The sequence below is a fragment of the Eptesicus fuscus genome, chromosome 9, assembly GCF_027574615.1.
Source record: "Eptesicus fuscus isolate TK198812 chromosome 9, DD_ASM_mEF_20220401, whole genome shotgun sequence".
Lineage (NCBI taxonomy): Eukaryota > Metazoa > Chordata > Mammalia > Chiroptera > Vespertilionidae > Eptesicus > Eptesicus fuscus.
Window position 1 is genome coordinate 93165411 of NC_072481.1, and position 71859 is coordinate 93237269.

At 42.0% G+C, this 71859-nt stretch overlaps 2 protein-coding genes across 7 annotated transcripts; both read left to right on the forward strand.

The window, feature by feature from the left end:
* Positions 1 to 10486: 10486 nt before the first annotated feature.
* Positions 10487 to 19815, forward strand: LOC103302224 (leukocyte elastase inhibitor). 4 transcript variants are annotated; one of them, XM_054721570.1, is made up of 8 exons: positions 10487 to 10575; positions 11122 to 11192; positions 11733 to 11927; positions 13614 to 13751; positions 14307 to 14424; positions 17068 to 17210; positions 17297 to 17464; positions 18875 to 19815. In XM_054721570.1, exons 3-8 carry the CDS (start codon positions 11760 to 11762, stop codon positions 19274 to 19276), a joined length of 1137 nt encoding a protein of 378 aa, XP_054577545.1. In that variant the 5' UTR covers positions 10487 to 10575; positions 11122 to 11192; positions 11733 to 11759; the 3' UTR covers positions 19277 to 19815. The 4 variants fall into 4 exon arrangements, with proteins under 4 accessions (XP_054577545.1, XP_054577543.1, XP_054577542.1 ...); XM_054721568.1 differs by having other exon boundaries at positions 10488 to 10580; positions 11753 to 11927; XM_054721567.1 differs by having other exon boundaries at positions 10488 to 10575; positions 11753 to 11927.
* An 8720-nt stretch (positions 19816 to 28535) lies between these two features.
* Positions 28536 to 37131, forward strand: LOC129150383 (leukocyte elastase inhibitor-like). Of its 3 annotated transcripts, none has more exons than XM_054721564.1 (8): positions 28536 to 28564; positions 29074 to 29144; positions 29707 to 29881; positions 31567 to 31704; positions 32256 to 32373; positions 34115 to 34257; positions 34344 to 34511; positions 35924 to 37131. In XM_054721564.1, exons 3-8 carry the CDS (start codon positions 29714 to 29716, stop codon positions 36323 to 36325), a joined length of 1137 nt encoding a protein of 378 aa, XP_054577539.1. In that variant the 5' UTR covers positions 28536 to 28564; positions 29074 to 29144; positions 29707 to 29713; the 3' UTR covers positions 36326 to 37131. The 3 variants fall into 3 exon arrangements, with proteins under 3 accessions (XP_054577539.1, XP_054577540.1, XP_054577538.1); XM_054721565.1 differs by lacking the exon at positions 28536 to 28564 and adding an exon at positions 28881 to 28900; XM_054721563.1 differs by lacking the exon at positions 28536 to 28564 and having other exon boundaries at positions 28986 to 29144.
* Positions 37132 to 71859: the final 34728 nt, after the last annotated feature.

Consider the following 71859-nt stretch of genomic DNA (forward strand, 5'->3'; position numbering starts at 1 on the left):
GCAAATTGACCAACACTCCAACACACAGATGGCTGCCCCATGTGGTCAAAGATGGCCACCACAAGATGGCCAGCAGAGCAGGGGGGAAGTTATGGGTGATCAGGCCATCAGGGGATGGCAGTTGGGAGGTACCAGGCCTGCAAGGGAAGGCAGTTGGGGGCAATCAGGCCTGTAGGGGATGATTGCCCCTAACCTAGAAAATATAAATTTGGAAAGCATTCTTGGGGGCAGCCAGAGGAGACTTAGTTACAGTAACCAAGTTCTCCCTGAATCTCTGTACCCAGGGCTTTTTAGTCACACATTTTGGCCCATAGCAAAGCAGATGTACATATCAAAAGTAAAGTTTGGTAAACAGTAAGATTATCAGGTTGGGGGAACTGCCTTTGGCTGTTCAGCTATTTGGCCAGCAGCAGGTAATAACAAGTAGATTTTCAGGTTTGGGGAAATGCCCTCAGCTGTCTGGCAGCAGGCAATATCATGTATCTTCAGCCCTGCTGAAACCTCAAGGTTCACCAACCTTTTGATGAACTTCTTGCATTTATGACCTGCTGGGATTATCCCTCAGCATATCCCCCTTCTTTGTTTTAATAAATTTAACAAGAATGTATGTCATTTGCAGAGCTTGGGTCCTTTTAAGATTTTTAAATGCAATGAAAAGGATAGAGTTCTATCATGTCCCTTTAAATTGCTGCCAGGCATCAAAGGAATCAGTCTGCAGTAAGCTCCTTTCTGGGTCAACAGTTTTTTGAGTCCTCTTTCTAATCATTGTCCAACTGTTTTTAATGGATACCCTTCCCAATTACTGTCCCCTAAGATATGACAGCAATGATATTTCAGTTCTGGATGGTGGACAAACAGCAATGCAGGTCTGACCTTCTTTGGCTTGTCCTTGGCAACCTGCAGCCATGGCAAGGCATCTACACCATCCTCCATCTCTGGACTATTTCTCCAATCTTGTCATCCGTGGCTGGAGTAGTGTGGTTAGTTCCTTTCTCTGACCCATTGTTGCAGGAATCCACATAGGCTTGGAGGAGTTTTCTGGAAATATATAAGCATATTCTCAACCAAAGGTTAATAAAGGAATCCTTTCTATAAACTAGTCTTGGGATTCCTTCATTGTTGCCCAAACTATTTTCCTTTAGCTTATTCTGACACCAAGTGAAAAAAAATTTTCAAAGTGAATAATTTGAAGCAATTATGGCTTGATGTAATTTTTGTACAGGGAATTATTCCACTACACCCCCTGTTTAATTTAAATATTATTAGGAGGCTTTTTGAAATCTTGCAATGCAGTTTTAATAGCTTTTAGTTTTAATTTTATGCACAAAAATATGACTGCTTTGGATTTCTTGTATTGTAAGCAGCTTTACTACAAGATAAACCACCAGAAAAAAATTAGTTAATGTTTCAGGAACAGGTTCCTGCCTAGTTCAACTAAATTTCCCTGAATATTTACTTATTTTAATTTGCCAATTTAAATTAGTCTGAAATAAGGCTTATTTTTTAATTTTATCTGTCCTTGGCTATGAACAGTAAATGATACTAATTGAATTTCTCCTATCAGTCTTTCAGTATTTTTACATAAGCTTTGTTTAGGGAGGCAAAACCACAAGTTACTTATTTTTCTTTTTTGAGGCCTAATATATTGATTTTTAATTACAGTTTTCCAGACATTTGAAGAAAACCTCTTTCTTTCTTTCCAGAGTAATTTCTAGTTCAGCTTTAGAGTTTCTTTTAAAAACATTTTTCTTTCTTTTACACCAAGCAACCTACATGGCTGCTTCTTGGATGCTGTCTGATGTGGCCGTATACCTATATTTAAGTGACTCTCTTATAGTTATGGTGACTACTATTGATTAGATTTAAAGCTTGAATAATAACCTTCAGTTTATCCTGTAAATACTAGTGTTAAGTATTCCAAAATTTAAAAAAAAGTCTCATTTTTATTAAGCTTAAAATCTACCCTTAAACAGCATTCTTTTGCACTCATTTTGCATATACAGTGGGGTCATGGGAAGTCCCAGTAACTTTAAGAGGACTGGTGGTATGCAAATTTTTTCTTTGGCTTTTGTTAAATCTAATTGCTTATAAAAATATTGGCTTCTAATATAACTGAATTTATATGAGACCTTGATTATATTTTGTAAAGCTAATTTGTTAAATAATTAAAGTAGGTATCTTTATAGAAAAAGCAAAGCACACAATTTTATACATCTGATCCATGAGGCACAAATGCTGCCCCAACCCAAGCCTATATGAAGTGCAGAATTCTAGCGCTTTTGTCTTTTAAAATTTTGTTGCTTTTTTTTTTTTTAATTCTGCTGCTAAAGAAATCTGGTTCTGCAACTTTGCCTTGCCTTCAGATGTTAAAAGTTTATAACATTTAAATATATGTATATAAATAAAATATATTTATTAATTTTAATTTGATAAAGCTTTCCACATAATTTAAAGTATATTAGATCAGCATAATTCAAAAATATTTCTTTTAAGAAGAGAGAATAAATTCTTTGAATCACTCCAGGGCCCATGAAATGTTTCAAAAGCTATCCCTTGGTTAAAGCCTTGATATATATATATATTTTTTTTTTAAATATATTTTACTGATTTTTTACAGAGAGGAAGAGAGAGGGATAGAGAGTTAGAAACATCGATGAGAGAGAAACATTGATCAGCTGCCTCTTGCACACCCCCTACTGGGGATGTGCCGGCAACCAAGGTACATGCCCTTGACCGGAAAAGAACCTGGGACCCTTGAGTCCGCAGGCTGACGCTCTATCCACTGAGCCAAACCGGTTTCGGCTAAAGCCTTGATATTTAACTTGGAAAGATCATCAAATATATATATATATTTCCCGAAGATTATATTATATACTTTTTATAATTATTCTAAAAAATATCAATTACATTTAAACTGGTTTTTATATTAAAATTTTGTTGAGACCATAGAATTAATGCTTTTTTTATTAGACACTATAAAATACTAGAGGCCCGGTGCACGTAATTCGTGCATGGGAGTTTTGTCCCTCAGCCCAGCCTACACCCTCTCCAATCTGGCACATCCCTCTCACAATCCAGGACTGCTGGCTCCCAACTGCTTGCCTGCCTGCCTTCCTGATTGCCCCTAACCACTTCTGCCTGCCAGCCTGATCACTCCCTAACCACTCCCCTGCCAGCGTGATTGATTCCTAACTGCTCCCCAGCCAGTCTGATTGCCCCTAACTGCCCTCCCCTGCAGGCCTGGTCCCCCCAAACTGCTCTCCTCTACAGGCCTGGGTCCCCCACAACTGCTCTCCCCTGCAGGCTTGATTGCTCCCAACTGCCCTCTCTTGCAGGCCTGGTCCCTCCCAACTGCCCTCCCCTGCTGGCCATCTGTGGTGGCTATCTTGTGTCCACATGGGGGAAGCCATCTTGTGTCTTGGAGTGATGGTCAATTTGCATATTACTCTTTCATTAGATAGGATTATATCTTAGGTTAAAATTTTACCAAACGTACAATATATTTTTAATTACTAATTTCTCTAGTGAAAATACAAGAATTATTTTCTCAAAAATAAATTTCTATTCATTATGCATTTTGTTATCACAACTATATGATTTCTCCTGATTTAATTTGAACTTTAAACTCTTAGAAGCCTTAAATTTTAGGTGGCAAGTTAAATGCTTAGTATTTCTCAGATTAATAACTTTACATTTTAAAAAATACAAGACATATTTAATTAATAGATTCAATTCTATCCTCTAGTTTTTTCATGCAAGGCAAATTCAGATTAACATTTCAGTATTTTCTCATTTCAAAATACTCCAATATTCAACAAGTTTTATTATTTAATTCAGTAAACTCCAAAGTTTTACATTGCCAAAGATTCTGGAAAAAGCACGTTTCTAGCTGGCGAAATAGGTTTGGCTTAGCCTGGTCTATTTAAATGTAAAATAGCCATATTCTTTCTGCTAGGAGAAGGGCAACTAGCTCTTTCCTTTATCAAAGAGTGAAGCCAGTTTTCCTCCAGGCTACTTAGACCTTTATAATTAATACTAGAGTCCTGGTGCATGAAAATTCATGCATGTGGGGGGCAGGAGTTGATCTCTCAGCCCAGTCTGCACCCTCTCACAATCTGGGACCTCTTGGGGGATGTCTGACTGATGGCTTAGGCCCACTCCTCAGAGGAAGCGGCCTAAGCCATCAGTCAGACATCTTTAGCACTGCCATGGAGGTGGGAGAGGCTCCCACAAGTGCCGCTGTGCTGGCCAGCCATGAGCCAGCTTCTGGCTGAGTGGTGCTTCCCTTGTGGAAGCACACTAACCACCAGAGGGCAGTTCCTGCATTAAGTGTCTGCCCCCTGGTGGTCAGTGCGCATTAAAAGCAACCAATTGTTCTGTCATTCCGCCATTAGGGTCAATTTGCATGTTACCCTTTTATTAAATAGGATATTATATATCTACTAGGGGCCCAGTGCACAAAATTCGTGCACGTGGGGCGGAGTGCCCCTCAGCCCAGCCTGCACCCTCTCCAATCTGGGACCCCTCGAGCAGCCGGACATCTCTCTCACAATCTGTGACTGCTGGCTCCCAACCACTCGCCTGCCTGCCTGCCAGATTACCCGTAACTGTTTCTGCCTGTCAGCCTGATTACCCCTAACCACCCTTCACAGCCTGATTGATGCCTAACTGCTCCCCTGCTGGCCCAATTGCCCCCAACTGCCCTCCCCTGCTGGCCTGATCATCACCAACTGCCCTCCCTTTCAGGCCCAGTCACCCCTAACTTCCCTCCCCTGCTGGCCTGATGGCCCACAACTGCTCTCCCCTGATGACCGTCTTGTGGCGGGCATCTTGTGTCCACATGGGGGCAGCCATCTTTGAACACATGGTGGTGGCCATCTTGTTGTTTGGAGTGATGGTCAATTTGCATATTACCTCTTTATTATATAGGATGTTTTGACAATTTTGAGATTTTTAAAGCTAATTATTACTATCTAGGCATTTACTTTGGCAAATTCTGTAACAGAGATAATTTACTGACTTTTTGGCAGTCTTAATGTTAACTTTGGAATGCAGTCTATTATTATTCAAAACTACCCTCTATTATGAAAACACCAATCTTGTTGCTTAGAACCAGTATGTATCTTTCTTCTGTCATATCCGCTATCTTTATTTTGCAGGAAAAACAGCTTTGAGTTTTATTCTGTAGTGTCCATAAAGAGAGTTAAGTTTAGCTCAAAACCATCTAAAATCCAAATGCATGTTTGTCTTAAGTCAGCTTTCTGTCTATATGAGTACAGAAATGCCAGACACATTCCTGAATTCTGTAAAACTTTTAAGTTATGAAAAAGGAAAAAAAAATGGTGAGTATGAGACTTTTTAAATAGCATTCTCGTGAGTGGGCGTCCATCTTACAGGATCACCACGTGTCTCCCTTCCCCCACATCCTGTTTGTTTTGGTAAAGTTTAGCAACCTGGCCGAATTTCTTTTCTTATTAAATTAAAGTCATGCTTAAGAGATAACAATAAACATATTAAATGAAATAAAATGTCAGATTCTGAATTTTTTCCTATTCCACTCTCCATGGCATTGACTAGCGTTTAAAGTTATTTTTGCTAAGATCTGCCTGTCCTAACGTGTCCTATGGTGATTTTTAAACAAAGCATTAGAGAGTCTCCCTGTGAGAGAACTGATAGCTCCACCCTCTATAGCTGCTCTCCACACCAGAAGCAGAGGATCTGGCAAGGATTTCTTCTTATTATGGACCTTTTATCCCCGATAAAATTAGGCATAATACAGTTTGAACCCACATAGTTAAAGATGATAACAGCACTCTTTTTTCCTTGAGCCTGATTTTAGAATGTACCTTTTGACATTCTAATTTCTTTATCCTTGAGCATATAACCTAAAAATTTAAAATTATATTTTTGCTGTTGAATCGAATTCTTCCCCATTATAGTCTGGCTTAAAACATGAGACTTTTCTTGTCCACCTTCGTTCATGACCTCCAAGGCATGGTACAAGCTTTACACGCAGTGAATCTCCCCACTGTATTCACCAGTGACCCACCTTTTACCAGTGATTAATTTCTTTTCTTTGCTCAGGTAAAACTTCTTCTCCAGACATCCTTGTCTCAGTCATCATTAATGCTGGGATGTTATCCTGCATCTGGAAGGGTTCAGGAATCTGGTGAAGGGGGTGTGGTGAATTAGTAAAGAGACTAGACATGAAATACAAATTTGGAAAGCATTCTGGGGGGCAACCAGAGGAGACTTAGCTACAGTAACCAAGTTCTCCCTGAATCTCTGTACCCAGGGCTTTTTAGTCACACATTTTGGCCCATAGCCAAGCAGATGTACATATCAAAAGTAAAGTTTGGTAAACAGTAAGAGTATCAGGTTGGGGAAACTGCCTTTGGCTGTTCAGCTGTTTGGCCAGCGGCAGGTAATAACAAGTAGATTTTCAGGTTTGGGGAAATGCCCTCAGCTGTCTGGCAGCAGGCAATAACATGTATCTTCATCCCTGCTGAAACCTCAAGGTTCACCAACTTTTTGATGAACTTCCTGCATTTATGACCTGCTGGAATTAGCCCCCAGCAATACTTAGCAATAAACTTAACCACGGAAGTAAAACAAAGGATAGTTTAAGGGACTTTTGACAATAGCAAGTGTAACAACACCCATTAGTGCCTGCTTGGTATTTTCTCCTTCTAATGGATTTTATGAATCCAGCTGTGGATCTGAGACAAATTAATCCTGCACCTTCTTTATTCTATACCTAAAACTAGTGATTGATGTGTCATCAGACTGAGAGTAGATAGGAAAGGATTTGAGCACAAGCCACTCACCAGAGTTAGGGGTGGACATGCTGGATGACATAAAGGGCCCCAGTAGCTTTCAATTTATTAATCCTTTCGGGTGTGTGTGCAAGGAGGAGGAAGGAGATACAGGAAAAAGAACAATCACTAATGTTTAATGTTTTTTTTAAATATATTTTTATAGGTTTCAGAGAGGATTGGAGAGGGAGAGAGAGATAGAAACATCAATGATGAGAGAGCATCATCAATCGGCTGCCTCCTACATGTCACTACTGGTTATTGAGCCCCAAACCAAGGCATGTGCTCTAATCGGGAATCAAACCATGACCTTTCTGGTTAACAGACCAATGATCAGACACTGAATCTCACAGGCCAGACATGTTTAACATATTTTGTTACTACTATTTAATAATTACAGAAAAATAATAAATTATATGCACAACTCAATGCACTATGACAAAACTAGTACACTTGTATAATCACAGATGACAAGAAATGGCACATTATCAGTACTCCAGAAGCCATTCCCATTGTTAAAAATGGACCCAGAATTTGTCCTGATCAGGTATAGTAACACATTTGACATGGAAATGGTTGTCACAAAGGAAGAATATATATTCACAGATCCCTAAAAATCGGAAGCATTCAACACCACACCACATGGGACCTGGGAAGCACCCAGACTGCCAGGAGGCATGCAGGAGTGAAGGCAAAGCCTTCTGGAATTCTCACAGGAAGGAATGGGCATGGCAGGACAGGTATACAAGGTTTAAATTAGACAGTATAAATAATTTGGGGGCTGTAAGCTGGCTACAAAGGCGGTCTCTAGTGGTTTGGTACCTGTGTTGGGGTAGTTTAGAGTAGGGGGACTATTTACTTAGCCTATAAGAGTTTGAAAAAGGGGATATTTGAGAGTGTGGTCACTGAATTTATATCAAAGGTATACTCGCAGGGAAGTCAGGGGCCATTCGCTATCTCTAGGAATTAACCTCAACTACCAGAGCACGGAGAACACAGAAAATACAGTCAGTACAATCCCTCTTGCTCTCCAAAAAGAACTCTCTCATGATTCAAACTCTATGGGTTAGTTCTCCCTGTTTTTAAACTTTCTATAACCAAACCACACAGCTTTTTGTGTCTGTTCTTTCATTCAACAGTGCCGCTGTGAGATGCAGCCGTGTTCCTGTGCATTGCTGTAGTTTGCTCATTTTTATTATTGTAAATTATTCTGTTGTATTTACTAGACCCGTGGTAGGCAAACTGTGGCTTGCGAGCAACATGCGGCTCTTTGGCCCCTTGAGTGTGGCTCTTCCACAAAATACCACGGCCTGGGCAAGTCTATTTTGAAGAAGTGGCGTTAGAAGAAGTTTAAAGTTAAAAAATTTGGCTCTCAAAAGAAATTTCATCATTGTACTGTTGATATTTGGCTCTGTTGACTAATGAGATTGTCGACCACTGACCTAGACTGCTCTTCTGCTGATGGGCATTTATGTGGTGTCCAAATGCAGGTCTAATACAAAGCATGTGGCTATGAACATTCTTGTACATGTCTCCAGGTGCACATGCTAACACACATTTCACTCAGGGGGGAAATTCCTGGATGGGAGCTCGGGTAAGCATGTGCTCATTTGGCAGATATACCCTACCTTCCTGAGGGTGTAAGTATCTCTGAGCTTTGACTGTGGCCATTTATATTTTAAATTCACAAGGAGAACACTCCAATGTTATTTGACAGAACAGTTACTTTGCCTCAACTCTAGACAGTAAATGTATTGATTGATTGATGTATAATGATCAATTTTGTCTGAACCTTATATACAGTATACACATTGACTTAGGAAATGGCTTTGTTTTCTATTTAACCCAAATACAACATGCCAGGAGAAAAAATAAAATTCAGAAAACTTTTTTCTTCAATTAACGTGTCTCAGGTTTTAATTTAACAGCTTCTCAGTGCAGCCTCTCTGTCTTGACTTTCCCACACTGACCTCTCTGTAGAAGCCGGTGAGCGGAGCTCTGGTTCTGTGAGAAATGGCGGAGAGCTCACAGGTTTGATCAAACCACTAGAATTCAGCAATAAGTGGCTTTCAATGAGTGTTGGTTTCTTTATTTAATAAGCTGTAAATCAGTCTAAAATCTTCACTATTGAACTCTTCCTGCTTAAAAGAGAATCTAATGAGAGTATTGTTTCACTCATTAATGGACCTTCCTTCACCCTTCTCATGATAAACAAGTTCTCAGAGTAAAACACAAACCAACAAAAATCTACCATCCCTTTCACACTACATTGTCCATACTAACACACACACACACACACACACACACACACACACACACACAAAATAGGACTTTTTCTTTGTTGCTGTTTCATGTTGAGATTTGTAAGAAAACAGGGGACAAGTTTCATGAATGCAGAAATATTTCAGACCCTCAACCACTATGAATTTTGGTGAAGTCACTTTCCCAGACATTTAAAGTGGGAAACAAACAAACGGCCACAGAAATAGTGGTGTGGCCATCACTGTGAGGAGAACACTGGGGCCACATCCATGTTGGTTTCTAAAGACAGTGACACCAAGGCTGTTGGTTGGAACTGGGGACCCTGAGAAAGCAGGTACCTGCCAAGAGGGACTCCTTTTGGCTAAATCGACTCAAATTGATAAGACAGACCCTTGCAGCCATTTCTACGGGAGGAGGGGGTCACCAGGAGGGCACTTCAAGGAGAGACTGCACTGAACTGCCTGCCTGCACTGTGCTCCTGCATCTGGGCCAGCCCTTAGAAAGGAGTCCCTAGAATATATTTCAGTCTTTAAGACTGAGGCTTTCCCCATTCATTTGGAAATGTGCACTTATATCCTTATCAGCATATAACCAATCAGAGCAGCTCCATTCTGACCAATCAGGACAGTGCTTTTTGGACAATCAAACTTTGAGGACTTGGAGTCCTGTCTTGCATGAGGATGGACCAATCAGAGACCAGGGGTGGGGACTTCTCTCTAAGCCAGCTTCTTTCTGGCTCTGGGAGCACACTTCTCTTTCCACCCAAGATTGTTTCCTGGAGAAACAGGAAGAGGGAGATGGAATGGAGCAGGTGGAGCAGAGCAGACCAGAGCTTGCTAGCCAGAGAGGGCCACCTGCCACCTGCTGCTTCATACTAGTAACTGAGCTGCATCACAATTGAACTGTTTGCACTGAATAGTTTCCTTCTTCACTGCACCCTAAATTGGGGATTCCTGGTGGCACTGAACTGGCACCGATGACCATCAGCTGACAGGACTGTTTTATCTTATAATGGAGGTCCCTCCCCACCTCACAAAACAAAAACAAAGCACAGAAAAACAACCAATTTGGAGTATACAGATGAGATTCAGAGGGGCTAGTTTGCCCTCTAAGAGGTGATACATTAAGTCCTCTCAGTGATTCACACTTAGACAAGAACTAGGCCATCAGGTCCTTGCCAGAGATCTGACTGAGTTCCCTAGACTCAAAAAGGTGCTCCTCTCCAGAGTAATCCACCCTCATCTAGGCTGCTACTGGCAGTGCCCAGACTCCTGCTGTGCCGGCCCTGCTGCCCGACCCTGCTCCTTCTGTTGCTCCGCCCCAGCACCCCGCCCTTCAGCGCCGCCCTACTTCCTCTTTCCCTACCGGCTCCCAACCCCCACCCTGTTCCTCCTCCTGCCGGCCCAGAGCTGCACCCACCTGAGTGACTATATAAGGGCGGTGCTTGCTGCTGCAGACTTTGTCAGATCCCAAGTCCCTCTCAAGCAGCCAGCAACGGGTGAGGTCCGGACACCAGGCCCATTAGGGAAGTGAGACTGAGCCGGTGGGGGCTGCCCAGGGCTGGGATCTGCCAGCTGCCTACGCTTTGCTCAGCCCTGGCCTTAGGTGCCCTGGTACAGCAGCCCCTGCCCTTTCGCTGGGATTGCTGCCTGCACTGCTCATCTGAGCTGCAGGCAACACTGGAAACACCCTCCACCCACCCCCTAATCGGGGGCGCAAAGGCTGGCGGGCCTGCGATGGACTGGACGCTGCCTTGTAGCTGGAAGCCAGAGCCAAGCCTGAGATCATAATATTTTTATTTCTTTTCCAACTCCCTGCCTCCCTGAGCAGTTTGTGACAGTTTTTAGGCAGCCCTGGAGGCACAGCTTTTCATTGCTGGGGAGGGAGGGAGGAAGGGGGGGAAAGAGGGAGGGAAGGAGGGAAGGAGGGAGAGAGGGAGGGAAGGAGGGAGAGAGGAAAGTATGGAGGGAGGGAGGGGAGGCCCATGTGATCCTAGAGGTTACTTTCCAATAACAACAGTCATAACTGAATGTATTTCTTACAGGGAAGCAGCCAGCACAACTATCCTTCCTTGCCCATCTCTGTGGAAACAAGCTGTGAGACAAGTCAGGATTGGTAAGCAGGCTTCTGGGCTGAGGAGGAAGGCCAGTCACCAGCACCTGAGGGTGTCAGAGAGGATGCTTGTCCCTGCTCCTGGTGGGCTGCACCCCGACCCTAAGGCCTGTGCTGGGTTTCCAATCTCTCACTTCCTATACCAGCCTTGAGACTTGGGACACTTCACCTCTCTAAACATTCGCAACTGAATCTTGAAAATGAGGAAAATTGATCACTTTGCTGAAATTTGCTTTAATGCGGAGTGGGTAGCTATGATTTTCTAGTAGAAAATTATCATTTCGGGTAAAGGGTGGGATATGGGTGAGCTCCCCTGCTGAGCAGGAAAGGCCCAGTCCTGGCTGCTGAGTCTGCAAGTCAGAGCCCTCCAGGGTCCCTGGGTCCTGTCCCGGGTCTCTGATGGATCCTGGTCCGGTTCCCCCCTGTGAGCTCATGAGACAGTGCTCTTGCCCTCCTGGAAAAAGAAAAGGAAGTACAAGTGTCCGGTGTTTCAGGGCGGGGAAGACGTGCAGACCTGTCGTTGCCTAATTTGCTGTGTGCTAGGCCTGTGTCCTGTTTCGCAGCCTCACCATGGAGGAGCTGAGCTTGGCCAACACCCGGTTCGCAGTGGACCTCTTCCGCACCCTGAAGGACAACAACCCCTCCGGGAACATCTTCATCTCCCCCATAAGCATTTCCTCGGCGCTGGCCATGGTCTTCCTGGGGGCCAGAGGCACGACCGCGGCACAGATGTCCAAGGTCAGCAGGAACTAACAAAAGGAGCCTGGGTTCCCTGTGAGTCCCTGCTGAGAAGGCGTGCCTTTGAGCTCTTACAGGTGTTTTAAACACTGTACTTGTGTGTTCCACAGCGACACACGACGAGGCCTGACTTCCAGAAAAGCCCCAAGAACAGCTCACTTACATGCAGCCTCTCACTCATGATTGAGTCCTTACTGAGCACATACCTGTGCCAGGCCCTGTTTTTTGATTGGCTGAGGATACAGCAGTGAAGAAAGCTGTGAACGCCCCGGTGTGGGCTGCTTCTGTTGCAGTGGGCAAATCTTTGAAGGCATCTCCTCTCCATTCAGATTTTCCAGTTTCTGCTTTGCATGCAACCCGCTACTCATTAATAAAGGCCTGCTGGGCAATGTTACCTTTCAGCACAAAGTAACACAGGGAAGGCACCGAGTGGAGAAGTTGGCGGTGTTGCCTTTTTGAGGGAACAGGCCACCGTGGGATTATATACTGCTGAGGCCTAGCCCGGGGCCTGGCACAGGTGCCTGTGTGGGTAGGAGGGTCCGAAGGAGAGGAAAGAAGTGAGGTATGGCCGCTGCAGGGACTGGGCCAAGCCCTGGGTGGTAAGGCAGGTCCCTGTCACAGCGAGAAGAAGCAGTGATGCCTGGCCTTCCACCTGGCCTTCATGGGTGTGGGCCGCACCACTGTGTGTGTGGTCTTTGTTGAATTCTGAGCCGGGAACTCCAGCTCTCCTTGAAGTAGGGGAAAGAGTACAAGGTGCCAGCAACTGGGGAAGGTCCAGCCTTGGATTCAAGTTTATCCATCTGTTCCAGCTCCAAATCTTTTATTTCCGCATCATCTTAACAACCAACCTTCTTTACCATTGCAGGCATGAAAGCACTTTTATATTTTCCAAAACTCACTTTTTATTTTACCCCCTGGTAATAATGGTTAGTTGCTTCTTGCAGGGTAATGTCAGCTTCTATTTTGAGGTTTATCCAAGGACTGTATTACCTCAGGAAAAATAGTTTTAAGGGTTCCCCTGCTTTTCCATTAAAGCAGATCTATCACAACAACTGTGTAAACATTCCCTATCTTGGTGAGTAACTGGACTTTGTACATTGGGTAAGTTTATTCTTTATGTGTAAAATAAGGAACCAGCCCAGGACTCATAAAACCATAAAGGGATTCCTGATTTGTAACATGAAAATTAAACTTTTGCTGAATGTTAAGTTTATAGATGTTATTTTTAAGTTACTGTTGCTGTTAGTGTAGGTTTAAAACCCCGTCAATTCTGTAATATCTTTGTGCTCCCACATAGGGGATGATTCTTAATTTTACTGTTTATTTCTGAGAACTTTCTGTAAAACTCTCTTTGATACAGAACTTATATATGAATATACCAGTTATTGTTTTCTTTGGAGAAAAAGCAGACATAGGTAAATACTTAGCCTATTAACCACTTATATTTATGAGACTATTATTATAAAAAGAAGTGATATAAAAAGACCTTATGACGTAATTATGTCTCACAAAGCTATACATTTGAGATTTTCTATTCTTTTGTTCTTCAATGAAATTTTAATAAAGTATTTGGCTGATATTATTGATAATTAGTAATATAAGTATTAATTTAATTTGATAGGAGCAAATGTCAAGGAATCCGTTTCAAAATAAATGGCTGCAGAAAGAATGTTTTCTCTATTTTAGACTCTTCACTTCGATGCGGTTAAGGAGATTCATTCCAGTTTCCAGAGTCTGAATGCTGATATCAACAAGCGCGGGGCTCCCTATATTCTGAAACTTGCTAACAGGTTATATGGAGAGAAATCCTATGAGTTCCTCCCTGTGAGTACTTTACTTTCACATTCTAAAAGTCACCAAACAGTGCAGACATTTTCCAGCACAATCAAGTCACAGACGTCAGTTTTTATTTTATAAACATTCAGAAAACAATACAGAATCTACACATATGGCCGTGTCCCCATTAGAGATTCGATTTCATTTGATAGTCTTCACAGGAACAGATTGACCCCGGCTGTTTTACTAAAGCAAGAGTGAATTCCATAATTCACTTCCCAGAACAGTCAGTGTGTACTTATTTCTGAAAATGTTAGCCAAAGGTTAGAAAAGACTTGGTAAATTTTATGCAACACAAAAACTACTGAACTGTACACTTAAAACGATTAAGGTGGTAAATTTAATGTTATGTGTTTTTTACAATGATGCAAAAAGTATAAGGGTTAGAATTTTTTTGTTACAATGAAGTTTATGTCTTTTAGGGCAATTTCTAATGCTTTTAAGGATTTTATAAAACCATTTCTGTATGTAGTAGAAGTTATTCGTTGTGGGGGTGGGAGTTGTTCTTTTTTTTTTTTTTTTCACCTTTTTTATTTTAAACAGGAGTTCTTAGCTTCAACCCAGAAAATGTATGGAGCTGAACTGGCCAGTGTAGATTTTCAGCGAGCCTCTGAAGATGCAAGAAAGATGATAAACGAGTGGGTCAAAGGGCAGACTGAAGGTAAGAGAGTGGGCCGAATGTCATTCAGTAACACTGGCCGTTCTTTTCCTCCTTCCACTTTCCCAGCCTGCAGATGATTCCCTGTCCTTTTCCTCTGCCCTCACCCTCTCGCTGGGGCTAACCTCTGCCACTGCCCAGAGCCAGACAGCTTTTAAATGTGGAAATTCCTCAAAGTGGGAACTTCAACATGCTTTCACTGAAGCAGCTAAATATTTTCCCCATAAATTCACAAAACCACATTTAAAAATTAAAACTAACATTGAATGTAGGATAAAAAGGATAAAGCTTTGAGGAAAATGCATCCTGGCCCAGATTATGGAAAAGAATCCTGGGTCCATCACATCCACAAAGACCAGAGGCTCAACCAACCAGAAGTCAGTCCTGCAGTCAGTGCTGTGTTGCCGTGGAGACCCAGCACTAACTTCTACAGTTGCAGGCATGGTGACCCAGCACTGACTGCTGAGGGGGCTGCGAATCAGGCCTGGAGAGAGGTCTGAGGAGAGAAGCAGGGTCTGATCCATAGCCTCTGTGGCAGCTATTGATCAACACTTGCCTCTCTCTTTCTCTCTGGGCCTGGCCAGCAGTCGTGCCTCCATTTCTCTCCATGCCTCCACCAGGACCGCTGATCAGCCCCGTCTTCCTGATTAGACCCTGTAGGTAGGCCCAGAGACGCTGACTGGCATAGAAACTGACCAATCAGAACCAAATCTGGGTGAACTGTGAGGAACCGATGACTGCTAGGAGGCAGATCTTTTGATGATGACTGGCATAGAAACAGACCAATCAGTACCAAATTGGCTGGCAGAGGAGGGCAGTTGGGGGCAAGATCAGGCCTGCAGGGGAGCGCAGTTGGGGGTGAGATCAGACTGGCAGGGGAGGGCAGTTACGGGTTATCAGGCTGGCAGGGAAGGGCAGTTGGGTGCAAGATCAGGCTGGCAGGGGAGGGCAGTTGGGGGCAAGATAAGGCTGGCAGGGGAGAGCCATTGAAGGTGAGATCAGGCCGGCAGGGGAGGACAGTTAGGGGTGATCAGGCAGGCAGGAAGAAGCAGTTAGGGGTGATCATATCAGGTAGAGGCAGTTGGGGGTGATCAGACAAGCAGGCAGGTGAGCAGTTAGGAGCCAGCAGTCCCAGAAAGACACAAGGGATGTCTGACTGCCCATAGAGATCGGGCCTAAATTGGCAGTCGGACATCCCCTAATGGGTCCCCGATTGGAGAGTGTGCAGGCTTGGCTGCCCCCCTCCATGCATGAATTTTGTGCATGGGGCCACTAATCCTATGTAATAAAAGCCTAATATGAAAAGTGTCTGGTCATCCAGTCGGTCGTCTGTTCCACCAATCAAAGCATAATATGCTAATGATATACTAAGGTTACTCAACCGCTCACTATGATCTGCACTGACCACCAGAGGGCAGAAGCTCTGATCGGTAGGTTAGCTTGCTGCTGGGGTCCGGCATATCAGGTCTGAGTGATATGGGCCACACATGCCCTGGCACCCTCCTGTGGTCCCTTCCTGGCTGGCCAACCTCCCGCATCCCTTCCCGGCCGCAATTGTGCACTGTTGGGGTCCCTCGGCCTAGTCTAATGCCCAAAGAGCCAGTTTTTGGCCCGATCCTGCTCAACAAAGAGGCTGCCCCTTGGTGGTCAGTGCATTCCCACACATGGAGCACCACTCAGCCAGAAGCTGGGCTAATGGCTGGTAAGTGCAGCAGCAGTAGCAGGAGCCTCTTCCGCCTCCATGGCAGCACTAGGGATGTCCGACTGACGACCTAGGCCCACTCCTCATGGAGAGTCGGGGGTCCCTAAGCCGTCAGTTGGACATCCCCCGAGGGCTCCCGAACTGCAGAGGGTGCAGGACAGGCTGAGGGACTCCCCCTGCTCCCCTCTGAGTGTACGAATTTTGTGCAATGGGCCTCTAGTTTATAATAATAAAAGCATAATATGCTAATTAGACCAGACGACCTTCTGGACAAAGCCACGGTGGCAGGGACTGAGGCAGCTGCTGCGGTGGGGGCGAGCCACTTGCACGATTTTCATACCTGGGGCCTCTGGTATTCTCATACTTGTGACACAAACTCCTGTGACCATAAGTATATGGCAAATGTCCTGTCTAAGCTGTCGGGGTGGCTCCATCTCAGCTGTTTCTCCACCACATCTCTCTCTAACCTCATCAAGGTCTGAGGCCAGGCACTTACCCAACACCTGTCTCCCATCCAAGGCGTTCGTCATGGCCATGCTGTGGTCACAGGGGAACTGGTGTTTCCGAGGACTAACGGTCCTCACCTTCGGATTTCTGTTAAAATACTGTCTGTGAGAGCAGCTTCCACCTGGAGGCTTTGAAGAAATGACTTACTTAAAAATCATTTTCATTAAGAAATATTGTTTATGCCTGCCACAGAATGGCCATTCACAAAGAAGGCTCATTGTTTCTCATATAATGCAGAGAAGATTTCCTGTTTTCAGCTTTTAAAATCTTTAGTTGGTTTATTTACAGTTGAAACACACTGGAAGGGCTTCCTTAACTTAATACATTAATGGGAATTAAATAAAAAGTATGAATTTGAATTGCATTTCAATGCAGTTCAAAAACGGAATGCTGATATGTGAATTTTTTTTAAAAAAAAACTTACTTTATTTCTTTAGGGAAAATTCCAGAATTGTTGGCTGCAGGCGTGGTTGATAATATGACTAAACTTGTGCTAGTTAATGCCATCTATTTCAAAGGAAACTGGCAGGAGAAATTCAGTAAAATGGCCACAACCGATGCACCTTTCAGATTGAATAAGGTGAGATGATGTGATTATAAAATTGTTCTTTGCTCTAAGAGAACACAGATGATAATGTGAGTGTCTTGGTTTTTTCGACTGTTCAGAAAGACACAAAAACAGTGAAAATGATGTATCAGAAGAGCAAATTCCCATTTGGCTACATCGAGGACCTTAAGTGCCGGGTGCTGGAGCTGCCTTACCAGGGCAGGGAGCTCAGCATGGTCATCCTGCTGCCAGATGACATCGAGGACGAGGCCACGGGTCTGAAGAAGGTAACGGCTCCCACGCTCATGCTCATGTTTCCGTCTGACCCAGCGGGGCTGCCTGTGTGTATGTTGTGTGGTAGTAGCCCATCAATGTTTGCTACTCTGAAGCCCTAAGATTAACTTTTCAGCGACTGTCAGTGAACAGTTGTGGTGGGGGACATCTAAGGACCTATGTTAAATTTAACATGTCAGTGGCGGCTCACAGGAATTTTCTTAAATGAACTTTAGAGGAAAGTGCAGTAAAATTAGAATTGTTTTTATTGAAACAAATTTATTAAAATTAAAAACCCCTAAACATTTATAGGACGTAGCTTCAACTTGTACTATGAGATCCTATTATTACACTGCTCATTCTCATCATAAATTCATATAGATTGTGAATTAAATTTCTAAGAGCTACATGGCAGAGAAGACCCATAAGAAAGCTAAGCCTATTTTCTCATATGAACTTTGTATGATGTTTCTATTTTATTTCAGTTAAAGGCGAAGACATTTCTTGTCAGGCTAGGACTAGGCAAATCTGTGCAGATTATGGTTTTCTTTAGTGTCTCTAGCCTGCTGTGTGGTTTTTCTCTACCCTCTCCCTAACCAAACTGTTATCAGGAAGAGGTCCAATATTAATTATTTGCATGTATAAAGTCTGTATTAAAATCAGTATTTCCTTCTTTTAATTGTATTTTCATATTTGTCTCTTCTCTGATTATAAAGAGAAATTCTCCAGCCTCATAAAACACATAATCAGCATCAGTAGAACAAGTGGAATGATGGGTCCATTCTAGTCCAATATTAGTAGTACTATGCTAATGACAATAGCTGACTTTCTTGTGGCACTTACTGTGTCACATTAAATCATTTAATGCTCACAACAATGCTATAAGGTAGGTACTATTATTAACCCTCTCCCAATTTTAGATGAGGAACTAGTCCCTTTTCTTTTTTACCCACAAGCTAAATCTATTAGAGATTACTTCAGCACAGTGAGTTCACAGATAACCACAGTGATCAGTAGGGTTTAGAATAGAAGAAATAGAAGAAAACTTCTGAATTTTACCTTGCACCGATCAACCAGTTAAAGGAATAACAGCCATCATGGCCTATCACAGTAATCCAGTGTGGTAGGGGTTTAGGAAAGCCTGGGTTGATGGATGGGTGGGTGGGTGGATGGATGGGTAGTTGAAGCATCTGATGTCCAAAGTCCCTTTAACTTGGGCCCTTGATGGCTTGGAACACAGCTCTGTTCTATTACCACCAATTGCCGAAAAGAAATGAAATCCTCAAAATGGCATCTATTTTGGTACAAAACATGAAAGAAGTTAATTAGCAACTGATAACATGAGTCCATTCATGTAAATACTGTTTATTACCTTGCTTATGTGAAGTAGTTCTCACCTCTTCTTTTGCCCATTCTCATTTCAGATCGAAGATCAATTGACCTTAGAAAAACTGCATGAGTGGACCAAACCTGAGAATCTGAGTTCCATTGAAGTCAATGTCCACCTGCCCAGGTTCAAGCTGGAAGAGAGCTACAACCTCAACTCTCACCTGGCCAGCCTGGGTATAGAGGAGCTCTTTACTAGAAAGGCTGATCTGTCTGGCATGTCAAGAGCCGGAGATCTTTTTATATCAAAAATTGTCCACAAGTCTTTTGTGGAAGTAAATGAGGAGGGCACAGAGGCAGCAGCTGCCACAGCTGGAATTGCTACCTTCTGCATGCTTATGCCAGAGGAAAATTTTGTGGCCGACCATCCATTCATTTTTTTCATTCGACACAATCCCTCAACTAACATCCTGTTCTTAGGCAGACTTTCTTCCCCGTAGAGTCTGTGGAAATCCAAGGCCAAGTTCAGAGCTTTATCACTGGCCCTTTCAAAGGTGATAGTTTTCATATATCTTCCGCAACAAATCTACCATCCCAAACAAATCTCTAACTTCCTTTGTAATGTCAGCTCTCTTGGCTGTTTACAAGCATTAATTTTGGCATAGGTATCTATTTTCCTTTCTTTATATTGAAAAATTCAGTGATTGCTTTTGAATGCACAAAGCAGATATGTAAATTCTTGACAATATAGTAAGCTAAGAAAGTGCTGTACTCTCTTGATAGCCATGAGAAAAATTATAATATTGTAATTTATTTCACAGATAGACTTCTGGAAGCTATGATAGAGAGACATTAATTGTTGAAGGGAGATTTAAAAACAGACATTTAATTGAAATATAGGAGAACAGCCCAATTAAGGTTTGGATTATGAAGATAAATTTGTCTTGACCAGTGTTTCTGACCCTTTGTTCTACAGGATTAGTATTCTATTATAGGCCCTCTGACTTCAAACTAGTAAAGAGCTTATTTTTCCATTCCACCTGGTTGGTAGTTTGTGTGGGATCATGAGGAGTTAAGAAGTGTCTTATCTTAAAAGATGCCATGAAACCACAAAAAAGGAAGTGTAGTAGGAGAGACTGTTAAGCTAGAAGGAATACAAAGAACACACTGTTACCAGCTTCTTGTGTGTTTTCTGTAAGGGCTCCTGATTTCCATCATCTAGTCCAGACTGTGATAGCAATGGGATGGCTTTATGCAATGCTGGATGGGGGAGGGGCTCTGTGATCATTATAAACCTTAGTCAAATGCACTCCTTGGAAGGGGGATTGAAATGCTGCATTTTCTTGCTCCCACAAAGCTGGTGGGCTGGCTAATAAGGTTTCCTAAGATTCTGCTAGCCAGACTGATCTCAGTCCTCTTCTTGTTTCCATCTGATCCCAGAAAAGACAGGACTAATGGGGTTCTTGGACTGACAATACTGACATCCATGATAATAGTCAGTGACTCCAGGAAAGAAAAAGAAGATTTTAGGAAATCTGTTAACAAGCTTTTCTTCCTCTTTTTCTTAAAATACTTACAGTACTGGCTCCTACAACATTCAAGATTCTCTTAGGTATAGGAAAAACAAGAAAAGCAAGTCACTGCATTCTGTAATCCTTCTCTTTGGGCTCTTAGGATAAAATCTACTCAGTGAGTTAGAGTAAATTGTGCTAATCAGGTAGAAACTGAACTGCAGGGCCCCATGCAACTCTGCTCAAATCCTTCTTTTTATATATGAGAAAACAGACTCGAGTAATATAAATAAATTATTGAAGGTTAAAACAACTAGTAAATTTCAGAGCAGATACTAGAATTCAATAAATATTTTATGTGGAGAACATCTAATTCTTGTAATGGAGAATTAGGTAACTCAGACCTTTTAACACAACCAAAAAACCAAAGCAAGCAAGCATGCGTCCAAAGGCAGGGGAGCTGCCATGATTATGAAGAAGTACCCAGCAATCCGGGGTAAATTGGTGACTATGGAAACTGGGGCACTTTTCCTCCAGGGGCATTTCCCAACCCAAAAGAGGTAAAAGGGCATGAAGCAGGGATTTAGATGATGCCTAAGGCCAGGCAGGCAGAATTTTGGCTTGTCAAGTATGGGGGCCCCATTGTGACCCTGTGCTTTCATTTGGCAACATAAGAACTACACTCTAGGAGCATGACTGAAGCAGCTCAGAATGTAGCCCTGACCTAAGTCCTTGGACAGTCCCCCAAATTCCAGTCCCTCGAATTGGATTACATCTATTCTGGTTTGCTACTATCCAGAGGCATATGGAAGAAGCAAACAAAATCATCCCTAGGGGAAGATTACCCATAAACCTCAAATTCCATATAATAAAAGTCTAATATGCGAATTGTCCCCTTGGGTGGTGGTTCCACCAGGAGTTCTCCTGGGAGACCAGGAGTTCGACCGCTCGCTATGATGTGCGCTGACCACCAGGGGGCAGCACAGAACATGGTGGGCGTCAGCCATGTGGCACTGGCAACAGGCAGCAGTGGAGGCACTGGCTCTGATGGGCCCTGAGGAGAGCGAGAGCAGGACCACTGCGGGATGGTGGAGCAGGTGAGTGGGAGGCACCAGGCCAAGGCAGGTGTGACAAGCTGAAGTTGAGGGTGGCGGAGCCTCTGCCTGGTTCCCAGGTGCTGAGGGAGAAAGGGCAAATAGCAATATTAAAATATTTCTTGCCCTAACTGGTTTGGCTCAGTGGATAGAACGTCAGTCTGCGGACTCAAGGGTTCCAGGTTCAATTCTGGTCAAGGGCATGTACCTTGGTTGCGGACACATCCCCAGTAGGGGGTGTGCAGGAGGCAGCTGATTGATGTTTCTCTCTCATCAATGTTTCTAACTCTCTCCCTTCCTCTCTGTAAAAAATCAACAAAATATATTAAAAAAATATTTCTTCTAATTATTTCCCTTTCAATGTGCACGAATCTGTTCACCGGGCCACTAGTTATTTTTATAATCAGCTTTTTAAACTACACTATTTAGCACATAATCAAAGTTATCTGGGATGGGAGAGGAGCTATGACAACATGAATAAAAATCAGCACAAAAAAACAGATAATGCAAACAAAAGTACGGGGGCTCTAAATATTGGAATAATCATACACAAATTATAAAACAACACTGTTTTATCAAGTTGATAAAAACCAAGGTTAAACATTTCAGCAGATAACTAAAAATTTAAAAGATACTGCATATTTGAATAAAAATGAAATAGAGCCCAGCCAGGTATGACTCAGTGGTTGAGTGTTGACCTATGAACAAGGAGGTCAGTTTCGATTCCCAATCAGGACACATGCCTGGGTTATGGGCTTGACACCCAGTTGGGGGTGTGCAGAAGGCAGTCAATCAATGATTCTCTCTCATCATTGATGTTTCTATTTCTCTCTCCCTCTCCCTTTCTCTCTGAAATTAATTTTAAAATATTTTAAAAATAGAACAAAAATGAAATAGAAATCCTAGAACTCAAAAATACAACACATGAAAAACTAAATAAATAAATTTATCAACAAATTAAACAAAAAAAGTGAATTGTCAGACCAGAAAGAATTACCCATAATTTCTTCCAGAAAAACAACTATAATGAGTAAAGCCTAGAAGGACAAACGAATGGAAAAGATGAAAGGAAGGATAAGAATAGTCAAAATAGTCAGTAAGAACATGTTTAACAGAAAAATATAAGGTAAGAGACAATATGGTGCAGAATAACATTTAATGATCTAACATTCAAAATCTGTATTCTAAAACTTATGTGTAAAAACATCAATTCACTGATTTTAGAAATCCTACTCACCCCCCAAGCAGGATACTACAAAGAAATCTATCTCTACTCACATCCCAGTGAAACTACAGAAAACCAAAGAGATGATCATGAAAGAAATAAAAAAGGCCAAAGAGAAAAGACAAAGTACCCTCAGAGGAGCAACAGTTAGAAGGATAATGCATAAATCAACAGAAATTATGAGAACCAGAGATTATAGACTGATTTAACATGCTGAGAAAACACCACCCCAAACTCCTGCCAATCCAGAATTACTCCATACCCAGGAAAAATAGTCCTTAAGATATATTCAGACAAACAAAAACTGAGACTTAAAAAAATTCTAGACAATATTATTTATGCAAAAGGAATGTAAGAACTGTAAGAAAAGAACAAGAGCAAGAAAAAATTTAAATATAAATTTAAATAAATATTGACCATATAAAACAATAGTAATAATGTGTGCAGAATTTCAAACATACAGAAAATCAAAATAAAGGATACCATAGATGTTGGGGAAGAAAAATAGCGGTAACATTTCTGGAGTCCTTGCATTTTCTGCGAAGAGAATAAAAGTACAATTACAATCACTAGCTGCTTAATGACATTTTGGTCAACAACAGAGTGCATCCACCATGGTGGTCCCACAAGATCATAATGGAGCTGAGAATTTCCTATTGCCTGGTGGTGTTGTAGCCACCATAACACTATAGTGCAAGGCATTACTTATGTGTTTGCGGTGACGCTGGTGTAAACAAACCCACTGCACTGCCAGCCACAGAAAAGTATAGCATATACAATTATGCACAGTACATGATATTTGATAATGATAGCAAACGTAGTTATTATATTATAACTTTTATCATTATTTTAGACTGGGTAATTTTTCTATTTATGAAAGAGCAATGTGCTGTAAAACAGTATGGGATGTTACAATGGCAGCAGCCTCCTACATTTTGTGTTTATTGTGCTTCTTGATGGAATCATTTTCTCTTGTGCTGGACTTCATCTCATGTTTTTTACAGTAACATGCTGTACAGAGTTCTCGCCCAGGAACAATAGGCTACACCACATTGCCCAGGTCTAGAGTGGACTGTACTGTCTAGGTTTGTGTAAGTGCACTTTATGATGTTTGCACTACCACAAACTTGCCTAACAACATGTTTCTTAAAACATATTCCAAAGGTAGGTGGCACATATCTGTACAATTATATTAGATTTTGATAAGTCAAGGATGTATTCCGTACTAAGATAACCAAAAGAAGAATAGTGAAAGGGTTTATAATTTGCATAATAAACCAAAGAGAAAAAACCCCACAAAATTACACAATCAATCCAAAAGGGGGAAAGAAAAAAGATACACAGAACAGGAATGACAAATAGCAAAACATCACATTAAATCCCAAATATTTAAGTAATTATTTAAATGTGAAATCACTAGCCTTAGCTGGTTTGGCTCAGTGGATAGAGTGTTGGCCTGTGGACTGAAAGGTCCCAGGTTCGGTTCTGGTCAAGGGCACTTGCCTAGGTTGCAGGCTTGATCCCCAGTAGGGGGCGTGCAGAGGCAGCTGATCAATGATTCATCATTGGTGTTTCTATCTCTGTCTCCCTCTCCCTTCCTCTCTGAAATCAATAAAGATATATTTTAAAAAAATAAATGTGAAATGACTAAATATTCAAGTTAAAAGACAAAAATTGTTAGGCTAGATTGAAAAAATATTGTATGGTGTCTACAGAAAATATATCTATAACATAAAAAAATAGAATTACAAAAAAAAGAATGATGCAAATACTAACCATAAAAGTAGATATAGCTGTGAATATTAGGTAAAATAGGTTTCCCTGTTCTAGTGATAAAGACAGACGCTTCATGTGGTAAAAAGACTCAGATCACTAAGAAAATATAATAATTCTAAATTTGTATGCACCCAATAATAAGCCCTCAAAATTATACAAAAAAAATATAGAAAAAAATTAAAGGAGAAATTAGTTGGCAGTTTGACAAGATAAGAATGTATGTTGCCACCACTTATTCAAAATTTAATGAAGATCAAGAAAAACAAATATATAAAAATTTGAAAGTAAGAGCAAACCTTATAATATTTCAGATGAATACTTTCATCTAAAGTCTAAATTATTAGAATTTAAAAGTGAGTTAAGTAAGGCGTTGCTGGTTATAAGTGCAATTTACACAGCTAATTGGAATTTCAATGAGTTATAAAGGTTTAAAAAAGCATTTATAATGATGTAAAAAATGTTCAAATGCCTAGGAATAAATTTAAGGAAATATGTTAAGAAATTCTATACAGAAAACTATAATCATCATTGAGAGAAAATAAAGAAGCTATAAATAAATGGAAAATTATACCATGGTCATGATTCATTATTTAAATGTCAATTGATATACATAACTAATGCAATTTCAATTAAAAAAAACAGGCTTTATTTGTTTTGTTTTGTATTTGGTGAAACATGGCAAGTGATTCTAATACTTATATAACAAGGTAAAAGGCCAAGAATATCCAAGACTATATTGAAGAATCAGATGACATACTTAATAGAATAACAACTTATTCTAAAGCTGTGGAAATAAGATGAAGTGGGTTCTTGTGCAAAGATGGTTAGAAATGGAACAAAACAGAGAGCCCAGAAATATAAACCCTGCTTTATGATGAGCATCATCCCAGTTTGCTCAAAACAGCCTGCTGAAGTCTCTTGTTCTACTGCAATAATTAGCAATGCCCTCTTTTACTCTCAAAATGTAATCAATTTGAATAATAAATCATATGGTTATCATATTTCTGACAAATGTGGTACTTCAAAGTTGGCAGTGAAGGGAAGAAGTTTTCAGAAAATTGTTCTGGAACATTTGGGAATCATATGGAAAAATATTAAAGTTAATTTCTGCATTAAACCAATCAGATGACCAGTAGAATTAATTGTGAAATCAAAACAGTAAACTTTTAGAAGAAAATATAAGAATATATCATCATATACTTGTGGAGAGAATGATTTCTTAGCAGGACACACACACACACACACACACACACACACACACATTTTTTTGTTAGATTTGTTCCTAAACATTTGACATTTTTTATGTAAATTGAACCAAACAAATGTTAAGAACTTCGGTTCTGCAGAACAGATCATGAAGAGAATGGAAAGGCGAGCTTCAGGACAGTCGAGGTAGACCAGCATCCCAAGGAAGGGTGACAGCTGAGACAATGTCCCCCAAGGCACGACTGCCATTCTAGAGCATTCCCCACTTTGTTATTTCCCAGGTGTGAACCCTGAGACAAAAGATACCTACTGAAAAGGGTGCCCAGTGGCTAACTGGGCTCAAATTAAATGAACAACAACAAAGGGAGCAAACAAGTGAGGAGCAGAGCAGAGCTGTCTACCTACCGAGAGAGGGATGCCTGGCCCTTGCAGCTGTGCTCCCTTCACAGAGTGCTGTGTCACCATTGAGCTGCTTTGCACTGAATAAAGCTTCCTTCTTCACTGCACCCAAATTGGGGATTCCTGTTGGCATTGAATTGGCACCAATGCCTATCAGTTGACACAGGCTACCACTAAAAATATATATATGGAAGGCAGCCAGACTTTGTGAAGTCACAGTTTGGGAGAACTGGTTTCCAAATAGTTTCAGAATTTTTATATACCAGAAACACCACCTTAGATTACCTACTAGGTGTATCAATTAATAAATAATGTGGATTTTTTTCAATAGATGGAGTTACATGTTGATATACACTAAGTGGTCAGATTATTATGACCTCTGAACACATAATAATCTGGCCACTCAGTGTATATCTACACTAATAAAAGAGAAACATGCAAATTAACCATCCCTCTGCTATGCCCACCAGCCAATCAGGAGTGAGTATGCAAATTAACCCAATGTTATTTGACAGAACAGTTACTTTGCCTCAACTCTAGACAATAAATGTATTGATTGATTGATGTATAATGATCAATTTTGTCTGAACCTTACATACAGTATACACATTGACTTAGGAAATGGCTTTGTTTTCTATTTAACCCAGATTGCTAACTCCAGGTAAGCACAAATACAACATGCCAGGAGAAAAAATAAAATTCAGAAAACTTTTTCTTCAATTAACGTGTCTCAGGTTTTAATTTAACAGCTTCTCAGTGCAGCCTCTCTGTCTTGACTTTCCCACACTGACCTCTTTGTAGAAGCCGGTGAGGGGTGCTCTGGTTCTGTGAGAAATGGTGGAGAGCTCACAGGTTTGATCAAACCACTAGAATTTAGCAATAAGTGGCTTTCAATGAGTGTTGGTTTTGAAGCATGGTGGCAATCATCTTGGGTAGAAACTGCAGTTTAACTTTAACTTTAACCCTGCTGTTTTGGCTTCTGTACGTATTTGCTTGCTAAAACAATAGAAAAGTTATTTTGATTTTCTGAACTTATGTATGCTATCCCAATTGATTGAATACTCCATTGATGGTGGTTTGAATATCCCATTGATTGTGATCTCACTGGTTATCGAAGCACATTCCTCTGTACCTGGAGACCAGGACAGTGCAATTACCCTAAATTTCCTCAGTGGCTTCAGATAATGTGTTTCGGTTGACTCAGTGGTCCCAAGACCCAAAACTATAATTAATCTTTATAGACAACTAACTTGCTCAATTTTGCTTCTGTAACTGCTTTGTGCAAACCAGGTTCCTCATTCCAAACCCAAAGATGTAATCAATACCTTTGTGATATTCTGCCTATATAAGTCTGATGTAGCCAGCATTTCAGGGTTGTGAGATTTGGGGTGCTGTTGCCCCCCTCGTAAATGCCAGCTTTTGAATAAATGACTCCATAACTCGACTTCTTGGTTGAGGCGTCCTTTATGAGATTCGTGGTTATACCACAACAGTTTCTTTATTTAATAAGCTATAAATCAGTCTAAAATCTTTATTATTAAACTCTTCCTGCTTAAAAAAAATTCTATAGAGAGTATTTTTATCACTCATTATTGGATCTTCCTTGACCCTTTTCATGATAAACAAGTTCTCAGAGTAAAAAACAAACAAACAAAAATCTACCATCCCTTTCACACTACATTGTCCATACTAACACACACACACACACACACACACACACACACACACACACACACACACAAAATAGGACTTTTTCTTTGTTGCTGCTTCATGTTGAGATTTGTAAGAAAACAGGGGACAAGTTTCATGAATGCAGAAATATTTCAGACCCTCAACCACTATGAATTTTGGTGAAGTCCATTCCCAGACATTTAAAGTGGGAAACAAACAAACGGCCCACAGAAATAGTGGTGTGGCCATCACTGTGAGAAGAAGACTGGGGCCACATCCATGTTGGTTTCTAAAGACAGTGACACCAAGGTTGTTGGTTGGAACTGGGGACCCTGAGAAAGCAGGTACCTACCAAGAAGGACTCCTTTTGGCTAAATCGACTCAAATTGATAAGTCAGACCCTTGCAGCCATTTCTACGGGAGGAGGGGGTCACCAGGAGGGCACTTCAAGGAGAAGCCTGCACTGAACTGCCTGCCTGCACTGTGCTCCTGCATCTGAGCCAGCCCTTAGAAAGGAGTCCCTAGAATATATTTCAATCTTTAAGACTGAGGCTTTCCCCATTCAACTAGGCCATCAGGTCCTTGCCAGAGATCTGAGTTCCCTAGACTCAAAAAGGTGCTCATCTCCTGAGTAGTCCACCCTCACCTAGCCTTCTACTGGCAGTGCCCAGACTCCTGCTGTGCCCGCCCTGCTGCCCCACCCTGCTCCTTCTGCCTCTCCACCCCAGCACCCCGCCCCACAGCGCCTCCCCCTCCCCCCCCCCTTTACCCCCACCCCCATGCCCACCCCCGCATTCCTCCTCCTGCCGGCCCAGAGCTGCACCCACCTCAGGGACTACATAAGGGCGGTGCTTGCCACTGCAGGCATCTTCAGATCCTGAGTCCCTCCCAAGCAGCCAGCAAGGGGTGAGGTCTGGGCTCCAGGCCCATTAGGGAAGTGAGACTGAGCCAGTGGGGGCTGCCCAGGGCTGGGATCTGCCAGCTGCCTACTCTGGCTCAGCCCTGGCCTTTGGTGGGCTGGGTACCCGCAGCCCCTGCCGTTTCGCTGGGATTGCTGCCTGCACTGCTCATCTGAGCAGGAGGCAACACTGGAAACACCCTCCACCCACCCCCTAATCCGGGGCGCAAGGGCTGGCTGGCCTGCGATGGACTGGACGCTGCCTTGTGGCTGGAAGCCAGAGCCAAGCCTGAGATCATAATATTTTTATTTCTTTCTCAACTCCCTGCCTCCCTGAGCAGTTTGTGAGTTTTTAGGCAGCCCTGGAGGCACAGCTTTTCATTGCTGTGGAGGGAGGGAGGACAGGAGGGAGAGAGGGAGAGAGGGAGGAAAGTATGGAGGGAGAGAGGGGAGGCCAATGTGATTCTAGAGGTTACTTTCCAATAACAACAGTCATAACTGAATGTATTTCTTACAGGGAAGCAGCCAGCACAACTATCCTTCCTTGCCCATCTCTGTGGAAACAAGCTGTGAGACAAGTCAGGATTGGTAAGCAGGCTTCTGGGCTGAGGAGGAAGGCCAGTCACCAGCACCTGAGGGTGTCAGAGAGGATGCTTGTCCCCTGCTCCTGGTGGGCTGCACCCCGACCCTAAGGCCTGTGCTGGGTTTCCAATCTCTCACTTCCTATACCAGCCTTGAGACTTGGGACACTTCACCTCTCTAAACATTAGCAACTGAATCTTGAAAATGAGGAAAATTGATCACTTTGCTGAAATTTGCTTTAATGCGGAGTGGGTAGCTATGATTTTCTAGTAGAAAAGTATCATTTTGGGTAAAGGGTGGGAAATGGGTGTGCTCCCCTGCTGAGTAGGAAAGGCCCAGTCCTGGCTGCTGAGTCTGCAAGTCAGAGCCCTCCAGGATCCCTGGGTCCTGTCCCGGGTCTCTGATGGATCCTGGTCCGGTTCCCACCTGTGAGCTCATGAGACAGTGCTCTTGCCCTCCTGGAAAAAGAAAAGGAAGTACAAGTTTCCGGGTGTTTCAGGGCGGGGAAGACGTGCAGACCTGTCGTTGCCTAATTTGCTGTGTGCTAGGCCCCTGTCCTGTGTCGTAGCCTCACCATGGAGCAGCTGAGCTTGGCCAACACCCGGTTCGCAGTGGACCTCTTCCGCACCCTGAAGGACAACAACCCCTCCGGGAACATCTTCATCTCCCCCATAAGCATTTCCTCGGCGCTGGCCATGGTCTTCCTGGGGGCCAGAGGCACGACCGCGGCACAGATGTCCAAGGTCAGCAGATACTAACAAAAGGAGCCTGGGTTCCCTGTGAGTCCCTGCTGAGAAGGCGTGCCTTTGAGCTCTTACAGGGTGTTTTAAACACTGTACTTGTGTGTTCCACAGCTACACACGACGAGGCCAGACTTCCAGAAAAGCCCCAAGAACAGCTCACTTACATGCAGGCTTTCACTCATGATTGAGTCCTTACTGAGCACATACTATGTGCCAGGCCCTGTTTTTTGATTGGCTGAGGATACAGCAGTGAAGAAAGCTGTGAAAGCCCCGGTGTGGGCTGCTTCTGTTGCAGTGGGCAAATCTTTGAAGGCATCTCCTCTCCATTCAGATTTTCCAGTTTCTGCTTTGCATGCAACCCGCTACTCATTAATAAAGGCCTGCTGTGTAATGTTACCTTTCAGCACAAAGTAACACAGGGAAGGCACCGAGTGGAGAGGTTGGCGGTGTTGCCTTTTTGAGGGAACAGGCCACCGTGGGATTATATACTGCTGAGGCCTAGCCCGGTGCCTGGCACAGGTGCCTGTGTGGGTAGGAGGGTCCGAAGGAGAGGAAAGAAGTGAGGTATGGCCGCTGCAGGGACTGGGCCAAGCCCTGGGTGGTAAGGCAGGTCCCTGTCACGGCGAGAAGAAGCAGTGATGCCTGGCCTTCCACCTGGCCTTCATGGGTGTGGGCCGCACCACTGTGCTGTGTGGTCTTTGTTGAATTCTGAGCCGGGACCTCCCGCTCTCCTTGAAGTAGGGGAAAGAGTACAAGGTGCCAGTAACTGGGGAAGGTCCAGCCTTGGATTCAAGTTTATCCATCTGTTCCAGCTCCAAATCTTTTATTTCCGCATTTTCTGAAAAACCAATGGTCGTTACCACTGCAGACATGAAAGCACTTCTATATTTTCCAAAACCCACTTTTTATTTTACCCCCAGTAATAATGGTTAGTTGCTTCTTGCAGGTTAATGTCAGCTTCTATTTTGAGGTTTATCCAGGCACTGTATTACCTCAGGAAAAATAGTTTTAAGGGTTCCCCTGCTTTTTCATTAAAGCAGATCTATCACAGCAATTGTGCAAACATTCCTTATCTTGGTGAGTAACTGGGCTTTGTACATTGTGTAGGTTTATTCTTTGTGTGTAAAATAAGGAACCAACCCAGCACTCATAAAACCATAAAGGGATTCTTGATTTGTAACATGAAAATTAAACTTTTGCTGAATGTTAAGTTTATAGATGTTATTTTTAATTTACTGTTGCTGTTAGTGTAGTTTTAAAACCCCGTCAATTCTGTAATATCTTTGTGCTCCCACATAGGGGATGATTCTTAATTTTACTGTTTATTTCTGAGAACTTTCAGTAAAACTCTCTTTGATACAGAATTTATATAAGAATATACCAGTTGTGGTTTTCTTTGGAGAAAAAGCAGACATAAGTAAATATTTAGCCTATAACCACTTACATTCATGGGACTATAATTATAAAAAAGTGATATAAAAAGAGCTTATGATGTAATTATGTAGCACAAAGCTATACATTTTAGATTCTCTATTCTTTTGTTCTCCAATGAAATTTTAATAAAGTATTTGGCTGATATTATTGATAATTAGTAATATAAGTATTAATTTAATTTGATAGGAGCAAATGTCAAGGAATCCGTTTCAAAATAAATGGCTGCAGAAAGAATGTTTTCTCTATTTTAGACTCTTCACTTCGATGCGGTTAAGGAGATTCATTCCAGTTTCCAGAGTCTGAATGCTGATATCAACAAGCGCGGGGCTCCCTATGTTCTGAAACTTGCTAACAGGTTATATGGAGAGAAATCCTATGAGTTCCTCCCTGTGAGTACTTTACTTTCACATTCTAAAACTCACCAAACAGTGAGTGCAGACACTTTCCAGCACAATCAAGTCACAGAAGTCAGTTTTTATTTTATAAACATTCAGAAAACAATACAGAATTTAAACATATGGCAGTGTCCCCATTAGAGATTCGATTTCATTTGATAGTCTTCACAGGAACAGATTGACCCTGGCTGTTTTACTAAAGCAAGAGTGAATTCCATAATTCACTCCCCAGAACAGTCAGTGTATACTTATTTCTGAAAATGTTAGCCAAAGGTTAGAAAAGAATTGGTAAATTTTATGCAACACAAAAACTACTGAACTATACACTTAAAATGATTAAGGTGGTAAATTTAATGTTATGTGTTTTTTACCATAATGCAAAAAGTATAAGGGTTAGAATTTTTTTTGTTACAGGAAATTTATGTCTTTTAGGACAATTTTTATTGCTTTTAAGGATTTTATAAAACCAGTTCTGTATGTAATTGGAATTATCCGTGATTTTGTTTGTTTGACCTCTTTTTTTTTTTTTTTTTAATTTTAAACAGGAGTTCTTAGCTTCAACCCAGAAAATGTATGGAGCTGAACTGGCCAGTGTAGATTTTCAGCAAGCCTCTGAAGATGCAAGAAAGGTGATAAACGCGTGGGTCAAAGGGCAGACTGAAGGTAAGAGAGTGGGCCGAATGTAGTCATTCAGTAACACTGGCCGTTCTTTTCCTCCTTCCACTTCCCCAGCCTGCAGATGATTCCCTGCCCTTTTCCTCTGCCCTCACCCTCTCGCTGGGGCTAACCTCTGCCACTGCCCAGAGCCAGACAGCTTTTAAATGTGGAAATTCCTCAAAGTGGGAACTTCAATGCTTTCACTGAAGCAGCTAAATATTTTCCCCATAAGTTCACAAAACCACATTTAAAAATTAAAACTAACATTGAATGTAGGAAAAAAGGATAAAGCTTTGAGGAAAATGCATCCTGGCCCAGATTATGGAAAAAATAAATCCTATATAAAAAAAGCTTAATATGCTAAGTGTCCGGTCATCCAGTCCTCTGGTCAAGCAATCAAAGTGTAATATGCTAATGATATGCTAAGGCCACTCAACCACTCGCTATGATGTGCACTGACCACTATGGGGCAGACACTCTGTCTGGTAGGTTAGCTTGCTGCTGAGGTCTGGCAGGTTGGGACTGAACAAGACTGGCCGGACACGCTCTGGCACCCTTCCAAGGTAACTCCCTTGCTGGCCAATCTCCCGCATCCCTCTCCGGCCTCGATCTTGCAACCATGGGGTCCATCATCCCGGCCTAGGCCCTCTCACAATTCCGGTACTCCTCGGGGGATGTCGGAGAGCCAGTTTTGGCCTGATCCTTATCAACGCAGAAGCTGCAACTTGGTGGTCAGTGTGCCCCCACAGGTGGAGCACCACTCAGCCAGAAGCGGGGCTCATGGCTGGTGAGCACAGCAGCAGTGGTGGGAGACTCTCATGCCTCAATGACAGCTCTAGGAATGTCAGACTGACAGCTTAGGCCCACTCCCCATTGAAAGTCGGGGGTCCCTAAGCCGGCAAACGGATTTTTCCCAAGGGATTCCAGACTGGGAAAGGGCGCAGGCTGGGCAGAGGGGACCCTCACACCCTCAGTGCACCAATTTTGTGCACCGGACCTCTAGTCTATAATAATAAAAGCATAATATGCTAATTAGACCGGATGACCTTCTGGACGACCTTCCAAATGAAGCTGTGGTGGCCAGGGCAGAGGCAGCTGCTCCAGCGGGGTCCGAGCCCCTTGCACGAATTTCGTGCATGGGGCCTCTAGTATTCTCATACTTGTGACACAAACTTCTGTGGCTATAAGTATTTCGGCAAATGTCCTGTCTAAGCTGTCAGGGGTGGCTCCATCTCAGCTGTTTCTCCACCACAACTCTCTCTAACCTCATCAAGGTCTGAGGCCAGGCACTTACCCAACACCTGTCTCCCATCCAAGGCATTCTTCATGGCATTCTTCATGGCCATGCTGTGGTCACAGGGGAACTGGTGTTGGACTAACTGTCCTCACCTTCGGATATCTGGTTAAATACTTTCTGTGAGAGCAGCTTCCACTTGGAGGCTTTGAAGAAATGACTTACTTAAAAATCATTTTCATTAAGAAATATTGTTTATGCCTGCCAAAGAATGGCCGTTCACAAAAGAAGGCTCATTGTTTCTCATATAATGCAGAAAAGATTTCCTGTTTTCACCTTTTAAAACCTTTAGTTGGTTTATTTACAGTTGAAACACACTGGAAGGGCTTCCCTAACTTAATACATTAATGGGAATTAAATAAAAAGTATGAATTTGAATTACATTTCAATGCAGTTCAAATATGGAATGCTGATATGTGAATTTTTTTAAAAAAACTTACTTTATTTCTTTAGGGAAAATTCCAGAATTGTTGGCTCCAGGCGTGGTTGATAATATGACTAAACTTGTGCTAGTTAATGCCATCTATTTCAAAGGAAACTGGCAGGAGAAATTCAGTCAAAAGGCCACAATCGATACACCTTTCAGATTGAATAAGGTGAGATGATGTGATTATAAAATTGCTCTTTGCTCTAAGAGAACGCAGATAATAATGTGAGTGTCTTGGTTTTTTCGACTGTTCAGAAAGACACAAAAACAGTGAAAATGATGTATCAGAAGAGCACATTCCCATTTGGCTACATCAAGGACCTTAAGTGCCGGGTGCTGGAGCTGCCTTACCAGGGCAGGGAGCTCAGCATGGTCATCCTGCTGCCAGATGACATCGAGGACGAGGCCACGGGTCTGAAGAAGGTAACGGCTCCCACGCTCATGCTTCATGTTTCCGTCTGACCCAGCGGGGCTGCCTGTGTGTATGTTGTGTGGTTGTAGCCCATCAGTGTTTGCTACTCTGAAGCCCTAAGATGAACTTTTCAGCGACTGTCAGTGAACAGTTGTGGTGGGTGACATCTAAGGACCTATGTTAAATTTAACATGTCAGTGGCAGCTCACAGGAATTTTCTTAAATGGAGTTTAGAGGAAAGTGCAGTAAAATTAGAATTGTTTTATTGAAACAAATTTATTAAAATTACAAATCCCTAAACATTTATAGGACGTAGCTTCAACTTGTACTATGAGATCCTATTATTACACTGCTCATTCTCATCATAAATTCATATAGATTGTGAATTAAATTTCTAAGAGCTACGTGGTAGAAAAGACTCATATGAAAGCTAAGCCTATTTTCTCATATGAACTCTGTATGATGTTTCTATTTTATTTCAGTTAAAGGCGAAGACATTTTTTGTCAGGCTAGGACTAGGCAAAACTGTGAAGATTATGGTTTTCTTTAGTGTCTCTAGCCTGCTGTGTGGTTTTTCTCTACCCTCTCCCTAACCAAACTGTTATCAGGAAGAGGTCCAATATTAATTATTTGCATGTATAAAGTCTGTATTAAAATCAGTATGTTCCTTCTTTTAATTGTATTTTCATATTTGTCTCTTCTCTGATTATAAAGAGAAATTCTCCAGCCTCATAAAAGACATAATCAGCATCAGTAGAACAAGTGAAATGATGGGTCCATTCTAGTCCAATAGTAGTAGTAACATGCTAATGATAATAGCTGACATTCTTGTGGCACTTACTGTGTCACATTAAATCATTTAATGCTCACAACAATGCTATAAGGTGGGTACTATTATTAACCCTCTCCCAATTTTAGATGAGGAACTAGTCCCTTTTCTTTTTTTACCCACAAGCTAAATCTATTAGAGATTACTTCAGCACAGTGAGTTCACAGATAACCACAGTGATCAGTAGGGTTCAGAATAGAAGAAATAGAAGAAAACTTTTGAATTTTACCTTGCACCGATCAACCAGTTAAAGGAATAACAGCCATCATGGCCTATCACAGTAATCCAGTGTGGTAGGGGTTTAGGAAAGCCTGGGTTGATGGATGGGTGGGTGGGTGGATGGATGGGTAGTTGAAGCATCTGATGTCCGAAGTCCCTTTCACTTGGGCCCTTGATGGCTTGGAACACAGCTCTGTTCTATTATCACCAATTGCTGAAAAGAAATGAAATCCTCCAAATGGAATCTATTTTGGTACAAAATATGAAAAAAACTAATTAGCAACTGATAACATGAGTCCATTCATGTAAATACTGTTTATTACCTTGCTTATGTGAAGTAGTTCTCACCTCTTCTTTTGCCCATTCTCATTTCAGATCGAAGAACAATTGACCTTAGAAAAACTGCATGAGTGGACCAAACCTGAGAATCTGAGTTCCACTGAAGTCAAAGTCCACCTGCCCAGGTTCAAGCTGGAAGAGAGCTACAACCTCAACTCTCACCTGGCCAGCCTGGGTATAGAGGAGCTCTTTACTACCAGGGCTGATCTGTCTGGCATGTCAAGAGCCAGAGATCTTTTTGTATCAAAAATTGTCCACAAGTCTTTTGTGGAAGTAAATGAGGAGGGCACAGAGGCAGCGGCTGCCACAGCCGCAGTTGTTTCCAACTGCATGCTTATGCCAGAGGAAAATTTTGTGGCCGACCATCCATTCATTTTTTTCATTCGACACAATCCCTCAACTAACATCCTGTTCTTAGGCAGACTTTCTTCCCCGTAGAGACTGTGGAAATCCAAGGCCAAGTTCAGAGCTTTATCACTGGCCCTTTCAATGGTGATAGTTTTCATATATCTTCCGCAACAAATCTACCATCCCAAACAAATCTCTAACTTCCTTTGTAATGTCAGCTCTCTTGGATGTTTACACGCATTAACTTTGGCATAGGTGTCTATTTTCCTTTCTTTATATTGATAAATTCAGTGATTGCTTTTGAATGCACCAAGCAGAAATGTAGATTCTTGACAGTGTAGTAAACTAAGAAACTGCTGTACTCCCTTGATAGCCATGAGAAAAATTATAGTACTGTAATTTCTTTCACAGATAGACTTCTGGAAGCTATGATATAGAGACAAAATTATAGAAAAAATATAGAAAAAATTAAAGGAGAAATTTGTTGGCTATTTGACAAGATAAGAATGTATGTTGCCATCACTTATTCAAAACTTAATGAAGATCCTAGCTGATATGATAACTCAAGAAAAACAAGATATAAAAATTTGAAAGTAAGAACAAACCTTATAATATTTCAGATGAATATTTTCATCTAAAGTCTAAATTATTAGAATTTAAAAGTGAGTTAAATAAGGTGTTGCTGGTTACAAGTGCAATTTACACAGCTTATTTGTATTTCTATGAGTTATAAAATTTTTAAAAATGTTTTAAAAAGCATGTATAATGATGTAAAAAAATGTTCAAATGCCTAGAAATAAATTCAACAAAATATGTTAAGAAATTCTATACAGAAAACCATAATCATTATTGAGTGAAAATTAAGAAGCTCTAAATAAATGGAAAGCTATACCTTGGTCATGATTCATTATTTAAATGTCAATTGACCTACATAATCAAGGCAATTTCAATAAAATAAAACAAAAAACAGGTTTTATTTTTTTTGTTTTGTATTTTGTGAAACATGGCAAGTGATTCTAATCCTATATGATAAAGAGATAACATGCACATTGACCCTCATGCCCTCACAAGATGGCTGCCTACAACCAGGCCAGCAGGGGGCTTAGTGAGGGATGACCAAACAACTGAACAGCAGGCTGCGTGGGGTGACCTGGCCGTCTGGAGGAGCTGTGAGGGGCGACCAGGCTGGCAGGGGGGGGCAGTTGTGGGCAATTAGGCTGGGGGGGGAGTGAGGGGCGACTAGGCTGGTGGGGGGGACAGTTAGGGGCGACAAGGCTGGCAGGGGGGGCAGTAAGGGGTGACCAGGCAGGCAGGCAGGTGAGCAATTAGGAGCTAGCGGTCCAGGATTGTGAGAGGGATGTCTGACTGCTGGTTTAGGGCCTAAACCAGCAGTCAGACATCCCCCGAGGGGTCCTGGATTGTAGAGGGTGCAGGCTAGGCTGAGGGGACCCCCTCACCCCCGTGCACAAATTTCATACACAGGTCCTCTAGTACTAATATAACAATGTAAAAGGCCAAGAATATCCAAGACTATATTGAAGAATCAGATGACATACTTAATAGAATAACAACTTATTCTAAAGCTATGGAAATAAGATAAAGTGGGTTTTTGTGCAAAGATGGTTAGAAATGGAACAAAACAGAGAGCCCAGAAATATAAACCCTGCTTTATGATGAGCATCATCCCAGTTTGCTCAAAACAGCCTGCTGAAGTCTCTTGTTCTACTGCAATAATTAGCAATGCCCTCTTTTACTCTCAAAATGTAATCAATTTGAATAATAAATCATATGGTCATCATATTTCTGACAAATGTGGTACTTCAAAGTTGGCAGTGAAGGGAAGAAAGTTTTCAGAAAATTGTTCTGGAACATTTGGGAATCATATGGAAAAATATTAAAGTTGATTTCTGCATTAAACCAATCAGATGGCCAGTAGAATTAATTGTGAAATCAAAACAGTAAACTTTTAGAAGAAAATATAAGAATATATCATCATATACTTGTGGAGAGAATGACTTCTTAGCAGGACACACGCATACACACACACACACACACACACACACACACACACATTTTTTTGTTAGATTTGTTCCTAAACATTTGACATTTTTTTATGTAAATTGAACCAAAAAAATGTTAAGAACTTCGGTTCTGCAGAACAGATCATGAAGAGAATGGAAAGGCGAGCTTCAGGACAGTCGAGGTAGACCAGCACCCCAAGGAAGGGTGACAGCTGAGACAATGTCCCCCAAGGCACGACTGCCATTCTAGAGCATTTCCCACTTTGTTATTTCCCAGGTGTGAACCCTGAGACAAAAGATACCTACTGAAAAGGGCTCCCAGTGGCTAACTGGGCTCAAATTAAATGAACAACAACAAAGGGAGCAAACAAGTGAGGAGCAGAGCAGAGCTGTCTACCTACCGAGAGAGGGATGCCTGGCCCTTGCAGCTGTGCTCCCTTCACAGAGTGCTGTGTCACCATTGAGCTGCTTTGCACTGAATAAAGCTTCCTTCTTCACTGCACCCAAATTGGGGATTCCTGTTGGCTTTGAATTGGCACCAATGCCTGTCAGTTGACACAGGCTACCACTAAAAATATATATATGGAAGGCAGCCAGACTTTGTGAAGTCACAGTTTGGGAGAACTGGTTTCCAAATAGTTTCAGAATTTTTATATACCAGAAACACCGCCTTAGGTTACCTACAGGAAGTGGCAACCCATCTTGAGGAGAGAAAAAGGGAGAATCTTGCTGGGTATCACAAAATGAAGACTGCTTTTAAAATCACCTAAATTAATTCAAATGTGCCGTGTGGTTTCTGCATTGGTTTTTTTCTCTACACAGAAATTCTGCCATGTTTTTGCCTTCCCAAATTTTTCCTTACAAGTAAGCCATAACATGGTAACCTGAGTCTTGTCTCACTATAGTTACGCTTCCAGCTCAGGGCAGGGAGAGACTCCCAGAAACTTAATGAGAATTGAAAGGGGGCAGAAATAGAATATTGGGGAACCCACTAGTATTGTAAGAAATATTAATCATGCTCTGTTAACCATGACTGTTTTATTCTGATTAAAGAAGGCACATTCTACCTGCTGGAGCTAACCTGGAGATGCAGCCCTTCCTCCTCATTTGGAGCTGCCCGTTATCATGGAAAGATTAACAGGTTTGTTACAGAAACCAGAATCCTCAGCCCTTTGAATGTCCCCAGCCCTTTTGCACACCTGCAGGCCTTTGCAAATCTCCAGCCTGCTTACCAGTTAGGGTTGGCACTCCCTTTGGCTATTTCCCCATGTAACCACCCTTGCATATCACTCAGCCTTTTGAAGTCCCCTAGTCCTTCTGCACATCTGTAAACTGCCCTTTTGCCTACTTTTCCTTTGAACAGATGGCTTATGGGGGGCTGCAGAGCAGATTTTTGTGGATGACCTGCTGCTCTCCCATACTGCCGGCAATATTGGAATAAACGCTTATATAGGATTCAACCCTGTCTCTGTTTCATTGGCTCAAGTAGTGACAGGTAGCATGGACCCATTGTTTGTCCACTTACAGAATGACACTGAGCCAGCTCTGGAGCTCCATACCTGACATTTGTATTAACATCAACCTCATGAAATAGGAGGTATTGTCTTCATTCTATAAATGAGAATAAGTAACCTGCTTCAGATCTCAGAAAAGAATGGGGACTCCTGCTTCAAAGCTTTGAAGAGACCATCCTGGTTCATCATAAACTGAAGTCCCTGAGGCTCATTGTTGAGTTTCATGCAGAGGGCTGAGAAATGCATTCTAAGCTTTTCTAAGAGATTCATGTTTCACCCTCAGCTGGGAATCTCAGCCAATTAAAGTGAAATTTTCAATAATTTTTATTTTATTTATTTATTTGAAAGCAGCAGACATATATTTTATATATAAAATTACCAAACCACAAAGAATGAGAATGAAAATCAGAATGAAACATAAATAACATTCTCATAGGAATGCTAGTTTCATCTTGCATAAAGGAGCAGCATCCTGTCTTCTATTTTCTGAATATCCATCTTACACTGGAAAGAGTAAGTTTCTACATTTTTTTTTAGATTTCTTTTCTTTTTTTTTTTAAATAAATCTTATTGTTCAGATTATTACAGTTGTTCCTCTTTTTTCCCCCCATAGCTCCCCTCCACCTGGTTCTCACCCCACCTAATCCCCTTACCACCCCCCCACCACTGTCCTTGTCCATAGGTGTATGATTTTTGTCCAATCTCTTTCCACACCCCTACACCCCCTTCCCTCTGAGAATTGTCAGTCCACTCCCTTTATATGCCCCTGATTCTATTATTTCACCAGTTTATTCTGTTCATTGGATTATTCACTTGATTTTTAGATTCACTTGTTGATAGATATGTATTTGTTGTCACTTTGTTGTTCATAATTTTTTATCTTTACCTTTTTCTTCTTCTTCCTCTTCTTAAAGAATACCCTTCAGCATTTCATAGAATACTGGTTTGGTGGTGATGAACTCCTTTAGCTTTTTCTTATCTGTGAAGCTCTTTATCTGACCTCCAATTCTGAATGCTAGCTTTGCTGGGTAGAGTAATCTTGGTTGTAGGTTCTTGCTATTCATCACTTTGAATATTTCTTGCCACTCCCTTCTGACCTGCATAGTTTCTGTTGAGAAATCAGCTGACAGTCGTATGGGTACTCCCTAGTAGGTAACTAACTGTTTTTCTCTTGCTTCTTTTAATATTCTCTCTTTGTCTTTTGCCCTTGGCATTTTAATTATGATGTGTCTTGGTGTGGTCCTCTTTGGATTCCTCTTGTTTGGGGTTCTCTGTGCTTCCCGGACTTGTAAGTCTATTTGTTTCACCAGGTAGGGGAAGTTTTCTGTCATTATTTCTTCAAATAGGTTTTCAATATCTTGCTCTCTCTCTTCTTCTGGAAACCCCATAAATCAGATGTTGGGACGCTTGAAGTTGTCCCAGAGATTCCTTACACTATCTTCATGCTTTTGGATTCTTTTTTCTTTTTCTTTTCCGGTTGGGTGTTTTTTTGCTTCTTTGTATTTCAAATCTTTTACTTGATTCTTGCAATCCTCTAGTCTGCTGTTGGATCTCTGTATATTATTATTTATTTCAGTAAGTGTATGCTTAATTTCTGATTGGTCCTTTTTCATATCCTTGAAGGTCTCATTAAATTTCTCAGAGGTTTCTAGAAGATTCTTGAGTAACCTTATAACCGTGATTTTGAACTCTATATCCAGTAGTTTGCTTTTCTCCATTTCTTTCATTTGTGACCTGTTTCTTTGTCTCCGCATTTTGGCTGCTTCCCTGAGTTGATAGAGTGGCTTTGTGTGCTAGGTGTCCTGTAGGGCCTAGTGGCTCAGCCTCCCCAGTTACCTGAGGTGGACACTCTTGGTGCACCCCTTTGTAGGTTGTGTGCACCATATTGTTGTAGTTAAGCCTTGATTGCTGTTGGTATCACTGGGAGGAATTGATCTCCAGGCCAATTGGCTGTGAGGACCAGCTGTGTCTACAATGGGAGAACTGCTGTGCTGAAGACACCCTATGGGGCAGGACTTGCTTCAGTGGGGCTTTGGTGCTCACTGAGTCTGCCCCTTGAGTGTATTGCTTATGGATGTGAAGAGTTGTATTCTGGTATGGTCTTATACTGACCATTGGGTACACTGGCTCTTGGATCTCCAAGGAGGTGCAAAGTCAGCCACTGCCTAAGGCCACCTAGCAGGAGCCACAGAGAGATCTGCAGATTCCTCCTCTTTGTTTGGGGTTTGGAAGTTCCCAGATGAGGCCCAGCTGTGAAGCAATACAGGCTGCTGATGCAGGGCCTTAGGACTTCTTTTGGAAGCTTTGGAGCTCTCTAACCCAGCTGCAGTTTGTTTGGTTTTAGGTTGAAAAAGGACAGGCCATTCATATGCAAAAGTTGCTGCACACAGCTTAGGTGGGGTTGTAAATTAGGTGGTGTGGGGTCTTAGGGAATCACCAGGGTGGAGCAAACAGCAATGGCTGCCAGTCAGTCCTGCCCCGGAGAGGTCTCTGGGTCTCTGTGTCCCGCGGCCCCATGCAGGAACAATGATTGCTGTGAGCACCTCTGAGAGAAAGCTGCCCTTGTGTTCTGGCCCGATGCCAGACAGTCCAGTTTCTCCCCGTATGAGTCTGGGTCCCCAGAGTCTCGCCTGGAACTGGAATTCAGAACAATCGGGAGCTTGTATCTCCCTCCCGATAGAAAAAAACAACAGCACACCCAGTTGCCAACCCATTTCATGTGTGCCTCAACACCTCCACACCTCCACATCTCCGTACCTCCTACCAGTCTCAATGTGCTTTTTTCTTTCCTTCTAGTCGTAGAACTTCCACTCAGCCAGCTTTCCCATGGTTCTAGATGATATTTGTTTTGTTTCTTTGTTATACTTTTGATGTGGTTGTGAAAGGCAGCAAGTACAGGTGTTTACCTATGCCACCATCTTGGTTGTCTCTTCAATAATTTTTAAATATCAAATAAACTTGCTTTTGAAAAGGCAGAATGTAACCAGAAATTGCAGGAGGTAAATGGAATTTCAGTAGAACCTGCTGGGTCATCATTTTTGCATGGCACAAGTTTAGCACCCTGTTCCCTGTCAATGTCACTGCCAAGAGCTGAGATCTCTAAAAAAAAAAGTGTACATCTGATTAGGGATAAGAAATAAACTAGAGGACAAATTTGTCATTTTAGAAAATAATCCAGGACTAAGATAAAATCTGTTATCTTTCAACCTTGGAGAGGTCATTGACTCATAAACATGTACAAATTATAAAGTATAAAAGCATTTCTTCATCTAAACTCACAGGGTTCAAATTACATATACAGAATTTCAAAGGCAGACACTTCCTGATCTGAAAAAAACACACACCAAAAAAATCAGTCAGTAGCCACTGTGATAAGGGCCCAATCTATGGGGTGTGGATAGAGTGTTCTGGAGCGAATGAATCAATGCTAAATTACTCTGCTGAAGGATGACTTATAGTGTAAAAATGTCATCTGTGTCAGCGACCAAAGGTGATTTTCTAGTACACAGGAGAGACAATTGAAAAGAAGAAGAAGAAGAAGAAGAAGAAGAAGAAGAAGAAGAAGAAGAAGAAGAAGAAGAAATGCATAGCAAGAACAAGAGGATGCTATTGAAAGAGGTCTTCAAAGATTTATTACACCAGCACTTTCCTTGTTTAGTAAATCAGTGGTGACAAATCCAGATAATAAGATACTTTGCTTCAGCAAACAAATAAAAGTTTTCCTGTAAATTAAAACTTTTAAATTTTAAATTTTTATTGCACAATATTTTTAAAGGTCAATATTCAAAGAATAAATCTGGATGTGCGGAGGGGATAAGATGGCAGTTGGCAGGACGGAGGTGAGGGAGAGGAAGTGAGTGAATGAGGGGATGAAAGGAGAGTGTGTGGATGTATGTGTGTGTGTGTGTGTGAGTGAGTGAGTGAGTGAGGGACAGTTAAATCCCTGCAGCAGCAACAGGGGCTGGCAGACCAGGCTCTCTTGGACAGGGAGAGACTACCACTGCTGAGGGCACTCCCCAGACTGTGGGACTCAGGCACGGAGCCCACACCATCTTGAAGGAGAGAGTGGCCTCTTCTAGGAACTCATCAACACCACCACCCAGACAGGCCTTGGACACTGCCTGTGACCTGGCAGTGACTCCAGCCAAAATCCTGCTGCCCCACCCACAGACCCTGCGGACCCAGGGACCTCCACCTCCAAAGGTGCACTGCTCCTGCAGCAGTAAGTGCAACTTCCCCCTCCCCAGCAGCAGAACTCCGGACATCACATTCGTGCGTTTCCAGTGCACAGGCATCCAGGGCACACCACTCTGTAGGCAGCGCCTGGGAGCCACTGGGAGCCCCCGCTGGGTGTGATTTTGTACATACAAGTGCGCACTGCCCCGCAGTAGAAATTCTGAATTCCCTCTTCCTGAATTACTGCCCACAGACACACCAGCTGTGCAACTTCAGTGCCAGGGCCCCTCAGAGTGCGTCAGAGCTCTGTGCTGGCAAAGGGACTACCACAGTCATGCATTTCCAATGGGTAGGCCGCCTGAGCCCATTTATCCACAGCGCGCTCTAGGGAGCTGCTGTGAGCCCCTGCTGGGTGTGATTCTGCACAGACAAGGGCACGCTGCCCCACAGTAGAAATTCTGAATTCCCTCTTCCTGAATAACTGCCCACAGTCAACCCAGCTGCTCAATCTCAGTGCCAGGGCCACTCAGAGTGCGTCAGAGCTCTGGGCCAGCAAATGCACTGCCACAGTTGCACATTTCCAACGGGCTGGCACCCTGAGCCCATCTATCCACAAGGTGCTCATGGGAGCCGCTGTGAGCTCTTGCTGGGTGCGATCTTGGACAAACAGAGATGCACTACCACCGCCCCCCCACTCCCAGCAGTAGAAATTCTGAATTCACTCATCCTGTATACCCGCCCACAGATGCCTCAATTACGTGGCTTCAATGCCAGGGCCCTTCAGAGTGCTTCAGTGTGCCTCACTGGCAAACGCACCATGGGTGCCCCTGTGAGCTGCCACTGGGAGCGCGCTCCTATCCACCACAGGTGCAGCAGCAAAAACTGAGTCTGCCCACCCCACAACTACAGAACTCGACACCACAGTCATGCCTTTCCAGAGCATAAGACCCCTGAGCCCCATCACCCCAACAGACGGTTCCTGGGTGCCACTGTGAGTTTCCACTGAGCATGCATAATTTCAATCAATGGCACAAGACAGCAAAAATTGGGACACCCCCCTCCATGGCTGCTGACTTCTAGACACCACAGTTGCACCTTTCCAGCTTGCAGGCCTACATCAAAAGAACCCAAATAACTCAAGTAGGGAGCTACACTAGATTACCAAGCCCAGGAGACCTGAGAGATCAGACCAGTAGCACCATCTCCAAAAGAACCTGGGTAGCAAAGCAATCGGATCTACAATTAAAACGTTACAGCAAAACATGGGAAGATAAAAAAGCAATCCCCAAAGGAAAGAAAAAGAGGAATCACCAGATAGGGAGTTAAATAAAATTGAGGCTAACAACATATCAGAGAAAGAATTCAGAGTAATGGTTCTAAGGATGTTCAAACGGCTGGATGACAAATACACACAACTCAGTGACAAATACACACAACTCAATGAGAATTATAAGGAGCTGAATGAGAATGTCACCAACATGAAAAAGAACCAAGAGGGGAAGAAGAACGACATAGCTGCAATAAAGTACACAATGGAAGGCTTATACGGTAGACTAGAAGAGGCTGAGGACCGCATCAGTGAATTAGAAGACAAGGTAGGAAAAAACACACAAACACAGCAGCAACTGGAAAGAAGACTTAAAAAGCAAGAGGAGAGCGTAAGGGAGCTTTGGGACAACACAAAATGAAACAACATTCACATAATAGGAGTACCAGAAGGAGAGGAAGAGAAGCAAGGAATAGAAAACCTGTTTGAAGAAATAATGACAGAAAACTTCCCTGATATTGGCAAGAAAAAAAACTATGCAAGTCCAAGAAGCACATAGAGTCCCAAACAAGATGAACCCTAAAAGACCAACACCAAGACACATCATAATTAAGTTGGCAAACACCAATGACAAAGTAAGAATCTTAAAGGCTGCCAGAGAGATACAGAAAGTTACCTACAAGGGATCTCCTATTAGAATATCAACAGATTTCTCAACAGAAACACTCCAGGCCAGAAGGGAATGGAATGGAATTTACAAAGTGATGCAAAGCAAGGGACAGAACCCAAGAATACTATACCCAGCAAGGCTATCATTCAAAATTGAAGGTGTAATCAGGAGCTTCACAGACAAAAAAGGGCTAAGAGAGTTTATCAATACCAAGCCAGCAATGCAAGAAATGCTGAAGGGACTTCTGTAAAAAGAAGAAACAGAAAGGCAAGAAGAAACACAAACATTAAGGATAAATATGACAATACAAACAAGTACTTATGAATAATAACATTAAACTTAAATGGATTAAATGCACCAATCAAAAGATATAGGGTAGCTGAATGGATAAGAAAACATGACCCATATATTTGCTGTCTGCAAAATACCCACCTCAGAACAAAGGATTCACACAGACTGAGAGTGAAGGGATGGAAAAACATTTTTCAGGCAAATGGAAGTGAGAAAAAAGCTGGGGTTGCAATACTTATATCTGATAAAATAGACCTCAAAGTAAAGGCCATAACAAGAGATAAGGAAGGCCACTACATAATACTAAAGGGAGCAATTCAACAAGAAGATATAACTCTGGTAAACATATATGCACCCAATACAGGAGCACCCAAATACATAAAACAACTTCTGGAAGATATCAAGGGAGAGATTGATAGCAATATAGTCATAGTAGTGGACTTTAATACCCCACTGACACCACTGGATAAATCATCTAAACAAAAAATCAGCAAAGAAACAGCAATCCTAAATGACTCACTAGATCAGATGGACTTAATTGACATCTTTAGAACATTTCACCCCAAAGCTACAGAATATACATTCTCCTCCAGTGCACATGGAACATTTTCAAAGGTAGACCACATATTAGGACACAGGCAAAGTCTCTTCAAATTCAAAAAGATAGAAATCATAATAAGCATCTTCTCAGACCATAATGGTATAAAACTAGAAATCAACTACAATAAAAACAATGGGGAAAAAAATCAAACACTTGGAAGCTAAATAGCATGCTAATAAACAATGATTGGGTTACCAAAGAGATCAAAGAAGAAATTAAAAGCATCCTTGAAACAAATGACAATGAAAACACAACAATCCAAAATCTATAGGACACAATGAAAGCAGTCCTGAGAGGGAAGTTCATAGCTCTATAGGCCTACATCAAAAAACAAGAAAAAATGGAATAAATTATCTAACCTTGCAACTTAAAGAACTAGAAAGAGAGCAACAAGAAAAGCCCAGAGTGAGCATAAAGAAGGAGATAATAAAGACCAGAGCAGAAATAAATGACAGAGACCAAAAAAATAATACATAAGATCAATGAAACCAGGAACTGGTTCTTTGAAAGGATAAACAAGAGAGATGAACCTCTAGCCAGACTCACCAAGAAAGAAAGAGAGAGGGCCCAAATAAACAAAATCAGAAATGAAAGAGGTGATGTAACAACTGAGCCCACAGGTATACAAAGGATTGTAAAAAAAATACTATGAACAACTCTACTCCAATAAACTGGACAACCATGACAAAATGGACACATTCCTAGAAAAATATAAGCTTCCAAAACTCAACCAGGAAGATTCAAAAAATCTGAATAGGCCAATAACTACTGATGAAATTGAAACAGTAATCAAAAAGCTTCCAGCAAACAAAAGCCCTGGACCAGATGGCTTCACATGGGAATTTTACCGAACACTCAAGGAAGAACTAAAATCAATCCTTCTCAGATTATTCCAAAAAATTCAAGAGGAAGGCACACTTCCAAACTCTTTCTATGAAGCCAGTATTACCCTTATCCCAAAACCAAATAAAGACTCCACAAAGAAAGAGAATTACAGGCCAATATCCCTAATGAACATAGATGCTAAAATCCTCAACAAAATTCTAGCAAACCAGATCCAGCATTGCATTAGAAAGATCATACACCATGACCAAGTGGGATTTATTCCAGGAATGCAAGGCTAGTATAATATCTGCAAATCAATAAATGTGATACATCACATAAACAAAGTGAGAAACAAAAATCACATAATCATATCAATTGATGCAGAAAAGGCATTTGACAAAATCCAACACCCTTTTCTGATAAAAACTCTCAGCAAAGTGGGAATAGAGAGATCATACCTCAACATAATAAAAGCCTTATATGACAAACCTACAGCCAACATCATACTCAACGGGCAAAAACTAAAAACCATTTCCACTAAGAACAGGAACAAGACAGGGATGCCTGCTTTCACCACTCCTGTTTAACATAGTACTGGAAGTGCTAGCCACAGCAATCAGACAAGAAGAAGAAATAAAGGGATTCCAAATTGGAAAAGAAGAAGTAAAAGTGTCATTATTCACAGATGACATGATACTGTACCTAGAAAACCGTAAAGACTCCATCAAAAAATTATTAGACTTAATAAATGAATTTGGTAATGTAGCAGGATACAAAATTAATGCCAAGAAATCTATGGCATTTCTATACACGAACAGTGAACTTACAGAAAGAGAGACTAAGAAAACAATCCCATTTACCATCGCACCAAAAAAAATTAAGATACCTAGGAATAAACTTAACTAAGGAGGTAAAAGACCTCTACTCATAAAACCACAGGACATTGAAAAATAGAGATAGAGAAAGACATAAATAAATGGAAGAGCATACTGTGTTCATGGATTGGTAGAATCAACATCATTAAAATGTCCATACTACCCAAAGCAATCTATAGAGTCAATGCACTCCCCATTAAAATACCAATGGCATATTTCACAGACCTAGAACAAACTCTCCAAAAATTCATCTGGAAATAAAAAAAGACCCTGAATAGCCACAGCAATCTTGAGAAAGAAGAGCAACGTAGGAGGGATCTCAATACCAGATATCAAGCTGTATTACAAAGCCACTGTTCTCAAAACAGCCTGGTACTGGCAAAAGAACAGACATATAGACCAACTGAATAGAATAGAGAACCCAGAAATCGACCCAAAACACTATGCTCAATAAATATTTGACAAGGAGGCAAGAGCATACAATGGAGTCAAGATAGTCTCTTCAATAAATGGTGTTGAGAAAATTGAACAGATACATGCAAAAAAATGAAACTAGGCCACCAACTTACACCATACACAAAAATAAACTCAAAATGGATAAAGGACTTAAATGTAAAACGGGAAACCATAAAAATACTAGAGGAATACACAGGCAGCAAAATCTCAGACATATGCCGAAGCAATTTCTTCACCGATACAGCTCCTAGGGCAATAGAAACTAAAGAGAAAATAAACAAATGGGAATACATCAAAATAAAAAGCTTCTGCAAAGCAAAAGAAACCATCAACAAAACAACAAGAAAGCCCACTGCATGGGAAAACATATTTGCCAATGTTATCTCTGATAAGGGTTTAATCTCCAACATTTACAGGGAACCCATACAACTTAACAAAAGGAAGATAAACAACCCAATCAAAAAATGGGCAACAGACCTAAATAGATACTTTTTGAAAGAGGACCTAAGAAAGGGCAAGAGACATATGAAAACATGCTCAAAGTCACTAATCATCCAAGAGATGCAAATCAAAATGACAATGAGGTACCATCTCACACCTGTCAGAATGGCTATCATCAACAAATCAATAAACAACAAATGCTGGCGAGGATGCGGAGAAAAAGGAACCCTCGTGCACTGCTGGTGGGAATGCACACTGGTGCAGCCACTGTGGAGAACAGTATGGAGTTTCCTCAAAAAAATAAAAATGGAACTCCCATTTGACCCAGTGATCCCACTTTTAGGAACATATCCCAAGAAACTAGAAATACCAATCAGAAAGGATATATGCACCCCTATGTTCATAGCGGCACAATTCACCATAGCTAAGATTTGCAAACAGCATAAGTGCCCATCAGCAGATGAGTGGATTAGAAAACTATGGTACATCTACACAATGGAATACTATGCTGCTTTAAAAATGAAGGACTTCTTACCATTTGCAGCAGCATGGATGGAACTGGAGAGCATTATGCTAAGTGAAATAAGCAAGTCAGTGAAAGAAAAATACCACATGATCTCACTCATTTATGGAAAATAAAGAACATTATAACCTGATGAACAAAAAGATAGATACAGAGGCAGAGAAATAGCGAACAGACTGTCAAATTACAGCCGGAAGCCTTGAGGGGTGAGGGAGGTAAGAGATCAACAGAAGGACTTGTATGCAGGCAAATAAGCATAACCAATGGACGCAAGACATTGGGGGATGAGGGCATGTATGGGAGTGGGGTGGGGGGGCAATGGGGAGATATGGACACATGTAAAACCTTAATCAATAAAAAAAATTTGGGGAAAAAAAAGAATAAATCTGTTTTGCAAATTTTAGTTTTCTATGCAAAATTTGATTCATTAGCGGAAATATTTAGGAAATCAGGTCCTATTCCCCTTGCCTCATATTCTGGTAAATCCAGATGTTTTCTATGCAGGCAAAACAGTAGATATATATATTTCAAATCCTCACCTGAGGAGTGAGGATATTTTTTTCCATTGATTTTTGGAGAGCTAGTGGAAGGGAGGTGGGGAGAGAGAGAGAGAGAGAGAGAGAGAGAGAGAGAGAGAGAGAGAGAGATCAACATGATAGAGACACATCAATTGGTTGCCTCCCGCTCACACCCCAATGGTAGGCCGAAGGCCAGGGATCGAACCTCCAACCTAGGTATGTGCCCTTGCCTGGGAATCAGGCCGCTGCTCTAGCCACTGAGCAAAACTGACCAGGGCAAAACTGTAGTTATTTAAAATTTTCTATTGCTTTCAAGTGGCACAACTATATTTAAAGGTAAGGACTTACATACTTTTTTTAAGTCATTAATTCCTTACTACACTTTGTCCTGTATACTTGCTATTGTTGCTTGCTGAACTAATTTTCAAAAATAAATGTTTTTCAATCATTATGGGGATTTTAAGTTAAATATATCAACTCCAGAAATATTGCTAATCTAGAACAGGTAAGGTTCTCCATACTCAAGGTTCACAACCTTCCATTGAACCATGAAAATAGCATGAAGTATCTCAAGATTTTTCTAATTCTGTGTTCTTGTTTTAAATGCATTCATTGTTTAATTAATGTTCTTTCACCATGTATTGTGTGTTAAGCTCTGTACTAGGTCCTAAGGATGCAACAATGAACCAAACAAAACCCCTGCTCTAGTTTATGTCTAGTTCATTAAAGAGCTTTCCAATGATGACTCTGGTTAACTGAACCATTGTATAGAATGATAACAATTTGGTACCTGGCACGTTAACCCCATGCCTTTGCTGTCATCCTTCCTTTTGTTGTAACACAAGGGGTTGTCTTTCATACTGAGTGGCAAAGTTTCATCTTCTACAGTATTTAGTATACTGGCCTTCTGAGTGATTTCATTTATCTAGTTACTAGAGGCCTGATACATGAAATTTGTGAGAGAGTAGGCCTTCCTTCCCCCAGCTGCCAGCACCGGCTTCCCTCTGGCACCTGGGACCCGGGCTTCCCTTGCAGCCCTGGCTTCATCCGGAAGGTTGTCTGGAAGGATGTCCAGTTTAATTAGCATATTACGCTTCTATTATTATAGATTAGTGCATATTTTCTGATATCTACTCCACTGGTTACACTGATGAAACAGAGTTGTGAATCCCCAGGCACAGCTAACCCCGGAGCAGGTGGGTCTCCTCTCTAAAGGGAAGAGTATGTGCAAAGGCCCAGGGTTAAGAAACCCTTCTGTAATTAGATAATAATAAGTGAAGACAAGAGCAAGGAGGATGTTTTAAAGCGGACAGTGATATGAACTAATTTACATGAAAAGTGTTTCCTCTGCATGTCAGGTGAAGACAGATTGGAGGTCAGCCAGAAGTGGAAATTTGAGAATTACTTAGGGTCTATTCCAGTAGTGAGAGACGAGAGGGGCTTCAAACAGGGGACTGTGAGGGTGGATATCAAGAGATGGATTTGAGATCTACTTGGAAGCAGCCAGCACTTAGCAATAGTTAAATTGTGAAGGTTGAAAGGAAATGAATTATTAAGGTTTTCTTCCAGCTTTCTAGCAACTGAGTGAATGGATTTGCTGCTGCTTTGATGGGAGGGCAGGTCTGGTGGGAAGGTGAGAGTTTAGTCATGAACACTGGGTCCTTCAGAAGGGAACTCCATGCAGGAAGTGGACATGTGGATCCGGACCTCAGAAGAGAGGTGTGGGAGGAGTTATAAATGTGGTTGTCACATGAGTGAATGAGAGTCCCAGATGTGAAGCAAATGAAGAGAGGGTCTAGAGGAGAACCCAGAGGTCCCAACATTTAGGGCCAGCCAGTAATGAGAACCAACAAAGTAGGGCAAAGAGAAGGAGCCTACGATAACAAAGAACGAGGAGAGGGAGCAGTCAGTAGACATATGGAAGGAAGTGCTTCAAGGAGGAGGAAGCAGATAAACTGCATCAAATTTTACTGAGAGGTCAAGTGAGGTGAAGACTAAACTGTCCTTTTGAGTTAGCAAGATGGGGGTCACTGAGGATCTTAGCAAGAGAATGTATATGAAGTGGTGACCATGGAAGCCAATGGAAGTGGCTCAAAGAGTAAGGGGCACAACTTTTGGCTGCAAGATGGTGGCAATAAAATAGCATAGATATTTTTCTTATTAATATACTTGTTGAAGCATAGTTTACATATAATCACACATTTTCATCATAAAACAAAGAATTTTGACAAACATATGTACTTATGAATCCACCACCTCAATCAAAAGATCATACATTTTTGACACCCCAGGAATCCACTGATTTTTTTTTTTATGTCACTATAGATTACTTTTGTCTGTTCTAAAATTTTATATAAATGTAATCAGGCAATATGTATTTTATGTGTTTGACTTTTTTTACTTAGCATGTTTTTGAGATTCATGCATGTTGTTACATGTATCAGTTCATTCCTTCTTAATGCCAAGTAGTATTTTATTGTATAGATATACTATACTTTAGTTATCCACTCATCTTCTAAGGGGCATAATTAAGTGGGATCTATACTGTGAAGGCAAAACCAATTCAGCATTATTACCTGTGATATATAGAGGGAACCAAACCTATAGTAATTAAAACAGTGTGGCTCTGGCTCAGAAACAGACAAATAAGTCAATAGAATAAAACAGTGTTTAATAATAACTCTGTGAGAAAATATGGGAGTTGTATGATTCCTGTGATACCTCAAATAAGGAAAAGGGATGGACTAAATAGGTGTTGGGGCAACTAGCTGTCTTCTGGGGGAAAACAAGTCTCTATTTCATACCCTGAACAAATTTCAGATAGATTAAAGGCTTAAACTTAAAAAAAAAAAAAAGGGTAAAAATACTGGAAGAGAACATATTTTAAATCCCTGTGTGAGAAAGGACTTATTAAACAAGACACAAGATCCAGGAGCCACAAAGTAGAAGTTTACAGATTTTATTCTATAATTTTTTTTCCTACAGTAGAAAATATTTGCAACATACAGTATATAACAAAGGCATAGTCTCTAAGATGTATCCCAGGAGAGCCAGTCAGTCATTTATCCAGGTGTTAGGGACAAGGACTGGGTGGATGGCCTCTCAGGGGCCTTTGGCCCTATGGCCCTGTGATTCTACAGGGACTAGGAAAGTTCCTGACCAAGACCCAAATTCCAAGTCCTCTGTCTACCTCTTCACTCAACAGGTGGAAATGTACACCGAAGTGTGTGCTTCTCCTTGCCCTAGATGCTAAAGATGAAAAAATACATAAGAAAAGTGATTCTTTTAGAAGGTAGCTGTCTATTCAGAAAGACAAATACCATAAACAAATCACCACTGTAGAGTGAGAGGGGCGAGGCAGAGGCATAGCACTTTCAAAGTGAGTGGGACAGATTTTGCCTTGGGGTGGGAGGGGTGGGTTAATTCTGGAACCCAGTGACTTAGTCACACATTGCCATTCAGTTCTCTTTTTTGCTTTTTTTATGTTAGTTTTGTTTAATCATTGCAACCATCAATCTTCCTAACTAGGGATTACCTTTGTTTGACTGAATAGGACTTATAAAACTCTTTTCAAATGTCTATATTTTGATGACATCTGCTAAGAATTAGCTAGTGTTTTCTATAGTACCTGCCAGAAGCCAGTTCCAGCATGTCATAATTACAAGAGTTTCATCAAAAGGTTAATGAAACCTGGGGACTCAACAAGGGCTGAGTCACATATGTAATCACCTGTTGGAATGGCTGAAAGGCACTTCCCCCAAAGCTGAATAGGATGATTGTTTGCTGCCAGACAGCTCAGGGCATCTTAATCTACAGGTTATTGCCTTCTACTGGCCAAATACCTGAACAGCTTTAGGCTGTTCCCCAATCTGAAAATGCTTCTGTACCCTACCCTTTTGTGGGATCTCTTATCACGTCCCACGTGGTTCAGGATTCCTGTTTAGAGTCCGGTTTCTGGAGAAGGCCACAAACAAATGAAAAGAGACTAGAAAAGAGTTAATTTGGGAAAATGGGGGGCCAGGCGGGAGTCCACCTCTAGTGGGAGGACTACCATGGCTCTGGCCTTGCTATCCCTTTTATTGAGGTTCTGAGATACACCCATATCCTTTAGGCAGGAAATTCCAATAATAGACAATCAGCAAGAATTTACATATGATTAACAGGTGAAAGTTGCTTTAACTACCAATGTCTCAACTAAGCAATGAGTGAATAGCTCTGACCATTCAGAGCAATTAAGGTTGACCAGCCTTCCAGATTCCCTTTTCACATTTCTCTATTAGTGACAATGTTCGGTTTCTGGCACCCTTTGAAGTGTATTATCTTCACCTTGCCTTAGGACAAATTGTGTTAATAAAAAGCAAGGGTCCTGAGACAAGGAGAAACTTTTAGCTCCTTTAGCTGAAGCTCCTCTGACCCCCAATGCCTTTCAAAATTATCTTTCGTCTCTGGGCTCTTATTTAATCTATGCATAGCCTTCCTCCAGATTGCTGAACCCTTTGTAATGCTGGAACAAGAACCCCAGAAGTACCTCCAATGCTTTTAAATAGTACAGCTCAAAAAATGTCTCACAAAATGAGCACACTCATGTATTTAGCACCCAGATGGAGAAATAGAATTCTCCTAGCACCCTAGAAATCAGAGACCCTTGCCACCATACGCTCTCCTCTACTTTCTACAGACCTTAGAGGAGTTGTCTCCATATACTGTTGGACTTACTGTTACATTTTGTGTGTAAATGTGTGTGGAGCCCATGATGAATCTATTTTAAATGACCCATTTACCTTGTGAGGAAAGCAACATCCTTTAAGACTAAAGCTCTGTGTGTACACACGCTAACAAAGGATTCTGGCTCCATTTGTTTTTTTCTTTTTCTCACCTGCTCTTTTCTCTTGGATGTTAAGAAAGCCTTCTAAATATTGTTAGGTGTGATAAAATCATCAAATCAATATCTATTTCCTGGGAAACTGACCTTTAGACCACTTCACAGCCAACATTCCCTTTCACTTATACCACATCCCATTTGCTAAGACCAGGACTTGCCCAGAATCCAGACCTGCCCAGAGAATTCCCCTCTGAAAAAACCCGCCTAGAGTCCTTTAAAATATCTGACTCCCCATCCCTGGGTGCTGACACAATTTGGGGGCTCACCCCATCTGGTTTCCAGATAACTAATAAATTTATAATTCTTTACCACTTTTGGCCTCGTGCGTTCCTCCTTCAGCGACCCTAACAAATATGAGCATCCTGTCACCAGGTAAGCAGGACCTTTCTCTTTCTGAGATATTCAGTCAGTTTTGTAACAACAATGAATAAAACTCTTGGCAAGGCTTCTTTGCTGCTACATTTTAGAAGAAAATGAAAATAAATCAAAATCAGTGCTAACACAGGAAGTCCTAGAGGGAAAAAGCCAAACAACTTGGTAATTTACATTACTGAGAACCACTAATCTAGCAACCAAGGGGCTCACACAAGAGAGTGGAAACCCCAAGGAAAAGGAAAGGTGCTTCTCTTCCCATCCCTCCTCCCCAAACCCCGCTCCCTGCCCACGGTGGGCATTCTGAGCAGAGCCCTTCCACGTTCTCAACTGCAACCCTGGGGAGATTGTGCTGTGACAGGGACAACAATGATATCAACATAGATCAAACTCTAAAATGAAGATAATGCCTAATGCTACATTGTGCTTACATGATACTTTTCTAAACTTGCTATGAGCTTATTTACTCCTCTCAATAATCAGACGGTGTCAATATCCTCATTTTACAGATGACAAAACTGAGAAACAGAGATCTTATGCAAGTTGTCAAAGGTCACAAAGAGCCAGGGTTCAAGCTAGACAGTCTGGCTCCAGAGTCTGTGCTCTCAGTCACCACACTGCATTCATTATAGTAGAGGTGTTGAGGGCGCGGGAATGGCACCAGGTGTTAGACCAGTAGTGTCAGACCAGACCTGAGTTCAGCAACCTCGGTACTTGAGTTCTGGCTATGAGAGAATTCAGAGCCAAGACTCAAACTATAAGGGAACATTTATTTGGAGAATCACAGAGGTAGAAGAAGTAATTTTTAGAAGAAATGGGCTTAAGAAACAAGTGATAGAGATAAAGGAAGGTCCCTTGGAGCTTAAGAGTGAGGAAGGTAATGGTAAGGTGCCTGGGGGCTCAGCCCATCTGAGGCAGGGTGGGGGAAGGGGAATGCCCGGGATGCTCCCAGGAGGGAGAGGGCACTGGGTCCTCTGTCCCAAGGTGTTTTAAGGGTGGAGGTGTTAGGTCCAGGGGAAGATCTCAATAGAATATTCACAGCTTTCCAGGTGTGCTCTTTCAGGGTCGGGATCTCCATGGATTGATTGGTCAGTGCTAGAGCAGGGGGTCATTATTGAATTCAGCTGGTCCTGAGGTCAGCCTTGTCACTTATCTGGTTTTGCTGCTTTTCTGGCCCTGGAGCTGAGATACAACTGAGGCCTAGATGCTATCTTAGGGAGGAAAGGTCAGGGGGTTCAAATCACATGACCAGAAATATGCTAGGGGAGGAAAGGTCACCCTGGCGGTGAAGTCTCACCCTACAATTGTCCTTTGCTAGGTACCCAGGGCTTTTGGCCATAGCGAACTTCTGTAACTGGCCCATTGTCCTTGCTGTGCTCATGTGTGTCTAACTGCCTACTACAGAGGGATGGGGACGTGTTCAAGACAACCTCTGGGCAAGATATACTCCTTGTCTTGAAGACCACTGCTCAGGTTAATATACAAAGGTTCCTGTGTACCAATGTATTAATGTACATGGCAGTGGCTGAGGATGGCAAGTCTTTGTAGTCAGGGAGTCCTTTAATGGAAGAAAATGACAGGATGAGCTCAGCTGCAGAGGACTCTCAACATAAGGATCAGGTCCTATTTAGGACGACAGACTCGAAGGGCAAAAAAAGATGGGCATTGGCATATCAATCATGGAAGCCACATTTCTCATGAGGAAAAAAGAAGAATGTGAGCTCAATGTTCTGCAAATTCCTTCAAACCCTAGCATCCTGCAGTCTTCGTGTTGGTCATGGTCTTGTTTATGAATAGGACTCACTCGCTACATGGTGGTCATCAAGCTTGCAAAACTTTTCCAGACTTGCAAAACAAGATATTTGGCACAATTTGGGTAATTCCTGTTACTGCAGTTCATTGTGCTAAGTAAAAATATTATGTAGAGCTGGGGTACAACCCTAAAAAAAAAAAAAAAAGCCAAAAAATGTTCTAGTTAGCAAGTACACTACAATCCTCAAATATGCAGAAGCCCTTATATTTATAGTATGGTCCATATTTATGGAATGAAGTGGGAGAGCTGGATCCTTGAGTTCTTTAGAAAAATATTTGATTTAACCCACTCATGGCTCAAATATTTTCTAGCTCAGACAATTATGGGCTATTATCAAAGATTACTCAAAGGTTATTATCGAATACAGCTCTATCTCTTTGACAACCAAACATGTTGCCTGGCAACAATTTCCTTGTTGACTTCATATCTCTTCATTGTTTTTATAACTTCAGCAAAGCTTCCCAATTCTGTTCCTCCTGCACAGAATAGTCCTTTTATGTTCTTGAATTATCAGGCAGCAGATATGGTAACAGATTCATCAGGCTTAATTATAAGCTAGGAAGTTGACATTCACTGACATTATTGCATTTCAACTTTGGTTTGAATTTGAAGCATTATGGGACAAATACCCATTGATTTTTAAAAATACTACCTGTGAGGCCTGTGGTAGAGCATGCATTTACACTGGGGGAAAGCAATGGTGACATTTTATGTTCAGGTTCAGGCTCATGTGCTTGATGTAAGGAGTTTGGTCAGAACTGAATTTTTCTGAAGAGCAGGAAAAAACAAAGCAACAAGGCATGTTTTATATTTCTAGCAGTTGTTAACATAAAAACATTGAAACCTGTAAAGAATTTTTGTGAGTGTATTTGAGCCAAACTGTCGACAATTGCCAGGAAGCAGAACCTCAACAGTTTGGGATGATGCTCCAGAGAATGGCGATTTCTCATCTATTTTTATACATTGCAATCAAATGAGGGGACATAGGTGAGATACATGAAATCCACTGGTGATAGATTAGAGAGGCAGGGAAAAGCAAAGCGGTGAAGGGTACCCCTGGGATTGGATAAAAAGTAAAATGATAGACACATAGTGCAGGATAGGTGGGTGCAAGATAATCAACAGTCAACAATTAACATGATAACAATAACAATGAAGGACCCCAAGGGGTCCAGAAAAGGGGAAGTTACAAGTTACCCAGACATTTCAAGGATATGTTATCACTAGAGGCCCAGTGCATAAAATTCGTAGGGTCCTCAGCAGTTGCCAGCTGCCAGCTGCCAGCCAAGGCCTCCCTTCATTCTGTGGTGTCCCCTGGTGGTCAGCGCACGTCATAGCGAGCAATCAAACTCTTGGTCGGTTGAACTCCGGAGGGGACACTTTGCATATTAGGTTTTTGTATATATAGATAGATGCAAAAAGACAGATAGGCTCAGTTAAGGTAAAGGTTGACCTTCTCAGTGAAGATACCAGCCTAGGAGGTGACTACCCCCATAACTGCTTTTAAAGTTTAATTTCAGACCATCCTTTGTGGTTACTTTAGGTCTCTGAGTTTGCAAGACCGCCATGCAGGCCTCTCCTGAGCTTGTCAGGTCAGCATATGGCCCCTTTCGTCCACGCAGTAAAAATCTTGGAAGATTCTTAACTAGTTGCAGTGCAAATTTGGAGGACACCTACTGTACCTGAAACTAGGTTGGTCTGAGCCAGGTAGAAATGCTGATTGTCTGCAGTGGCTTCTGAGGATACCAGCTCCACCTCCTCCAGAGCCTTTTCATCCCCTGGCCAATGCCTGAAACTCCATGGCTAACCTACATCTAAGACTTAAAACTTTGTCTTCTTTAAAATAATCATCCCTACTCAGAATAATAGTCCTTAGTTATCATTTATATCTTAGTGTAGACCAGTCACTTGATCTTTGTAGGACTAAGGATCTGAGAGCAAGACATGAGTGGAAGAAAGATCTTGAGATCCCCGGGCTCTGTGGAAATGACAAACAATGATCCCTTAACATACACTTTGAAAAAACACTGTCCGGAGGCTGGCCCTGACTATGGTACTCTGTTCTGGTGACCTCCATAAATACCTGAATGCACAGACATCAGACACGTACAGATTTATTTTCATTCTTCCTTCTATATCACCAGCACTCTCATCCTCACTAACCACACAGTTGTGAAGAATTATAGATTTCCCCCGCAGATTCATTTCTGTTTATGCACATAACAGATCAAAAGACATTGAGCAATGCCGAAGCCGGTTTGGCTCAGTGGATAGAGCGTCGGCCTGCAGACTGAAGGGTCCCAGGTTCGATTCCGGTCAAGGGCATGTACCTTGGTTGCGGGCACATCCCCAGTAGGGGGTGTGCAGGAGGCAGCTGATGGATGTTTCTCTCTCATCGATGTTTCTAGCTCTCTATTCCTCTCCCTTCCTCTCTGTAAAAAAAATCAATAAAATATATTTAAAAAAAAAAAGACATTGAGCAAAACTGATAAAACTGAAAGGAGAAACAGATAAACCCACTATGATAATTAGAGGTTTGAACATGTATCACTCAGTAAGTGATAGAACAGGTAGACAGAAGATCAGTGAGAATAGCACACCACTATAAATCAGACCAACCTAATTGACCTTTGCAGGACATTCACCCAACAAAAGAATACACATTCCCTTCAAGAGACACGTTCTTTTATGGCCCCAATATAGGCCATATTTGGAACCATACAACAAGTCTCAATATATTTAAAATAATACAATCATACAAAGTTTTTTCTTCTGACTTCAATAGAATTAAATTAAAAAGATATCTGAAAAAAATCTCCAAATATTTAGAAAGTAAACAATGTACTTGAAAGTAACTCACCAGCTCTAGTAAATATAAAAAGAGAAATAAAGAAGTAGGTTGAACTGGATTTTATTTATTTATTTTGATAAATTTTATTTTTAAAATAAAGAATAACATTAAAATGTGTGGTGTGCAATTAAAGTAAGTGCTTAGATAGAATTAAAAATAGAAAAAAAAAAGAGTCTCAAATTGATGACCTAAGCTTCTGTCCCAAGGAACAAGAAGAGGAATAGAAAAATGAGCCCAAATTAAGCAAAAGAAAATAAATATGCTGAAATCAATCAAATATAAAACAGAATAAATAGAGAAAATTAAAAGCCAAGAACTCGTTTTCTGAGATATAAATAAAATCGATAAACCTCTAGCCAGACTGATCAGAATAAAAAGAAAATGTGCAAATTACAAATATCAAGAATGAAACAGAAGATATCACAATAAACTCTACAGATAATAAGAAAATATGGAAAACTTTAAATTAAAACATTCAACAACTTTGATGAGATAAATATATTTATTGAAATATAAAACTAGTGAAGCTCATCAAGAATAACTTGATAACCTGACTATTCTATATCAGTCACAGGAGTTGAATTTGTAGTTAAACACCTTCCCACTGAGAAAACTACAGGTCCAGATAGCTTTCATTGTTGAAGTTTATCAAATACTTAAGGAAGAAATAATAGTAATTCTATACAAGCTCTTTCAGACAGCAAAACTAGATAAAGACTGTTACTATTTTTGTTTGTTTGCTTATACTAAAGCAGAACCATTCATGCCTTTTCTCCTTTCTAGAATGCTGATATCTACTAGTACCATCTGTACCTGATGAAGTACCACTTAGCCTTCAAGTCCTCTATCAAATATGCCTTCTCCACTTGAATAGACATTTTCTTTTTCTCAGCAGCACTAGCTCTCACAGTGCAAACTTTGAGTCCCACTTGACCCCTCTGAGATATCCTGGAATCCGAATTGTTAGAGCTACTCAAGTAGCAGGAAGGGGCATCCTTTCGCAAAGCGATATTTTCATTTGTATCCTTGACCTTCTATTGCTCTTTGCTCACACCTCCTTTAACAATTACCAGATACTTCTTTGTATTATCACTGGTGTTCCCATTTTAAAGCTGCTAAGAGATGATAAACTCTTTGAGGGTGAAACCCACTACTTACTTATTTTTGTAGCTTCTTCAGATTCTAGTAATTTATATAAAATATAAAACAGATCATGAAAAGTGTAGAGAGCAGCTACAGCATTCGGACAGGTACTGTTGATATTTGGCTCTGTTGACTGAGTTTGCCGACCACTGTCTTAGACCTTTCTCCAGTGAACCCAGAATCACCATAGAAAGTCTGAGGGAAGTACATTATGTCGTGGGAATTTGATTAAGTGCACAGCGTTGGCAGAGGTGTTAACTTTGTCTGTAAATCACATAGTTTATGGATGAAGCCATTTCCCAAGTAAAACTGTCTATAACCATAAGCTACTGTTATTTTTAGGGTGTTATTACTTTTGTTTGTTTGCAGGCAGTATTATCAAGATTATTAAATTAGGGAATGGTGCTTAGTAGGCATATTAAGGGAAAACCTTATGATTAAACATATCTCTATCAAAATTACTGTGATTTTGATCTTTTCCTTTCCCACCCTGGTCAGGTTCTGTCACATGGGCAGCGGGTGATATATCTGATTACTGTAGGAGCTGGATTCAGTGACTCAGTCCTATGATACTATCTGAGACAACATTGGCTATCTATAAGTGACCTAATCTTAGTACTGGGACAGAGACAGTCACTCAGCACTAAGATTTACTTACTTATGTTTTAGCAACACAAGGACAAGAACAGCCAGAAGTAAACCACAGGAGAAAAGTTTGGCACACCTGGCTTCACAGGCTAAAGGAAAAGTCACACCAGACTGGTCCCAGCACATTGAAACGTTGGCCACTTCTGGAAATACCCAGGATTAGAAAGAAAAATCTTTAGAAATGGGTATTTCACAGGGGTCTTTCAAGATTTATAACGGAACACCTTCTGTGTGCTAAGCATTTTTATAATAACGATTTTGACTCCTCCCTGGAGCTACAAGTAACTGTCATTAGCTCAGTTTCAGCAGTGAAGAGGCTGAGGTTCAGTGTGGAGATGATGAACCAGCACTCAAACCAGTCTTGACTCCAAACCCATGCTCTCGTTGCCATCTCTCTGCACCCCTCAGTGAGCCATTGAGGTATCAGGAGGGGGACAGATGGACAGGCCCGTGGGGAAGAGGGACTGGTGTTAAGAGAGGAGGAGCAGCCACCACTGGCCACTTTTGATTGAGATCTCAAAAAATTATGGAGTTTAAGGTTGTTCCAGCTGACTTCTGCAGTTCTTGGAGACAAAGATCCTCTTTTTTGCCTGTTATTGGCCTAAAAGGATCCATTTGCCTGCACACATAAAAGTCCAGTAAGACACGAGCACGAGTTTCCAGCAAAGGAACTAAAGATTTATTTAAGGAAATGGCACCAAACCTGGAGACACAGGTGAGCTGATGCTCTAAAAACTGGCTCTGGATGGCTTCCAGGAAGGAGCTGGTTTTCTAGGGGGGGAAGTCATTAACCATGGTGACTGAGGGAGCTGGAGTCGTGGCCTCTACTGATTGACTGGGGCAAGGGTAGAGAGTATCAGGCCCTGAGGTTAGCCCTGGCATTGTTCTTAAGACTGCTTGATGCTGACCAGGATCTAACATCAAGTTCCTGTGAAGCTACACACCTGCACTGCAAAGTAAATTTGGAGCTTTTCCAATAGGAAATTTCAAATGATCAATAAACAATGGTATGAGGTTTTGATAGCCCCCCATCCACCTGCCTTTATTCTCCGGCTGCTCTTAAGTCACAGCCGAATAATGGCCTCCACAGGCCCTATCCCTAATCTAGCCCTTGCTATTTGTTAGTTATAACTCTTGGTTGCAATTTATAGAAACTTGATTTAAACTGGATTAAGTGGAAAGGAAAGGTAGGGTTACTGAAAGCTTGACACTACCACAGAAATGGTAGTAGGGTGGCTGGCCTCAGAACTCCTCACTAAGCCCTCAGATAAGCCTAGGCTTCTCTCGCTGGTTTCCTTCCCAGGGTTGGACTTATTTTATCACGCTGGTTTTCTTCACAAAGCAGGAAATGCATTATCGCCATGATCACCATGACTAAGGAGGCTTGCCCTCTGTTCCAGAAAAGAACTCGTCCCAAGGATCAGAGTCTGAGGTGGGGCACCAAACAAAGCCGACCGGATGAATTTCCCTCCCAGCCCAGGACTGGGCCAAGTGGACTAGAGAGAAGCTCACAGCTCCCCCAGGCAACATGCACTTAGAGGAGGGGGAACATAATGTCCCTGAAGAAAGGGGTTGAAATGTGTACACAAAAGTCTGAACGTCCATTGTCACTGTCGGAGCCAATCTCTGCAAGCACGTCCTGCGCTGCGGGAGGGGAACATCGTTGGAGGTTCAGCCAGTGGCTCTCCTTACCCAAACATGGTTATGCAAGGACTGCAGTCCAGTAAAGGACTCTACATGAAGTTTATGTAAAAAATGTCATTTATTTAGAAGTTATAATCACTAACTCACAAGCCTATTTTTAAGTCTTAACAAATATTTATTTAAAGGTATTTTTTTTGATGTTGAAAAAAGGTAAAATGATGACATCTACACAAATTTGGATATAATGGAGGAAATGTTTGAAGAAAGTGGGATGATTAACTTGAAGTTACAGTGACATCTGCTTTTAAAGTGAAAAACAGCTCCCACCCAACGGCAGGTTGAGAACTGGAAGAAAACATTCTGTCAGCTGGAGCCAGGCGATGACTGAAGATGCACACACATTGGCTTTCAAGTGGATAGCTGCTTGGTTTGTATAAATTAGAGTGGACTCATCCCTGGGTGCTCACCCTCGCTTCCCTGGCCACCAACTGTCTTCTTGAGACCCTTCAGCGTGTGCTGGGCTGGGAGCTGTGCCGCTGTGTGGTGCTCCTGGGAACGGCCTCTGTGCTCTGCCCTGGCGGGAGGCATGGGCTGAGGAGGGCAGAGGAGGGAAGGGAAGAGCAGTACTACTGAGGACACACTCATTCTTGGTCCTAACCTAAGGTTCCAGGGACAGGATTTATCCATCTCTCCTCGTCACTGGGGCCACTCCCTTCTCTCCCACCCTCACCAATTTAGGGAGCCTCAGGGGCTTCTTTCATCTAGAATTCAAACTCCCGGGTAAAGGGAGCGGGGAAGGGGTAACACAAGCTCTGGAAAGCTGCAGGAATGGATTTGGTGTTGAGCTTCTGGGCCACAGAGCCCTGGGCCAGCTTCCTCTTGCCATTCTTTTCCTCTGAGGCCTCAAACTTCTCAGCACACCACCGCTCATTGCTCCAACAGGGCTCCCTGTGTGTCCTTGCAGACAGCATACTCCACCCCACCCCGCCTCGGGCAGCACGTGGAGTTGTCCCACACACTTCTTCCCTCTTCCAGGCCCCACTATGATCTTTCCTCAGAAATCCAGAAGGAATGGGAGGGCCAAAAGTAAGGAACATAGCAGACTGTGGACATACAAACAACTGCGTTAGGTCAGATACTTCTCTGTTGAGAGACATCCAGCCTTGGGGTGTCCTGGACTTTCCTCACAGGAAGAGATTTGAAGCTCAGAAAGAGGGGGTGTGAGAAGAGAGTGGATTTGCTCTCTGGAGACCAGGTTTTTGACTGGTGGTTGGAGGCGGGCACTGGGCAGGCAAAGGAGATGTCTGCTTCCTCCTCCTTGGTCTTTAGGACATCCAGTGCTGCCCTGCTATCCCTCTGGACAAGCAAGTCTTCCAGGTGAGAGAGAAGGGAAGTCCCTGTGAGGGTCCTGAGACAGAGAAGAATCGGGGAACCTGAGCAGCTGTTTCATAATACCTGTTACTGAACCACAGCCCATTTCCCCAGCACCAAAGTGTCCTAGAATAACTGAACTTTGGTTCTTAAAATTTATTTGGGGCGCAAACCCCTCCAGACCTCATTAAAACCCAGATTCCTGGTTCAGTGGGCTGGGCCTTGGCCTCCCTGCTGTATCCCCACAGCTCTGGGGGCTGCTGCTGCTACTGGGCTGGGAACCCCACTGAGTACCCTGACTTAGAAGACAGAGTTGGTTGTCCTGCAGAATCCTAGGCAATTTGTTGTCCACCCTGGAGTCAGAAAACGCTCCCGCGTCAAACGTTGTTACCAAACACAAAAGGTTCTTTTGCCTATGTTCATCAAAGGCCAATAAAATGTGAACAGGAGTTTGCAACGAAGAAAGTAGAGGTTTTTTAAAGGAAATGGTGCCAAGCCTGGAGACACAGCTGGGCTAGTGCTCTGTAACAGGGCTTCCAGGGGATGAGTTATTTAGGGGGAGTTGGGATTGTGGGTTCTATTGATTGGTTGGGCCAGGGTAGGGAGTATTTGATCAATGTATCACATCCTGTGTCAGCCATGGCATTGTTCTGTCTGGTTTCGTGAGGGTGTGGTCCGTAGTCATTTCACTTTTATGGACCTGGGGCTGAAACACAGCTGAAGTCAAAATTGTTTTTTTAGCTTGACTGAAACTATGTTTCTGTGGTCAACAGACCTGAGGCTTTGTACTTAAGACTGATGCTGACCAGAATCTGATATCTTGAGGGCTTAGTGATTAAGGAAGTGAGTGGACATGCAAGGAAGAGGCAGGCGGATGAATCATGGTGCTACTAGAGTGGACAAGGTCAGTTTAAATCCAGAGGAAAGAAAGGAGCAAAGGTCACATTAAAGAAATAAAACCACATTAAAGAAATTAAGTTTTTGAGCGGTTACAATACAATGTGACTTGGGAAAAGGTTTGCAAAGATTTCCTAAGCCTGGATGTTGTAACACCTTCCGTAGTCTCTTCCCAGTTCTGCACTTCATGTTGCTGTGACATTCACCAGACAGAAGAAATTAGAAAGAACTGGCCTGAGGTATTCTATCCTTTGATCTTTCATGATTTCAACACCATCCCCAGTTTCCTGTTCCAGAATGGGGGCCTGGAGGCAGACAGGCTTCGAGAGATCTGGCTAAAGTGGCCCCAGGCAAACAGGAACAAAGAGCAGGGGTAGTTTTAGTTGTGGCTGCTCAAGGCTGCCCTCCCTCAGGGCTGCAGGGGAAAGGAAAAGAGCGGAGGAGTAACGGTCAGTTTTCCATTGGAGTTCCTTCTATCCCTGTGTGACTATCAAGCAAGCTAATGAAAGAATCTGAGGTCCACACCATTAATTCTTCGAAAACTGCTAATATTTCTTAACACTTTCATATATAAATGGGGGGGAAAAAATAGTCCCTTGCTTTTGGATGGCACTGGAGGGTTAATATTTTCACCTAGTTATCTTACTTGATTTTCATAAGAAACTTCCAGTGTAAAAGTGGGTGTGTCAGCCACTGTTATTCTAACTTTACAGCTGAAAAAATTGAGGTCTGAACAAGTTAAGTGGATTGCCAGAGACTGAGCAATGGCTTTGTCTCAAATTGCCATTTCCCAACCTTGAAGAATGCTACTGAATGACTCACCAGCAAAATGGGGAGTTTCCTTTAAGTGGTTTTATGATGTGAGTAATAACCATGTATCTTCAAACTGCAATTGAATCCTTAGAGATTATTATAATCCAACTTCCTTCAAGAGATAAGGAGACTGAAGCTTAGAGGGCCTGTTTAATCTTCTGGGATCCATCACAGAATTAAGCATGTAAATTATATAATTTTTACTCCATTACAACATAATGGGAAGGCAAAGAAAACTGACTATACAATCAGGTTATTGCTTAAATAAAGGTATTGTAAACATACCTGAACTCTGTTTTTAGTGCAGAAGTAGAATATTCATGTCAAATCCTATACTACACAGCCATTCCACTCATCCCACAAAAGCAAGAGCAAGCCAGGCTGGGAAAATGATGTTAGGACATGACTAATCCAATGCCCTGGACCAGAGTAGGTCAGACTTGTACAAGCTGAGACGGGGAGATGTCTACTCTTAAATACCACCGTCTTCTCCAGCAAGTACTAGTAAAGTCAACTAAACAACTGCTGGCTGAAACCTCCAGGTGCCAGGCATTGTGAGGTTGACATGAGTATTACCACGAGTGCCCCCAGGGTTATAATTCTGTAAGATCTAAAGAGAATCTGTGTACCATTAACGGCCAGTGTGATGTGAGCAGATGATGGTTAAGTGAATACTTCACATGTTTGACAGATCTTGAGGCAAGATGAAACAACAGATAATGGAGGAAATGTGGGGTTCCAACCAGATACTTAAACCAGGCGAGTGGTCACATGAAACAGTTGAGCTGCCAGTTACATAACCTCACTGCACAGTGAAGAAACAGCGCACCCAGGGCTACAGCAGGCTGCTGAGCAGAGGGGCACAGGGACTCTGGCTTCCTCAGAAGCACACCCTCCTGAGTAACCTTCCCCGATGCACTTGTGTCTCAAGCTCCTGTGGTTCATGGTGAGGTAAGAGCAGATTCTCCAGGCTCTTGGCTCAAGGATAGAGTTTTGTTTTCGCTGGACTTGTTTGCACTAACTGTGACAGTGAGGCTAGGCAGGTGGAGAATTGGCAGGCTGCAATATGGAGTTCGTATATTTCATTCCTCAGTAAGGAGCTAAGTGATCAAAAGGGGTATTTTCAATGGAGCTGAAAGTTCATCAAAATAGGAAGAAGCACCAAGATCAATTTACTCGGCAACCTCTTTCCTGGGGGAGCAGCCAGCCCGGGTGCCTTTGTGAGAATAAGAAAACAGGCCTTTCCTCTGGTTGCAGCAGACACGTCCCTGGGTATGACGGGCTGGCACACACCAACACCCTGCTCCCCTCCTCCCTTACCAGTCTCAAGTGTGGATGGCTTAATCCAGCTACATGCGGACAGAACTAGCAGCTGCTATTAGAGATGCCAAGGGATAAAAATGGGGCAAGAAAGGGAGGCAGGTAGCATGGGGACTTTGGACAGGCCTCATGGCTTCATAAGTCACTGAATGTTCTTGCAGTGAGAAAGTAAAGATAAATAATGGACTCAGGCAGGGAGACGGTTGCGGGGAGTGGTGGGGGCGGGGGGAGGGGAAGCGGAGACACACCTTGCAGTTTCACCCTGGGTGTGTTGTATCGCAAATCAGCGAGCTGGACAAGACGCCTAATGAGCCAATCAGTTAGGAGTCATCTTTATTTCGCGCAGGTTCAGAGCAGATTATCTCTGTCAAATGCTGAACAAACACAGGATGGAGTATTTCCTTTTTATATCCTTCTAGTTTTTTGTGTAAGACAGCTTGTAACCTTGAGTACATATTATATCTAATCAAACACCTGTAACCTTGGATGAACAAACACTTGGCAGAATATGTGAATTAATATAGTGTATCAGCCCCTTTAGATGGCTAGCTTGCAAGGTCAAACAGTTAAGTTTACCTTTTCTATTCAAGCAAAAAACAAAGTTATTTTACAGTCTAAAAATAACGGAGTTGACCCACGGAATAAGAGACTGTCTAAGAATAACAGAGTAGTTCAAACAGCAGTTTTTCCAAAGGAGGGACCACTATGCCTCAGGTGCCACTGAAACTCCTTTCTAGGGTGTTGTTGACAGGCAGCACAGTGGCTCTGTGAGTGTGGTCTACCCTGACCAGCAGCAGCCCCTGGGAACTTACAGAAACACAAATTCTGAGGCCCCATCGCAGAATGACGGCTCTAGGAATTCTGGGGTTTTAATTCTGGGGCCTCCAGCTACCTCTGATGCACACGAGAGTCTGAGAACTGGGCAAGGTGGTGAGCAGGTCTGCATGGGTTCCAAGCCCAGCTCCATGACCCTGGGGAAGTCATTTAGGCACTCTGAGTGCCAAAGTCCTCTTCTATATCTAAAATAGATGAAACAACAGTACTATTTCAGAGAGTCGTTTTGGAAACTGTTCTTTGTCGATAGGTAGAAGCAGCACACACATTTGCAGTTATTTGATGCCAGCATGAATTAAGCATCGGGAGTCCTTGGAAGACTGCATCCCCCCACTGTCCCAGGCTGACCCTCAGAGAGCAAATGAGAGAGGATGCAGGCTTGTCATGCCTCTTGTACCACAGTCCGGAGGGACAGAGCAACATCCAGCCAATGACCTGTAGCCCTGGGGAACCCCAAGTATTCATGGAGCTCAGAGCAGAAGTGCATGGGTGGTGGGAGCATATGCTGGCTGGGTGCGTGGCTGGGTGGGGACCTAACTGGACCTGAGGGGGTCAGAGAAGGCTTCCCTAAGAAAGTGTTGTTTGAGCTGAGATCAGGAGAGTGAGTAATGGTCATGACTAACTCTTTAGGGACACTTCCTAGGTGCCAGGCATTATTTTCAGCGATTAGATACTTCAAATCAGGTAATCCCCATGGGGTTCGGTAATATCTTGACTCCCATTTTTCAGATGGGGGTGGGGGGCAGGAGATGATAACTCGATCAAGGCCGCGTGGTAGAGAAATGGCACAGGTAAAATTTGAATCCAAGCAGACAGATCCATGGACCTAAGTGGTTCATTGAGCCTAGTTGACAGGAAGAGCTGAAAGAAACATGGTGGGGATGGGGGTAGGGGGTAGAGGGCTGAAGGCCAGGGAGGGAGGAGAGTGGTGTGAAGTGATGCTAGAGAGGTGGTCGGGCCAGATCATGCGGGTCTCAGGACTAAACCATGGACTTCTGTTCTTACACTGAGAGCAGAATGTAAAACTCCACATGAGGAGTTTAAGCAGGGGAGGAGAGGCTGCTGGTATAGGATCAGACAGTTGTCCAGGTAAGAGATAAGGACAGTCCATCCAGGGGGCTGGAAAAGGAGACGGGAGAAGTCAGATGTCTTCCCTGTTTCTCTAATGGTTACTAAATCCAGTTCTTAGGTATCCACCTGTCATAGCCTGTGTGGATGGCAAGCTGGTATTGTGCAGCACACAAAATCTGAGGCCCCCGCCCTCCCCCACCAGTGGCTAAGTCACACATTAAGAGAAAAATTTCGGGATGTAAGAAATCATGTGGTGACATGAGAAAAAGCCAGCTGTAAAAGAGATAATGCATGTTTTCAATTTTCACATACACACATTAGAAAACTATGCAAAGGACATACGTAAAAATGGTCAGTTATTACCACTGAGAAAAAAAATATTGAAGTTGATTTTTTTGCATCCTCGCCCTTTTTTTGCAATGATAGCATATTACTTTTGTAATCAAATAAATATGCTTCTTAAAAACGGCTTACTAGTCTATGAAGTTAATCACAAATACTGAAAATCTTGGCTGCGTGGCCATCTGTTTCAGGTGGAAGCTCTGGGGAGACTTAATAGTGGCTCATTCTGTCACAGCTAAAGCCTGCCTCCTACTGGACAGAAGCAGCAAGGACAGACCCATTTTAAGACAGCTACATAAATATCAATGCATGCTTATTTATTCACTCATTTTGTCATTCAATGAATGATCACATTCTACATGCTAAGCATAATGGAATATAAACACAAATTAATGTTTATAATAAATTATGTTTATAATAAAATCATTTTTAGGAATATGGATGATTTCTACTTTGCCCAGGTTTTCTTTTGGACTCAATATGGTAGTCTCTTCATGTAGGTCCTACTCTTCATATAGTAAGTTTAATTCTAGGCTGTTACTGAGAATGGGATTTTTAAAAAATATTTTTTAATTGATTTCAGAGAGAGGTAGAGAGAGGGAGAGAGGGATAGAACTTGAAACCCAAGCATATACCCTGATCTGGAATCAAACTGTGACCTCCTTGTTCATGGGTCGATGCTCAACCACTGAGATACACTAGCCAGGTGAGAATGGGATATTTTTCTTGGTACATTTTTCTGATTAACAAGTAGTCCAGAAGCTACTAATTTTCATATATAGTTTCCATCTGACTATTTTCCTGGGCTATATTATTACTTCTTTAGGTTATCTTCTTTGATTCTCAAGGTAGACAATCATTAAGAAAGAATTTTGTTTCTTTTAAATTATAGTAGATATACCTCTTATTTCAAGAGATCTGGCCATACTACATATTCTTCACTTACTCCTTTGAATCTAGTTCTCCATTCTTCTCGACCTGCTCTTTAGCCAGGGAAGCTTATGTAGCTTCTGCCAATGGGAGGTACAAGATCAGAGGGCAGGAGAGAGGCAGGTAGAGATAGGTAGATTTCAAGCCATCCATTTCCTTTCCTGCGCCTTACTACTACTGCCAAGTGTGCACTGGTTGCTGAGATCACCCACCTGTACTTGAGGCCAGTTCTTGTTGGGCCACTCATCTATCGCAGTCCCCGAGTTCCCTCTCAGCTCCATCCCCTTCTCTCTCCAGGCCTCGAGGTGGAATTGCTTCCTGTGATTATGAGCTGTTAATATCTGTATTATCTTAAATTAAGTATCTTAAATATTAGTATAGGTGATGGATTGAACCCACATCTAATTTCATCTCCTACTAAGCCCCACCAAAACTACAGTAAAGGAATCTTTAAAAGCCATCAACGCTTTAGGTGGTGAGAACAAGTGAGGTAATGGCAACACAGTGCTGAAGAT

Bases quoted from the DNA above. Each gene is read 5' to 3' on its own strand.
- LOC103302224 (XM_054721570.1), top strand. From the start codon at position 11,760: ATGGAGGAGCTGAGCTTGGCCAACACCCGGTTCGCAGTGGACCTCTTC. The intron at 11,928-13,613 runs GTCAGCAGGAAC...TCTCTATTTTAG, and splicing joins CCGCGGCACAGATGTCCAAG to ACTCTTCACTTCGATGCGGT. The intron at 17,211-17,296 runs GTGAGATGATGT...TCGACTGTTCAG, and splicing joins CACCTTTCAGATTGAATAAG to AAAGACACAAAAACAGTGAA.
- LOC129150383 (XM_054721563.1), top strand. From the start codon at position 29,059: ATGTATTTCTTACAGGGAAGCAGCCAGCACAACTATCCTTCCTTGCCC. The intron at 29,145-29,706 runs GTAAGCAGGCTT...CCTGTGTCGTAG, and splicing joins TGTGAGACAAGTCAGGATTG to CCTCACCATGGAGCAGCTGA. The intron at 31,705-32,255 runs GTGAGTACTTTA...AATTTTAAACAG, and splicing joins AATCCTATGAGTTCCTCCCT to GAGTTCTTAGCTTCAACCCA.